Source organism: Mizuhopecten yessoensis, unplaced genomic scaffold (genome assembly GCF_002113885.1).
Source record: "Mizuhopecten yessoensis strain PY_sf001 unplaced genomic scaffold, ASM211388v2 scaffold716227, whole genome shotgun sequence".
NCBI classification, from domain to species: domain Eukaryota; kingdom Metazoa; phylum Mollusca; class Bivalvia; order Pectinida; family Pectinidae; genus Mizuhopecten; species Mizuhopecten yessoensis.
In genome coordinates, this window is record NW_018480011.1 from 188819 (window position 1) to 260907 (window position 72089).

The window sequence follows — 72089 nt, forward strand, 5'->3', positions numbered from 1 at the left end:
ATTTTGCATACAGTATATCTCTGATTCATTTAAAATATATCCGTTTATGACCCACATTCATCATCTACAAAGTGCTTGTGTATATTTTCCTGAGGGCATTCAGTATTATAAACACAACTTGAGCAATGTTCTGATCACAATAGTTTACATAGTATTGTAGACATATATTCAAGTATATAAAAAACGTCGGTCATCCCAATTTAATCTAATACTCACGGCAACTTCCCTAATAAATGCCAGGATTGGACATAAATATAGCTTAGAAGTATATGAAAAACCAATTATATTTCGCAGTCCTAATATTTTGGCCTCGTGACCGCGAAAGAAGTACCATCCATCTTGCCTTTTCTGAAGAGGATGAAATGACGTACAAAAACTCATGACGTCACATTGAATCGTTGATTCTGTTAGATACCGTGGACAATTAAATACTTTATATATAAACGAAATGCTAACTAAACAGTTTCCATTCTTCTGCTTCTATGAATGATTCAGCAACCATAAACATTCTAAATTAGTCAAGAGTATCCGATCACCGGTTTTCACTTAATTGTCCCGATTAAAGTTTTTGAATTATTTCCGTTACATATAATTCTTCATTTTGTACATCCGGATACTTCCGTTCAGACAATCTTCCTTTCTTCACCGGTTAAATGCATAGTCACAAAGTACGTGCGTCAAATTACTAAATAAGTATCATAATGTAATAATACATTCGCAGACCTTATGGGGGATACAAAATAGGCGACAGTAAAACTGTGGCGAAAATTTTCCGGTATACTGTACAATTGTCAACATCACAATCAGTTTCTTCTCAAGAAAAAAGTCATATAATACCATTAGTCACACTCAGCTGTGACTATACTTTTACACTTGGTAAATAAAGCACGTATAGGCATACACATAGGAGTAGTAATGATTATGCATACGTTTTGCCATCCTCGATATCCAGGGGTTATGCTCATTTTCGCTCTCTACACCCCTTGAATATGTCATAGCAAAATTGAAGGTTCGATGTGCGTTACCATGGTAATGAAACAAGAAGACTAGTTCGATCCTTTGATACACATCAAAAGAATCTCACGGTCACGTAGCAGAAAAAGGTGACAGGCTTTGAAGTCGGGCGTCTCTCCTTTGTAATCTTCAAAGGATAAGTATCAGCCTAGCGATTTGTCAGGTGTTTTTTTACCCGAGACCAATCAAACAGCTATATTCGTGCCTTCAATTTTGGTTTGACATATTCCAATCGAGGTTGACGTTTTGCACCAAATGATGTTTTTGAGACATGTTTAACCAGTTCACTTCAACGTTGTTGCGTATCTTGCAGAATTTTACAAATTACCATTTGAGCTTTCCTGGGACATACTTGTCCATGAGAGCACTATAGTATGTCTGTAGATTATCAACATCAGGCGGAATAGGTGTCTTGGTATAGAGGTCAAACTGGTTGAACTCATTGACCCAAGTCATCATCTCGTTGTCCTTGTTGTTGCTAAGGTAACTGTAAGCTCCACTAGTATGCCAAGGGTAAAAGGAATGGTATCTGATCATGTACAATGCCTCTTCCGGTAGGTAGCACTTGTTTAGGTCAGAGGTCAGCACACGGTACAAATATTCATCATGACCCCATGACATGGTCACGTTATTGAGACCGCAATTGTCCGTGTATATGCCCAGTTTGGAATTGAGTTTTTCATCCTGTAGGTCAGGGTTATCCCTGAAGCTTTCCCATCCAAAAACGATGCTGTCGTCTGGGAAACAGCCCACTGGGAATGTATCGCCAACCGTGGACCACTGGGGCTCCCCCCAATGGGCCATCACCTTTCCTGCATCGTGAATCAGTCCCACTACATGAAACCAGTCCTTGTCAGGATGTGCCTTCCGAATGGCTTCAGCAGTTTGGTAGGCATGTAGAGAGTTCGGAATATCTACATCTGGATCACTTTCATCCATAAAGGCATCGAGTGAATTAATTGCTTCCATCATTGTCATCTCTGCATGATTAAACTTGGTGTAGTGCTCTGTCTTGTCCCGCACGTACTGGAGGGTTTGATAGGTATGCATGTCCTTATAGGTATTAATGACCCGGGTAGGTGAGTTGTGGATATCAAACTCACGGTAGTTGTCTTTGTCCTTATACTCCGGTCGGTAGTCCGAGGGGTCAGAGAGCACCATCTTCTCATCGCTACCGTTGTCCGTCGACATCGTCGGTACGCGCTATGGAGTGATTATTACAAGAACACGAACGATACAAAATGGCGAGGTAGTCGGCTCCAACGAGAGATACAGGGCACTAAGCCAATAATCCGTTCACTGCCACATCTAGTCACAGATTGTGAACGTTCCTTGGTCATGTGAGATTTAACATTAAAAAAATATCCGTTCAGGCAGAAACTATATGACTACTGAACTGAGGTAGGTGTTTGTGATATGTAGTTCAGCGCCATTACACCCTATACACACGTCTGTTTGTAAACATTGATCGCGATTTGCATTGTAGCTCGTAACCTCAATAACTTCTATAGCCTGTTTCTTATAAGAAGATTGCCATTTGAAACGTGTATTCCGGCTCGTTGTACATTTGCAGCGTGAGGCTATACGTCTCGTTTAATGCGTTATTTAACACAACCTGTGACGCATACACCATTAACAACAATGTGCTCGCTATATACCTGTGATTTGAATAGTATGTTCAGTCTATACACTTTGTAATCTATTCTCGTTGTGTGTCTATTGAAGGGCTGCTATTGTAGGATTCTAACAGTACGTTACACAATTTATCTGAATTGTCTAAGAACGCAGTAATACACCGAGAGTAGCTAGGCTAAGTGGTAAAATAGTGTATTGAAATATATGTTATATATCTTAGCTTACCTATGTTACATTAAGAAACTGTCAGCGGTATCATATACAGATGTATCATTATCTGTATATCCATCTTGATAGCTTTAAACTTCAAATAATCTACATATTACCAATAGTATTATCCTTAAATATTATGCTTATTTCCATTTTTCTTGCAAACAACGCAAGTTGTACAAAACAGGATAAATAACAATATTGACGTTCATATAACACAACCAGGTTATATTTAACTCGGAGGAAATATTGTCGGTGACTAGAGCGAGTTTTAGCTTCTAGTGCACTGTCAACTTTATCTAACGAATGATCATTCCACAGTAAATATACCTAGAATGAAACAGGATACGAGATAGCTTCATTACATGATAACGATGTTTCAGTCAACTCAGACACGTTTTGTGCAACTTCTGATCCTAAATATGCGATAGTCTTTGGGCTTCGCCATCACATTGTAACCTAACAAGACAAAGGATAATATTCTGAAGTACGTATTCAGTTCGGCTTTAACACCGACAAGGGTCAAACACACTACAGTATGTAACACATAGTATCGCCCATCTGCATAAGAGTACGGAAGAGTATTAATGGCATAAGTGTAAAAAAAAAAACAATCTGCTCTGACGACATTAACCGGGCAATTAGGGGCTAGTTGTTATAGCTAATATGTTAGTATGTGGATTAGTTTTGGTCTGTTTGTTAGCTAATATGTTAGTATGTTAGCATTAACTATCTGCCCGGGCAGTTTAGGTCTGGTCGTTAGCTAATATGTTGGTTTGTTAGTATTAACTATCTGCCCGGGCAGTTTAGGTCTGGTTGTTTGCTAATATGTTAGTATTAACTATCTGCCCTGGCATTTTAGGGCTTGATGTTAGCTAATAAGTTAGTATTAACTATCTGCCCGGAACGTTTAGGTCTGGTTGTTATCTAATAGGTTAGTAATAACTGTCTGCCCGTGAAGTTTCGTCTGGTTGTTAGATAATATGTTATTATAACTATCTACCCGGGAAGTTTATGTCTGGTTGTTATCTAATAGGTTAGTATTCACAATTTGCCCGGGCAGTTTGGGGCTAGTTGTTAGCCATTATGTTAGTATGATAGTATCAACAATCTGCCCGGGCAGTTTGGGGCTAGCTGTTAGCCAATATGTTAGTATGTTAGTATCAGCAATCTGCCCGGGCAGTTTGAGGCTAGTTGTTGGGTAATATGTTAGTATGATAGTATCAACAATCTGCCTGGTCAGTTTGGGGCTAGTTGGTAGCCAATATGTTAGTATGATAGTATCAACAATCTGCCCGGGCGGTTTGGGGCTAGTTGTTAGCCAATTTGTTAGTATGATAGTATCAACAATCTGCCTTGTCAGTTTGGGGCTAGTTGTTAGCCAATATGTTAGTATGTTAGTATCAACAATCTGCCTGGTCAGTTTGGGGCTAGTTGATGGGTAATATGTTAGTATGATAGTATCAACAATCTGCCTGGTTAGTTTGGGGCTAGTTTTTAGCTAATATGTTAGCATGCTAGTATCAACAATCTGACCGGGCAGTTTGGGGGTTAGTTGTAAGTTGATAGGTTTGTATGTTAGTAGCAACAATCTGCCCGGGGAGTTTGGGGCTAGTTATTAGCCAATATGTTAGCATGTCAGTATCAACAATCTGACCGGGCAGTTTGGGGGTTAGTTGTAAGTTGATAGGTTTGTATGTTAGTATATTAACCGGGCAATTAGGGGCTAGTTGTTAGGAAATATGTTAGCATCTTAGGATCAACAATCTGCCCGGCCGTTTGGGGTTATTTGTTAGGTAATATGTTTGTATGTTAGAATCAACAATCTGCCCGGCAGTTTGGGGGTATTTGTTAGGTAATATGTTAGTATGATAGTATCATCAATCTGCCCGGGCAGTTCGGGGCTAGTTGTTGGGTTATATGTTATTATGTTGGAATCACCAATCTGCCCGGGCAGTGTGGGGCTAGTTGTTAGGAAGTATGTTAGCATGTTATTATCAACAATCAGCCCGGGCAGTTTGGGCTTGGTGTTAGGGAATGTGTTAGTATGTTAGTATCGACAATCTGCCTGGTCAGTTTGTGGCTAGTTGATGGGTAATATGTTAGCATGCTAGTATCAACAATCTGCCTTGTCAGTTTGGGGCTAGTTATTAGCCAATATGTTATTAAGTAGTATCAACAATCTGCCTGGTTAGTTTGGGGCTAGTTGATGGGTAATATGTTAGCATGCTAGTATCAACAATCTGACCGGGCAGTTTGGAGCTAGTTGTTAGGTAGTATGTTTGTATGTTAGAATCAACAATCTGCCCGGCCGTTTGGGGTTATTTGTTAGGTAATATGTTTGTATTTTAGTATCAACAATCAGCCCGGGCAGTTTGGTGCTTGTTGTTAGGTAATGTGTTTGTATGTTAGTAGCAACAATCTGCCCGGCAGTTTGGGGTTAGTTTTTAGAGTATGTTAGTATCAACGATCTGCCCGGGCAGTGTGGGGCTAGTTGTTAGGAAATATGTTAGCATCTTAGGATCAACAATCTGCCCGGCCGTTTGGGGTTATTTGTTAGGTAATATGTTAGTATGATAGTATCAACAATCTGACCGGGCAGTTTGGGGCTAGTTGTTGGGTAATATGTTAGTATGTTATTATCAACAATCTGTCTGGGCAGTTTGGGGTTAGTTTTTAGCTAATATGTTAGCATGTTAGTATCAACAATCTGCCCGGACAGTTTGGGGCTAGTTGGTAGGTAATGTGGTAGTATCAACAATCTGCCTGGTCAGTTTGGGGCTAGTTGATGGGTAATATGTTAGTATGTTAATATCAACAATCTGCCCGGGTAGTTTGGGGCTAGTTGTTAGGGAATATGTTAGAATGTTAGTATCAACAATCTTCCCGGGCAGTGTGGGGCTAGTTGTTAGGTAACGTGTTAGTATGTTAGTATCAGCAATCTGCCCGGGCAGTTTGTGGCTAGTTGTTAGGAAATATGTTAGCATGTTAGTATCAACAATCTGCCTGGTCAGTTTGGGGCTAGTTGATGGGTAATATGTTAGTATGTTATTATCATCAATCTGTCTGGGCAGTTTGGGATTAGTTTTTAGCTAATATGTTAGCATGTTAGTATCAACAATCTTCCCGGGCAGTTTGGGGCTAGTTTTTAGCTAATATGTTAGCATGTCAGTATCAACAATCTGCCCGTGCAGTTTGGGGCTAGTTGTCAGCCAATATGTTACCATGTTAGTATTAACAATCTGCCCGGGCAGTGTGGGGCTAGTTGTTAGCCAATTTGTTAGTATGTTAGTATCACCAATCTGCCCGGGCAGTTTGTGGCTAGTTGTTAGGAAATATGTTAGCATGTTAGTATCAACAATCTACCCGGGCAGTTTGGGGCTAGGTGTTAGGTAATATGTTAGTATGATAGTATCAACAATCTGCCTGGTCAGTTTGGGGCTAGTTGATGGGTAATATGTTAGTATGTTAATATCAACAATCTGCCCGGGCGGTTTGGGGCTAGTTGTTAGGGAATATGTTAGAATGTTAGTATCAACAATCTGCTTGGGCAGTTTGGGCTTGTTGTTAGGGAATGTGTTAGTATGTTAGTATCAGCAATCTGCCCGGGCAGTTTGTGGCTAGTTGTTAGGAAATATGTTAGCATGTTAGTATCAACAATCTGCCTGGGCAGTTTGGGGTTAGTTTTTAGCTAATATGTTAGTATGATAGTATCAACAATCTGCCTGGGCGGTTTGGGGCTAGTTGTTAGGGAATATGTTAGAATGTTAGTATCAACAATCTGCGGGTAATATGTTAGTATGTTAATATCAACAATTTCCCCGGGCAGTTTGGGGCTAGTTTTTAGCTAATATGTTAGTATGATAGTATCAAAAATCTGCCCGGGCAGTTTGAGGCTTGTTGTTAGGTAATATGTTAGGATGTTAGTATCAACAATCTTCCCGGGCAGTTTGGGGCTAGGTGTTAGGTAATATGTTAGTATGTTATTATCATCAATCTGTCTGGGCAGTTTGCGGTTAGTTTTTAGCTAATATGTTAGTATGTTAGTAGCAACAATCTGCCCGGCAGTTTGGGGATATTTGTTAGGTCATATGTTAGCATGCTAGTATCAACAATCTGCCCGGACAGTTTGGGGCTAGTTGGTAGGTAATGTGGTAGTATCAACAATCTGCCCGTGCAGTTTGGGGCTAGTTGTCAGCCAATATGTTACCATGTTAGATGTTAGTATGTTAGTATCAACGATCTGCCCGGGCAGTTTGGTGCTAGTTGTTAGGTAATATGTTTTTATGTTAGTATCAACAATCTGCGGGTAATATGTTAGTATGTTATTATCATCAATCTGTCTGGGCAGTTTGCGGTTAGTTTTTAGCTAATATGTTAGTATGTTAGTATCACCAATCTGCCCGGGCAGTTTGTGGCTAGTTGTTAGGAAATATGTTAGCATGTTAGTATCAACAATCTACCCGGGCAGTTTGGGGCTAGGTGTTAGGTAATATGTTAGTATGTTATTATCATCAATCTGTCTGGGCAGTTTGCGGTTAGTTTTTAGCTAATATGTTAGTATGATAGTATCAACAATCTGCCCGTGCAGTTTGGGGCTAGTTGTCAGCCAATATGTTACCATGTTAGTATCAACAATCTACCCGGGCAGTTTGGGGCTAGGTGTTAGGTAATATGTTAGTATGTTAGTATCACCAATCTGCCCGGGCAGTTTGGGCTTGTTGTTAGTTAATGTGTTAGTATGTTAGTATCAGCAATCTGCCCGGGCAGTTTGGGGCTAGTTGTTAGCCAATATGTTTGTTTGTTAGTATGAACAATCTGCCCGGGCAGTTTGGGGCTAGTTGTTAGCCAATATGTTACCATGTTAGTATCAACAATCTGCCCGGGCAGTTTGGGGCTAGTTGTTAGCCAATATGTTAGTTTGTTTGAATTGGGCATTATCAACAGTGTTTCCTGGCCTTTTTTTCCTTGCATTTTACGGCATGCTTTCCTGTGATAATATTTCTTACGGTCATATCTTGCCATCGAGTTTTGGTTCTAATCGCAGTTTGACATTTCGGTATTATCTTCCTCTTTTAGTTCTTTTTATTCTACATTATTATGGTATTTATAGACAAGCTATCTTTATAAGCAGAATTTCTTTTTTTAAGTCATACTGTCCTTTGGAAAAAATCATCTATACTGTACGTAGACTGTCAGTCCGCAAACCTAATTACTTACTATCTCGAGTTGTTGTTTTACGTCAAAAGGTTGTTGACTGCAGATGAACTATCGGTCACCAAGTCAGAACGCTATCGTATAGCTGGGATGTATTATTGTGCAGTTTAAATGGGATTATAATTACGAAAATAAAAATTGAAATGGTTTGATAGGCGCCTTTCCCCTAAGGCAGTATATCCACATATATTTCTGAAAACTTTAAATATTCATTTTTTGAAGTATGTAACATGTTATCAATATTGAATTACTACAGTACATTTATACTATTGAAAGAAACACTTCATCAAAAGCAAGAAATATAATGAAATGCTTGCTAACGGAAATATCTAGAAACGCAGCATATATGCATGCACCGATCCTAGACTGATTAGTAAACTTGAAACTCGTCACTTATTTGTTAATTTACCATTATTTATTTATTTCATCCAGCTGTAGCATACATATATAATATTATTCATATGTATTTTGCTAACTTTAAACTTCAAATTATTCGTAAATGTATTATTATACCCTAAACATTGGTATAGATGAAAATAATAGTCTGTCCTGGCACTTTACCATATCGGCTCAAACAGATTAACAATTTAACTGCCCGAGTTTATGGCAGATTGTTTATATATGCAGGTAGAATATCAATCTGCTCAGACAGCTTGGTGTTTTTCAATGTTGGTCCAAAGTACGGTAAAGCTTCCGTTAAACCATATGTAATATATTAGAAGGCGGTAAGGATAGATAAAGAAGGTTTAACGACTGACTTAAAAAGGCAGCTTTCAACCTTATGAATCTACAAATGTAAACATGTAAATTGGTAAAATATTTCCAACCTCCCTACATGTGTAAATACACCTAAGGGAAGACAGCAGGGCGGTCTTTTGGATCACCATCATCTAAAAACGCTGGCAAGGCAAATGTGGTAGTCCGAGTTTTCTCTGTCTCTGACGGAAATGATTCAGAGCACATTAATAATTTATATCTCTCTGATGGTCGTCAAGATTTTGCTCAAGAACGAAACTCACAGCATACAAAAGAGTTCAGTAAGTAAAGAGATACAATTTAGCCGTTTACTCCTACTTTGAATCTTCTGTGCTTTGTGTTCAGTACCAAACTGAATGGGGCAATTAGATATTTTGATAGAAATTATCTTTAAAAGTATTTCTTTCTCTTTAAAAAACACTTTCTCAATATCGTTAAAATTGTACATTTTAGTTACTAGGAATTTAAAAGTGGAAATGGGACAGGTTTTTGGACGATAGAAAAGTACCAGTACAAAAATGTATAGTTATTCAAAATGACAACTTTTAATTTTAATTATATGATGCTTTCCCCGCCCTGTTGACATTGCTGACATCTGGAGCACGGCATTGTCTCGTATGATATCATAGCTCCAGAATATTGCCATATGCAGGCTGTTGTGAAAGAACTCATGTTCACCTATTTCGAATATGACAAATAGGTTTATTATAGTTATGCTCATTATTGAAGTATTTTAACACAAAAGAAGAAATATTTTTTTAACAAATATTTTATTAATTTTAATAAGATTTTTAACCTTGTAACCTTGAACCATATTAAAAACTAGTACCTGCACGAGGCAAAATAAAGATGCGAAAAAAGATGTGATGAAAAGATTTTATTTACCATACATATAAATCTGGAGGGGCCAGTACACAACAATTAACAAAGTAAATAAAGATATATGAAGAAACCAAAGAAGGTGAACAAAGCCAGGCCAAAAATTCTCAAAACAAATTGAAAAAAAAAATTATCTATTAAAACTTGAATAATTATGATGTACATCCATTAATAAATTTTAATGCTTTTAACTATAAACCAATATATACATGTTATGTTAATGAAAAAGGAAATTGGCAAAATCATACAGGGAAATGTTTCGAAGGGTAGTTTTATTTGGTAGGAGCAATGGTTTAAAAACCAACATGATCAGTCAACTAACTAAACAGGAAATGTTTACCACACAAAATCCGAACGTTAGAAGCAGCATGTTCCATCAAATCAAATGTTACAAAACAGAATGCCTACCATACTTTACCACAGACCAGTCTTATGATGTATACTGTACTGACTGTAATACAGACTCTGGAGTTTTAAATCAACTGATCATTGGTTGGTGTAAGGCTTAATTAGCTTTATCAGAAATATGGTGAAGGTGAATTGTTATGTAGAATTAACAAATAGTTGTCCTCATATAACAATGACAAAAAATATTTAAATGAGTCATACAATTTCCAGAATCATATGGCACTGTTTATAAAACGGATATTTTCCCTTCGTGTCCGTCTATTAATGTTGATATAGGTATTCATTATAGCAGCATTTGTATTAAACCGCCACCCATGTATTATCTTACCAGTAATTGCAGTTTTACTGTGACACTAACACCAAACCAATTAAAAAGGTGATAAAAATCAGAAGATAATAAATGGGATATAATATATATTTAAATGTCTGTAAAAATACATTTTTTTTAAACTCATTCACCCCTGAAAACACATTTGAACTCTTCCAATTCAATGTCTGGAATAGTTCATTCTGAAATTTCAGGGGTAAATGACCTAGGTTATGCTCCAGTTAAATGATCAAAGTTTACTTCTGTGTAATATAGACGGAAAAACTCAATTGGATGGTAATACTTTTGAAGTTTGCCATGCATAGGGTTTGCCAAGTGTTTAACTTCAAAAAAAATATTTCTGAAAATGTCCAAGTAAGTTTTTGTCCACTCTACAATAGATACACGTACCCCGATAACCCTCAGTACACTTACCAAACTATGTGGATTCTATTAAAAGTTGAAAATAAGACTGATTTCTATTCCTTAAATTGAATGTTAAATACAAAATATTAATGTTACAAGCGAATTAAAAACTTGTTTACAATTATGAAAGTGATGAATACAAAAATTCAAGAGCTAGAAATCTCAAAATTGTATAGCTACACAATTTTCTGAATAACACTTAATATTGAACTTTATGTGTGGTGTCCAATAAGGTATTGAAGGATATGAATTAGATATAGGTACAAATAGAAGTTATCAAACTCATGTGCTAAAATGTACTTTCAAATACGTTTTCTTTTTGAAAACTATTTTTTTTAAGTAAAAAAAAAATTAAAAAAATTAAAATGAATTTGTGCACTGACATGCATGCTATCAGACTCGTCATCATAAAAGACATGGAGAATATCAGAAAATGAATACTGAATTATTTGTTGAATTGTTTCTGGTTTAATTGAGCATTCTCCAAACTTCAAAACACAGTACAATGCAAACTATTTGACAATAAATAAGCAATAAATCAAACAAATTTCACCACTGATATCTATATGTTAAATATTCTATCAACAAAAAGCATTAGCTTGTGATTGTAATGTTATTTAAAAAAAATCATACTCTATAACATCATGACGATTCCAACAAATTTAGTGTAGTCTTGCATTATAAAAAAATCAAAAGCCTTCATTCTTCATTTTCAAAGATTATGTTTACAATTAACAGTTATGTTTTTTCTAGGCGAGATAGGTTGAAATTTCCCCATTATTCATGTAACCTTATTAATTTTTGTTATTGAATGAAACATAGAAATTCAACATAAACTGAGAGAACAAACAGGGAAAATATGGAGTTAGAGGCTTTTACGTGACGGTTTGATAATACAAGCACAAAAAACAAGCCTTAATAATGTCAAAGTTCTCTTTTCTCCAAAACAATATTTTCACTAAATATATATAATAATACAGTTCAGTTCCGTAATACTTCTTGTATGCTATCCATAATCCTGTATTTCGGGAATGTAGAACTTTCCTTCAAGTGTTTTTGGAGTTGTCATCTCAGTAACTGCCATCTGCCAAACCTCATCAATTCTCCATCTCTTAATTCTTTTCCTTCTTCTTGTCCTATGGGTAAAACTCTGACAGTTAAAATGATTGTATAGTGAAAATGAAATCAAACATTAACCTAGAATATTTTCAAAAATATCGAAAATTAAAAATACATTTACAGATACCAAGATTCAAAATGGTCATCTGAAGATCAATAACACAGATATAGTAGTAAATTTTCAGATACATCTCATAAATTATATTTTCAAAAATGGCATTAATAAATAATTAACTTTGTCAGGCTTTAAACAACCAGAACCAGACCCCAGATTTTAATATCCAGTAATACAGACTGTAAAAAACAACAATTATTTACGAAGTGTTCATCTTTGCTGTTTTTAAACCTTTTCAATAAAATTGTTTTTGATGTCTAGAATAGATACAAACTTTTCCTTATTTCAGATACATGAATATATATAGAGGATATTTAATGGTGTCTTCAGTAATAAAAAATATATTTCACGAGTGTGGCTAATATTTTTACGAGTGCGCAGCATGAGTAAAAAATTTCAAAATATTAGCGACACGAGTGAAATATATTTGTCATTACTGAAGACACCATTGAATTTTCTATTTACTACATTTTTAAAGCATAAAACATGAAAAATCTAATGCATTAAAAAAAGGGCAGGAATCAGAAACGTGATTATAAGCGCCATATTATAATGACTGACTTCACGTCTGACAACAAGGCTGCGCGCTTTCCTGAGTGGCATTCTCAACGCAATTTCAACGTTTTCTACTATTTTCTGGTATGATTGCTTATTAAAATGTAGTTACTGCTATATATATGTAAATACTTAAGTGTGTGTACCAAACACTTGCCATGCATAACAACCACTTATTCTAACGTCGCCTCATGTGAATCTGTGACAAAATATCGTTGCCTTTGAATGCAGCGAATAGAAGATACTGTTATGATTGGTCAATACTAAAAAGTGATATTTTCACACTGTGAAAATATCTCTTTTGATATTTGTCACAGTGTGAAAGACATCAATTTTATCAAGTTGATAGAGATTTCACTGGCAAAAATGTAATAAAAAGTATTTATTTTGAAGTTATAGCAAAAATGGCATGCCAGATTGGAAAAGTCATCGTCACATTTACAAGAGGAAAACCATTGACATACCTTGTTGGACAGAATGATCAGGAGACGACGGAAGATTTGGATGAAGTCCAAGAACAAATCCACACTGTGCCTGAAACACAAAGTTAACAAAACACTGATGTATTGGCTCGACTCAACGATGATTCAGATATATTTCTAGAGAAAATTGATCACTAACAGAAATTTCAACCTTACTCAAACAAGGACTTCCAAAATTCATCACTGTCAAAAGTATCAACTTCACTCCAACAAAGATTCTGAGGAATTTGTATTTTTCATTTCCACCAAAAGTATCACCCTTTTTCTTTTAAACTAATATTCAGAGATTTTAGTAGAATTAGTCAAGAGTCAAAAGTATTAGCCAAACTCTTGCAATGATTCAGAAATACATCTAGAATACACTACTTTATCAAGTAGCAATGTCCTATTTATTGACACCAACAATGATTTGGAGACAGTTCTAGACCTTGACATATAAACTATATTCATTAGGTTAATAAAAATCCAAATAACATCAATACTGCTGTATTTTATAAGTATTGTGAAAATTTATTGATCCTGAAAGAAATAATAATGCATCATTCTGGATTCTGTTAATAATGACATGGAAATGATCAATTTAATCAGTTGGTATGTACATTTTAAATTATACATACGGTAAGTTTACCTGTAGTGTTCAGTTATGTGATCAGTATAGTTTTTCATGCTTTTATCAATATTTTGGCTTCCTATAGCTATCTAACCCTACTTTTGACTGAACCTTAAAATCTTCTCCATTTTTTACTGACATCAGCGATCACATACCAGATGTAGTCATCATCCCCCATTCGCTTCTTCTCAACGATCATCTGGGTATCGTACAGCACAAAGGCACAAAAGATAAACAGACCAGCATAGAGCTGAACCTGGAAATCAATGAAAGTCAGGTCAAGTTGGATTAGATATAGAGCCTGAGAAATCAACAAAATGTTGTGTATCTCATTTAAAAGCATAGAAATTTACATTACATATCCAAGGCAAAATCTGTCATCTTTACGGTTTTTTTACAATGGTGTTGCAAGTACCACATGTAAAGGATAGAATTAAGACTTAACAAACATGAAATACTAAGTGTTTTTTTTATTCAGTTTACCAGAAGCCTACAACTACCGTATAAAATACCCGGTATATAGATACTTCAGAACTCCAACAGTGATCCTCTTACCTCCCAGATTAGTCTCGACCCAATGAAAATGTTTAGGAGTCCAGCCAGACACAACCAGCTCAATGCACTCAACAGGAATCCTGAAAATTAACCATATCATTTTAAACTCATATATAGTCAATATGCAACAAACAATGAAAACCACTTGTTTTACACATAGTGAATCTTACTAGTCATACGGCTAGTTTTCTAGTCATTCAAAACAAGATTCCTTCAATACTGCAAATAAGTGATACACAGACATTGTATAGTAGTAACTAAATCCCTTTTTTGCATCTAATAACAAAACTGATCACTTCATAAACCTTGCTACATCTAGTCTGCTTCATCGTTAGTGAAACAATCAGTATGATGTTGATCACTCTATAATGTCATTAAATAAAATGGTAAGAAGTGACACAATTTGTCACTACATTTCATCATGTTGATTAAACTATTGTGAATTAATTTTCAAATTTAGAACATAAATTGTTCCTGTCATTTCTTAAATGACTGAAAGTAACAAATTTAGGTGGATACACTGATTAAACAGCATTTACTCGATGTGGGAAAGAAAGATGTATAGCAAGTTTGGTAATTTGAGAAGAAATATCAGCCTATTACTGATAAAAAAAAATCTGTTAATGAGTACAGGAAACTGAAATTAGAAAAGCAACTTAACATGTTCGTTTGTTATACTGTGGCCAAAAATGCAAAGTTGTATAATAAATCTAGTTTTATCACTTTGTTTATAAATAAAAACACAATTAAAACACAGAGCCTTTGAACAGGTGTGGACTGACCCTGGAGCTACAGACTGTACTTACCTCCCATGTACAGGAAGGTACGGTTGGTATTGAACAGTGCTGCCAGTGAAAAGCTAATGAAGATGACTGAAGTCCCCATGAGTGCTGTCACAATGATGCTGGAAAATCAAAAGTTACCCTTAAAATGGACAAGACTAGACAATTACAATAATTTTGTACACATCACTGCAGATTATTACAGGAAAGACCTATTAAATTATTTCATGAGCTAGTCTTTCTTTAAAGATCCGGGTTCCCTGCCCCACTACTCTGTGAGTTTTCCTTTATACAGTAATCTCCCCTTGACTTCCGCTTAGATGTATCTGTAGCACCGATTGCCCGGACACTTTCGTTGCCAAGGTAGCTCAATCGGTTAAATAGTAATATATCCATCTGAAGTCAGGGGTTCGAATCCCAGTCTAGACCTGGCACTGAATGTTTACACTCAACACTATTGTTGTTGATGTTTAGTTTGTTTTATCTTCATTCATTAATTTCTGACAAAAATCCAGCGAAGAAAGGTTTTCATTCCAGAAAGGATTTATCAAAGCTATATAGTGATGCTGACAAAAACAGTTACCATATAAATTTACAGTTTTTGGCGGTGGTATGTTGATCTTTCAGATTTATTTCTAACTGTATGAGTTACTTCCCTTTTAACAGCATATTAAGTTACAAGTCTAAATGGCATGTTCCACAAAAGTGTAGGAATCAAAATAAACATTAACAAACTCTGAATCAAAGGTATCTATACAGAAAAAATGTTTCAAAGGGTTTAAATAATGGGTCGGGGATTGATGTCCCTCTAATTACTAGTCTACACACTCGCACTTCACTCACCTTGGGTCAACCGTGATGACGTAGTCCAGGAGAGGTCCAAGTGACATTCCTGAAATTAGAACAATCTATGTACATTTGTAATATATATATATATATTATAAAAAGAAAAATTCTCAACAACGAGTCTTTAGTACTTTCATCTCTTCTAGGAGATTCTTCAGACTAGCGCATTCAGTGATAAGCACTGGTTTAGTCATATATATATATATACATGTACAGCATGCAGATTGTGTATCTGAGTTGAGACAAGTAGTTCCAACATTTCTTCCATAAATGTACCCTCTTGAAAATTATACTGTTACAATTACAAAGTAAAGATATTTTTCATCACTTTTAACATTACAAATGAAGAGGGAACCAAATATAAGGTATCAGATTATATCTCTCACTAAAATTACGTATTTACCAAAGTTTAGAAATGAGAAAACCTAACCAGTGTAGACAGGCAAAGGGTAGTGCTACTAAATATTTGACCGCATTATCATATTCATTAAACAAGTTCTTATTTTCATTCTTACTAAACAAGCATGATGAGTGGGTCATCCCCCTAATAAAATAAGCACACTCAACGAACATTCACACTTACCAAATAAGCATGCATATATTTTTCAATGATCATTCTCCCTAATTAGCTGACTTACCCACAGCATGTTCAATGAATGTTCACACCTGACTAATATACCCTTAAGACCAAACAAAATATGTGTTTTTCCTGTTTCCCTACCGACTCTTGATTATTGTGCCAACCCTCATAGGCATTCAGTGATAAACACTGGTTTAGTCAGAACTCCTGCTCTATATATAAAAATAATTGCCTATACATGTACATACATGTAGCTACAGTACCTACCGACGCTACTTTTTTCCAAGCAGAAGCAGGGGGCATGCACCCTTAATGGAGAAGAATGTTCTATTTCAGAGCATTTAACTTAAATCCAGGATCATTTTCAATGAGTGTTCAGTCTTAACAAATATTTATATATAACCATTTTGAATGAGAATTTGTTCTTCTCCGAGACACATGTCCAATGTTCAATATCGAGTAACCATTACCTGTGAAGAATGTGAAGCCAGCAAAGATACCCAGTCTCTTGGTCTCAGTCTCCTTAGAGTGATGGGTAGAGGCAAGCCAAATCATCAGGCCCAGTGAGGCAAGCATGGTCAGTATACCAGCCTAAAACACATCAACATTTGATGATAAATTGATATAAAGCCCATACAACTAACCTGACATACCAGTAAATTTATAATAAATAGGTAGATGACCAGGATTTGTTTTTCTGGTTATGCCATACGTAACTAAAATACTGTTAAATTCTATAATGTATCGGGTAGAGGCGACTATTGCGTTTATTTTTTATTATTGCTATACTATTGCTATTGGGGGAAAACACTATTACAACAGTATTGCAATAGTATTGGATACTTCACTAACCTAAGTTTTTTTTCTGTCAATTCTCTGTTGGCTTGTTGGTATAAGGTCATTTTTTTGGTCTTAAATTATTTAATTTAGTTGCCACACTGTCTACTAGCGTGTTTATCAAACGTTCCCTTAAAAATAAGTATAGAGTACATGTATACTGTAACATTCATGCAATTAAAACACACACATGACTGAGAGTAAAATCTGATAGTGACAACCGCGCTTGACTCCTCGTGTTAGTGCAGCCGAGTGCGTATTAATGATAGTGACTGAATTATCAGTACTCATAATCGCATGGTGTGAGTGAAAACCGTACACATAAGTGTTAGTAGTTTTGAAACGATCAATTGTTTAGCATACTATCGATGATTATTATCAAGTTAATGAAGTTGTCATTGATTAATCAAACTGAGAGGTGCACAATCACAATCTATCGACAGCATGATATATCATTTCACCACTGGTATCAGGTATCCAGATACAATGTATGACCAGAAAACAGGAGGCTTACAGGCATTACAATCACCTGGGGGAACTATGTGTAGTACAGGTCAGTTGTGGCAATCCTAAAGCAATCCAGTGGTGACAATTATCACCAGCTCAGTGTAGGGGATTAAGTCTGGCTCGTGTTTCTTCTCGGGTGTTTTAATTCATCAATATCCACAATGCCAAGGACATAACTGTCAGGGATTAAGTTAATACAGAAACAGGTGTTTTGCTTAAGCCATTTCCTCCAAAATTGGATATTAATTTTGATTTACTTTTTAGCAGTAGCGATGGGCAAACTGTTGAACATCATCATTGATAATTGGTTAGTAGTCGGAGGTAGTAAATTTAAACTAATTGATGATCGATTGCATAATCGGTTTATCATTCTATGGGACTGAATACCCAAGTAAAGAAAGAACGTTAATATTACATCAATAGGCAGAACGTTAACCCTGGTCGCCTTTTACCAAAGCGACTGGGGTTGGATTCCCTGATCGGATGTGAAAAGGTATGGGGTCACCTGCCCAACCATGTGTTTTTTTTCCAGATATTCTGGTTTTCTCCCACAATAAAACATCACCCACACTAACATCTGAGCCAACAAGAGTGATTAATATAAGTTGAAATAACTTGTTTCATATTTGTTGTCAAATAAACAAAGTGTATTTAATAGACAGTTGTTGATTACACATTATGTTCCAATATGTTTCATATGATAAAAATCAACACTGAATGACTTTCAATGTATACTTCACATCGTGTATTTTGACACTTTGATTTCAATAATGAACTGATTTACCGTGCATTATATAATTTGTAATTGATAATTGGAATCAGAAAGGGCAAATCAATCAATTTCTAATTATTATCAATTGTCAGCCCATCACTATATATATTGCTATTTAGCAGCTAAGTTTTAGTAATGAATCTGTCTGTTTATGACTCCTGAGGGTGTGGTTAATCAAATGGCACAGCCACACCTTCTGATAGACTGATACATAGTTTGGTATTTTTTGCTTAATCTGTTCAAAACAATTCTATTGACAACACATATATAATACAAACATGTAAGTAGTATAATTAAATCAGATGTTAGTACAGTATTAACAAAAGAATCAGACAGCAGGCTAAGCCTATATCAGTCTTCTTCTATTCCGGTAGTGATTAGATATATAGCATGTTGTTAGTCTTCCTTCTCTCAAATGTACACCTATAGCACCCACACTAGCTCATGTGTAATGCTTGGTACACGCATTGATCAATTATTATGAGTGACTTGACAACCGATTTTGTTCAAACTTGAAAGCAAGATGAAGATGTACACTTCAGACAAATCACAGGGGGCTATCTTATGTAACATATCTGTTTGTGTTTTTATCACATGGTTTTGGCTGTGCTGTACCTGGAGCCATGCTGTGTAAAGGTGAACATAGGCCCCCGCGAAGGCGGTGAACATGGAGATGGAAAGGCAGCCATACACCCTCTTCAGATGGTCCTGAACATGATTCTCCCTGAAACACACAGAAAATAGACTGCCATTTTCACATACATCACAATCAGATATTAATTGTCATGTTGAATAGTGGAATTTGCTCATAGACTAGTAAAAATTGGAAACTTCTAGTTCAAGTGTCTCTGTGACTAGTGGAAATTTAAATTAGTTGAAGCCCTAATATCAGAAACTAAAAGTGGCCAGTATATACCACATAGTTCCGCTGTTTGAGGATATACAGATTTTCTGTTTATTACAAATACACTGAATGTGAATATATTTTTTAACACTCGCATTGATTAATGTATGTAATTTTTTTCTAGTAGGTCAGCTATAGAGCAATTTAAGTTTTATATTAATGTGATAAATTTTAAAATTCTTCTACCACATTGCAATTGTTGAATGTCTATTTTCAAATCACAAAATAAATCCCATGATGTTGATAAATTATGTAATGAAAGTCATTTTTATCAATGCCTGCTTGGTCAGAAAATATGAACCATATGGCATATACCGGTTCAAAGCACCTAAATAAATTATTTTACATTAAAGATAGGACACAATTTCTGCATCAATTATATGTGAGCTTAAACTACTATACATATATCATGTACTGAATGCCTTCTTATCACCAGTCCTTATCAGTGTTCTTTTTGACAATATTATATATACCAGTCTATATTTATAAGATTGTCATCTGTAATCCCTGTGAATATAGCCATGAATTGTATTGACTGACTATACTATCTTATCAAACCATCATCCATGATGCATGAATCATTGTCATCAATGCAATAAATTGCATTCATTGTTGTTTCTTCACTTTATAATTCAGAGATCTTTAATTTTGTATCACCAGGAAAATTACCACTTGGAAATTCTGTCAATCAGAATAAGTTTATTCCTAACTATATGCACTATTTTTTTCAGATATTTCACAATAGGGAATTCTTGGATGTTAAATCAGATTTTTTCTTTCTTTTATCTGGAATGTTTCCTTTTGTGGCGGAACTGGACTGGGTCGATCGTCGGCGACCAGATCTAGATAGCTCAATTGGAATTGGTAGAGCATCCGTCTAGAATGCTGAGGGCCCCGTTTTGAACCCCGGTCTGGCCATTGCATTTCTCTTTCTCCTGTTACAAAATTGGCGAGCTTGCAAACCCTTGTCTCATACAATGCTTAGCAAGAGGATATCAGAATCTGTGTTGAAATAGTGTTTCCCCGAAGACGTAGAAAAAGGAGGGAGGAAAGTAGTGGAATTGGACTTGGTCGATTGTCAGCGACCAGATAGCTCTTTGAAAGTACTTTGAAAGGGTCAAAAGTATACTGATCATGGATGAAACAGTTAACTTTACTCATTTATTTATAATTTTCAATATCGATCCTGCAAACTGAAAGAGATTTCATTGCGGCCTGTATGGTGGGAGGTTTAAAAGAGATATTGGGAGATAAAAGGAACATTTTCCATTTCGAATGAACCCAGAAAAACACTCTTTACTGAAAGTATATATACAGAGGTGAGAGAATGTTGACTGGGATGGCAGCTTATCATATATAAAGGCTAAGGTTGGGGAGGAATGTGTCCTATCCAGGTCTGGTTTAGTGTACTGTTGTATAGCTTGCATCACTTGAACTTGTTACATAATGTGACAAGGAGATGTAATTGTGTGTTTTTTCATAATGTTTTGATAGTCAGCTTTAACTACCTTCAGTTGTAAATGTTATACATATATTTTATAATGGCCTTCTTGTCCCGTTTTAACGCTATCTTGGAATTTACAGACACAATAGTGAGTATCCCCTTGAACCTGGATTGCTCATATATGACTGGACATTATTGAACAGTTACACCACCGTTTTGCCCTAGTTTCCTCTGGCCCGACAAGATTTAGACATTTTGACAGATATATCTACAGCCGGTGTCTAACCTCTATTAAGAATAAGAGCCGATACTGCACATTGTCGGAATATGTTTTTGAAATTACTCAAGCAGGAACTAGAATCGTCATAGTTGACTGCTTGTAGATATACATGTAATTTAAAGCTAAATATAGCGCCACGTACAAATCATGAAATATCCTTTAGTCCTAGAAACAGATTCGTCGTTGGTTAACCAACCAAAACCACATGGCAACCTATTGTCTGTCGTTAACAATTAATAATTCATTTATAAACTAAGATAATTTACCTCACACTATGCTCGCATAAGGACGATTATTGAAATGTTTCTTTCGATTTCAGAGTGCAAAACAGGACATACCGAATTCTGACAGTAGGCTAGCTAGGCCAATATGAATATGCATGACGAAATGCTAATTACAAGCTTAACGTTGGAACTATATCATTGGCATTGAAAATAATTCATTTCTTAAAACAAATACTTACAAGTTATCAAATTTGAATAACTGTGGTGGAGGAAATTGGTTTCTTTCTGAGTGTCGGTTCATTTTTTCTGCTTTTGACGCAACTGTTCGCTTCCGTTTCAAGTAGTCGTCGTCACAAAGCCGCTTATGTTAATGATAAAAATATACGCAATTTAAACACAAGGAAATAAAGAAAATAATTGTTATTAAAATCCTCGAGAACAAATAGTAAATTTGTTTGAAAAATAGTTATAATGCTTACTGAATCTAAGTTACCACTATATGTCCCAACATTTATGTACGATCGCTTATGTAGTCAAAAAAACATCGCGACCTTTGACCTTATAATCAATGCGACGTGTACATCATGATCTGGAACAGCCTGGAAATATTATGCAGATTACTAGATTACGCGTGTTTTGCTTACACGGTGAATATCAAGTTTGCAAAATAATTATGTTAATAATACGCGTGTACTTGTCCCCTCCCCAGCTAAAATAGCTCGCACATGAGTACAGGTACATACATATGTTGCCCACAAGACTTCGATGGCAGTTGCCATTTCGTGATTTTTCAAACTTAATTACGAGTGCTGACTGTAATGCTCATGCTTATAGCTTTAGGGATCATCACGGAATTAGGTTAGCACAGGGATGTGTAGTGGATTAAGCCTTGAAGCCTCCATCACATGCTAAACATTCGCCAGCTTTTACCTTTTATCTGTACCATGCACAACAAAAAACACCAAAAAAACACCAACTAATCACTGTAAACACGGACTTAGATAATCTAATTCCGTGCTGTAAATAACCCATTTTTTCACGCCCCTATGATAGGACCCCGAGGGCATAATCATCATAATTTGATGGAACCCCTGTAACCTAAAGAAGAAGATAGCAAAATCACGGACTTAGATAGATTGAAGCGGAGGTTTCCCCGTCAAATCAGGTAGTTTATATCGCGTTTTCTCTCAACATCAAAGTGCACCAGACATATTTCATATGGCTTTCCCTCTAATATAATTCCGTAGAAAAATTAAAGAAATATATAAACAAAGGATCAATTCTAAATGTGTATTTCTTTGATTGATATTTGTATAATTATGATTTATATATTTAATTTTAGATTGTTGAATTGCCAATTAAATTAATTATTTTTCAATATACATGTACATGCTTGTATTTGTGATAAAATGCATATGATGTAACTATGATGATTGCTTTAACGAACGATTCCAATTAATGTACGTCATTATTTTCACATAAAGGCGTGAATTATGATAATCACAAACATTTTACTAGAGTTAACTACATATTGATCTTAACTATACATGTATATATAATTGTAATAGTTCTGTGCTATATAAACTGTCATTTTGATGGACACATTTACAGATATAAAAAAGCACATGGAAAAAGTTAAAATAGTTATACAAAAATGAAACAGTACATGCAACACGTACATGTACATAATAATTGTACCATGGTTATATCGGTACTCGTGACACACCGGGTACCCCGGCCGGTGCGGTACGGAGTAAAGCGCCTGATGATGCGGAGTAGAGTAAGCCACAGGGGCACGTTACAAATGTCTGAAATACACACATATGCTATACTGATATGGGTCACAACACACATATGTTGTGACCCATATCAGTATAGCATATGTGTGTATTTCAGACATTTGTAACGTGCCCCTGTGAGTAAGCTAAGTCGCGTACGTACATGTATGGAGGCATTATACTATCTGAAAGTCTCTCACTTGACACGGACACAAAACATAACCGACCATCATGGCCTCGATACTCCAGGAGTTACGTTCACGCACAGGGGCATGTTTATGTGTGTTGTGACCCATATCAGTATAGCATATGTGTGTATTTCAGACATTTGTAACGTGCCCCTGTGGTTCACGTTCACTCTCTGCAGAAAGCGTTAGTGAGCGCAGGGATGTGTAGTGGACTACACATCCCTGGTGAGCGCGCGTAACCAATGGAGTATCGAGGTTACTAACCGACGTACTAGCATATATATACACATACAAGGCCTGCATCGGGACTATTTAAGTTAGTGTTATTTAGACCATACTTAAAACCATTTAAGTTTATTATATTGTTTATCTTTATGGAATTTATGCGTTTTGCTATTAGAGGAAGTTAAATGACCCCTCCTTATATAAGACGTGCTTTAATGGGTGTGGTTTTCCATTATACTTTTTGTAATGATAACCAATTTTATACTTATGGAGCGTGATTTGTGAGTTATTAACGGAGTTGAGGTGCGCTATTCCCCCCCTACAGATACAATATAGACGACAAGCAAGAAAATACATTAGACCCCTGTAGGATTGATATTGTAGGATTTGTATATCTATTTCCTATGCTAATCTGAATTTAGTGTATATATGTGTGTTAATTATGTCAATAAACTATGTAATTTATCATGAAATAGTATTGTAGCAATGTTAATTGCATGTGTATATCGCAGACCTGTTTTATCGTACACGTTTTGTATGTTGTAAGTGTCGTAGGGTGTTCTTCGTTCTATGTAATAAATGACTATCACATGGAACCAGTTTGGTTGTTTATTGATGTTTAGACATGAGGCTTCAATACCAAAAGGATGATCACAGTTATTGTTCAAACAACTTCAGTTTCACGAGGATCCGTTCATTACGGAGTAAATTACATTGTATCAAATCTGTCGGTAAGGAGCGGAACCACTAACTACACACCATGTAAAGTAAATTTCAATGAAAACCAAACATTGATTGCGAATGAGAACTGTTGTCGTGTCAGATATCCGTTATGTACAACACAAATAATACACTCGCCATAGACGGAACCGAATGCAAGCTCTAAAAAGCAACCAATTTACATAATAAGTTTGAAGACGATGTGTAGAAGAAGGAAACTCTGATAGATGCTCAATAATGATACATAATCGTATCAGCGGAACGACAACCCATCAAATTTCCTTCCAGTACACCACACTTGACAGAGCTAGGATCATTACCAATGTCGGAAAAACACCTAATATGCTAAACTGATATGAGTCACAGCATACATAAACATGTCTGAAATTCATATATATGTGTATTTCAGTCTTTTGTAACGGACCACTGTGGGTACACCAAGAAGTAAAGGCAGGGAAAACCGACCTATAGGAGAGCGTCCTCGATATCCAGGGGTTACATTCACTTGCGCTCTCTACACCCCTGGAATATGTCAACCACGTTGTTGATGACACGAGAAGACTTGTTTGACCCTAACCTTTGATGTACATCAAAAGAATATCGCGGTCGCATAACGGTAAAACTTACTGGCTTTAAAGTCGGGCGTTGCTCTACTGTAATCTTCAAAGAACAGTCAAGCGATTGGTCAGGATTGTTTACCTGATACAACTCAAATAGCTAGCCGCGTGCCTTCAATTTTGCTATGACGCATTCCAGGGGTGTATTGGGTAAAGCTGAGCGTAAACACCTGCTATCGAGGATGATAGGGGGGATATTCACTTTGGTCTATATGCAATGATTAGAACCATACGTTAGCACTACACATGTACATTTTCAGATGGCGTGGCTTGGTGGCGGATTCTGAGAAGACGCTATATCAATGGTGGTGACACAGTAACACATTGCACTTCATCCTTTATCCAACAAAAAAATCGATTAATAAGAAGAATGTTCAATCAATCAGGTACAACTTTAATGATGTTGAGATGCAACTGAGAACATGCCCCTACGGGTCTTGATCTAAACGGCAACACTAGATTGGATCTTCACATCTCGAGCCACCGCAAAGTGTATGTACAATGTAATTCAAATAATACTAACTGTTCGGAAGTTTCCTCAGCCAACATCCAGTCAGATCCCCTCAGTGGAAGGATTCCACAGGGCTTTTCTCTACTTAACAAATACAGAAAGAAAGAGTGAGATTAGCTGGGGAGCCACAGTTAGTTCACAATACCCATGAAATCGCAATAAGCGTATATGTACTACATGATGTAACTGTTTGATATCTTACCTCTAAAATAAAGAAACTGATTAAATTACATATATAATAGATAAAACGCTGCATTGGAAACGTATCGCACATAATTCTTACTTCAATTTGTCCTGTACTTCTAGTAGTCGACACAAGATCCGGGACAATGGAATAACATGGAAATGGTTGGTATTTCAGTGGAGATTATTGGGCTTATTGTCGGGTTCGAGGCCTACATGGGACAGTCGCCAGGTACTCGCCGAAGGTCCGTGGTTTTACTCCGGTTTTCCTTTACCACCAAAACCTGGAACGTCCACAAATGACCATAGTTGCTAATAGGACGTAAAAAACAAAAACAAACCAAAACATTCTTTAACTCGATCAATTTTGAGCAAACATTTTATGGACATATCCATTGTATATAGCGGTATAATGTAATATCTTAATCTAAAAGTAAAGTAAAACGGTGTATTTTCTGTTGATTGTACATTCTTAATTGCGTTGAAGCAGTGGTGTTCCGATTAATCGACTAAGTCGAGCATCGGTCAGTTTAGCTAACAAACTGATTAATCGAGTACAAAATCCATGATCGATTTCAGTCGGAATGCTCATGTGTAGATATTATGAAGTTTTCAGTAGACATTTTCCCCAGCTACTTTGTAAAATTGATGGCATCATCACTGCATGACTTACTTTGAGCTCATAGCTCCTAGTTAGGACTATATATTACAGATTCAGTGTTTGAAGAGAGGTATTTCTTAAATGCCTACATTTGTGTAAGTGACTTGCAACAACAGCATGGAGGATTTCACTATGTATTTCTATAAAACAATAATAATAACCAATGGTCGATGATAAAATTCCTAACACTAGTTGAAGGCATAGCTCATATAAATTGATAACACCCACCTAAGAATATATCGTTATATCAGAACAGGATAAGAATATGAGTGTTGCAGAGTAGAAAAGGGCATTCTTTTCTTTCTGACATTATTTTTGCCGAAAATTCAGCGTGTAACTAGAAGTTTTACTAACGTGAGGAATACCAAAAATAGTATCCGTTCTAAATCAAAATGAGTATATTTTCAAGAAATCTGAAACAAATTGTATCTGTATACCTCTTGCTCATGAACTAGTTCAGAAAATGAAATGAAAGTTATTTCCGTGAAATCGTACGGTGAGAAAATTTCAAATTCCTGCCACATTTCTAAACACGGACAACTATCTTTATATTTAGTGTATAAATTACCCAAAAATATCAGAAAGTGTCAAAAAATTATGGAAATGAAAAAAAATATGTATGCTGTCATGCAATTGTTTTTATAAACTGACTTACATGTGTATACTAAGGCGAGGTGTTCCGTAATAACCGGCAAGCTAAAAGTTCGAAGTAATTAAACCTGACTCAACTAAACGAGCCCTGTAAAAAGACACATGCGTTGATAACACACATTGAGTACATATAATGAATCGAAATGTATCTATTGTTTCATTATATTAAAAGAAATTGGTGTTCCATAAACAATTTATCTCTAAAAATAAGTTACGTGTTCAAGATCATTTTGGGGACCTTACATGATGAGAAACGTTACTAACTCCTATTCCCACACAAACAGTACAACCAAACTTACTTTAACACTTAGTGTAGGAACACTATTGGTCATAGTTATAATCTTATTATTATTTTTTCATAATTTTGTCCTTTAGAACTTACCATTCCGCATTTTCCAACACGCCTTCCGCTTAGGATATTATAAAAACAAAATGGCAGCCCCCTGGTGGACATGTTTGAGTGTTTGTTGTGATGTTGTTAACGTCTAATTATATATCAATTTAGAAGCTCAGAACAGAACACAGAATGTCTACAGTCTTTCTACACGTTGGTCAGTGTGGAAATCAAGTTGGCCATGCCTTCTGGAAGAAAGTTGACAAAGATAACAGCGTCAAGGAAAGGTTTGAACACGTACAAGTCGGATAACTGTACTTTATATTTATGTGCATGTATTCAGGGACCTGGCCATTTATAATGCGATAAAATGCCTTATATAAAGCGGTGTCATGAAAAAGTATTCCTGCTCAATTGTCATTTGAACAATGTGTGGGTGTAACTTAGTTCTAGAGTCTTAGCCCAAGTTTCCTCTGTCCCTGACACCAGACTTAGGCATTTTGACAGATAGGCTAGATGTCTGGCGTGAGACATCAACATGTACCAGTGAAAATGTCTGAGTCGGGTATCAGGGCCACAGGAAACTTTATCGGAGATGAAAATCCGTGAGATCTTCCCTCACGCCTTGAGATATGGCATGTATATATATATATAGGTATATCACTATTTCATCTGAAACTGAACAACTCAAAATATGCCATTTTAAAGTGATATATTATTCACCTACAATTTTAGGTTGTATGTAAACACATTCAAACGTACTGTGCCGCTAATTTTAGCTCCTTTTTCTTATCAGCAGGATAAATCTGGCATTTCTTATTTTTCTGTAACATAGCAAAAATTATTTACTTTCCGTTCATAACACACCCAGGATGTGAAACATGTCAAAGTTAAAAAAATAAAATGGAATTCAATTTATTTTCGTTTGTGCCGTAAAGAATTCAATATATTACACATGTTGTTAAGCATGTGCAGACAGGTACAATGGTATGGCCATGTCTATGCAAAAACATGGTCAACCATGCAAGCAGGCAGCCAGAGTCGACAAGATAAAAGGTAAAATCTGGAAGTCAATCAATACCATAATAAAGCGAAAGTGTACTTTAATGAAGCCTTAGACCAATGGAATGCGCTGAAGGTGGAAACAGGGTTTGTCCACCATTAAGTGTTGCGGCCGGGCTTGTATTTGGCAGGTGAGAACTATAGATCAACTAAGAGAAACAATTTGCATGTTTATTGTGTAAAGCACTATATATAGCTATACCTCGAGCTCGCTTTGACCCAATCAAAGATATAGTCTCCCTATCTGTTTGATTCTTCTCTTGTGACATCTCGTGTATGCATAATATTATAATGACGTAAAATGGCCTCAACCCTGCTTCTGGTGAGATAAGTACCCGCTGGGAAAAGGCTTTGTATGCTTAACCATGACATAAATATAAGTCACTGTTTTAAATCTTTTTAAAAAAACAACTTTTTATGGAATTTTATAGCTGCAATATAATTTTAACCACAGTTTTTCTGACCATTGCCGCACTGTAAATTTTAATTTATGTCTTTAATTTAGAGCACAAGTTATCTCCCCCATAGGATTTTTTATAAAAGTTGGCAAGTATGCCCAGTCCAGTTCCGCTACATTTGTTTGACACAGGAAAAGGAGGTGCAGTACGTATCCTGCCCTGAGGTCAGTCAGATTCCACTAAAGCATAAAAGTCAGGATATTCACACTTGACCACAGCTTTTGATACGTCTGGGACTGTCCATCGGAATGAAGATATACATGCCCTTTGGTTATGTCAAATTGGCGAATTTATGAAATGTTGTGAGGAATTCTCTTCCTGGGACAATGTCATAATCTTGTAAGAGAGTGTCCTGAAACTAGAAATCATTTGAGTGAAAGTGTATCTTTTCATGTTTCAGCCATTCCTTTGTACACCCTGATGACAAGCAGAGGTCCATACATGTAGACAGTGAACCCAAAGTTTTACAGAAAATATCCAAGGGTTTGAAAATAAGGTGAACTAGCTAGCACCCAGCAAATAAATGTATTGGTACACAGTTAAACATATGTTATGTATTTAATATGAATATATTGTACATTCCTGGCTAAAACAAAGCCATTTATTTACTGTCAAATAATATTCTCTTGAATATTAAAGACATGATGTTTGATGTTTGACTATTGTGAACTTGTTTATCATTTCTCCTAGAATTGTCTTGTACAGGTAACTCTATTTCATTTACAGAGAGGGAAACCTCATTTGTGGAAAGCAAGGGAGAGGAACAAATTGGGCATTAGGTAATTATACACAGATACACAGATTTATTCTAACAAAATACTTTAAATATGTACAGGATTTACAATCCTTTGATAGTCAGCTTGTAATTTACAGATACCTGATCTTAAATTGTAATTGCATAGTGCATAGCTGATTTTTTAGTTTAAAACAATATTTGAATTATGAAAATGAAATAAAACCAAAAGTACATGCAGTCAAATCTATACTGTCAGGTGGCCATGGAATGGAGAAACATTTCATAATTCCTTGTGTATTGTAGTATGAAATAAGGACACTTTTGATATATTTTGAACACCAGATCAGTCATGATTATTTTGTTATTGTCTCACAGGTTACTATGGTAGCCAAAGGGAGCAACACATATTGGAGGACAGCCTTGACAAGGTCAGAAAGGAAATTGAAAAGTAAGTATAGAGGTCTGTTCATTGTTAAAAGTCGGTGATCAAAGTTTTTTGGTAGTTTTGAAAACTTTTGAAGAACATCATAGCTGATCACCTGCATGCATTTGAAGGATATTAGAATTAAAATTATTTCTACCACAATACGCTGTGTTATTCCACTCTCAGATCATTGTATAAACACGCAGACTGTTAGATAAATATGAGTTATATACCACACGCGGTATATGACCTACACACGTTTTGATTGGTCGAGAAGATGAACTTTGACCGGGACGACTTTTTCCACGCGCTTTTTGCCACAATCTGTTTTGTTTACGTCGTCTGCTGTCAACATTCGACAAATGTTGGTGACTTTGTGAGGTTATGCGGAAAAGGGGGTTATTAAGGCAATATTAAAAGAAGATGATATTTAAAGATTTTATCGCTAGTTTCAGGCAAAATTGCTACAGAAGCTCAATATAGTTTCGACGTCACACCGTCGCGTGTCCAGGTCGTGAAACCAAAACAAGATCTGTCACAGTGTCGGAAAAATATTTCGTTCTCCCAAGGTCCTGTTATCGCTATTTGGACGGTCTGACTATGGCTGGACTGTCACTATAATCGTCAACCATAGAATCGTCACGAAGAAACGTAGGCCTCATATGGTTTTGGACATTGACAGCGATAAGTTCGTCTTCGTCACTTGGCGGGAGGCAGACTTCGTACGATATGCTTACGCGCATATAGTCCGTGGTTAACTTATATAAATTAATGCAATACTGCTACTCCAAATATTTAAAGTCGTTCATCTATTATATTTTTTCATGAAGTCGTTGCCGAAACATTAATTTTGACAATTATTAGATTTGTTGAAAAAAAAAGCCATTTTTGAATATTAATGAGTGAATTTTTACATATGGGTCATATCACTACGCCATCCTTGTCAACAAACACATGTGTGTATGTTATTTCCGACTGATCATGAGATTGTGGTAGAAACAGATCACACGACTCTTGGTTGTGGAGTATGGTATTTATTTCACTCTCGTTAGTTAGTTTTCAAAAGTTACAGAAAGACACTCGCTAAAGCTCGTGTCTTTTGTAACTTTTGAAAATTAACTAACTTGAGTGAAATAAATACCATATTCAACAACAACTCGTTGTGTAACCTCTAATCCAAAAGAGATATTATAAAAGACTTAATTATATATGTATAAGGAAAGAATAATTTTCCTTACCATGATCCTTTGAACAATAAACATTCCAATTTACTATTTGATCACCCCCCCCCNCCCCTTGCTAAGCATTCACCCAGTGCTTTGAAAGAAAGGTTTGCAAGCTTCCCAATTTTGTAACAGGAGAAAGAGAGTTATTATGGTCAGACTGGGGTTCGAACCTGGGACCCTCTGAACTCTAGATGGATGCTCTACCAATTGACTTACCTGGTTGCTGACGATCAACCCAGTTCAGTTCCACAACAATTGTAAATAATACAAACATGCTGGTTTACAGGTGTGATGCTTATAGTAAACAAAGAACATGTTTTTAACAATACAAACATTCTGGTTTACAGATGTGATGCTTATAGTGGGTGTATAATGATGCACAGCTTGAGTGGCGGCACAGGATCAGGTGAGATGTTTTTCTGGTTTGTCTACCCAATTAACCCTTTCAGCACTGTAGACCATAATGGACGTATCCAAATCAATGCATGGTAGAGTTTATTCAAGTCACCTAGGGGTGAAAAGGTTAGGAACCCCTGTAGCACAGCCAAAAAAACTGTTACTTTAAAAAAGGTTTTTTCTCCTTTGAAACAAATTTTATAATTTTCCCCAAATATTTTATTCCCCCAGCCATTTTGTGACAAAAGTTTTAATACATTGTTTCTGAAAAGATTTCAATACCTTGTGGAACTGTTTTGAACAAAGAGTATAATATCGGCTAAAACAGAGCCAGAATGGGAAACCAACCGTAAACCTCCTATCACCTTATGGTGGGTGTTGCCATCTTGTTTATATAATCAACGATTTATTAATCCAAAATGAAATTAACAGGTTACTGTTTGTATAACCTTCAGTGGATTTTCCTATTTTTGTTCAATTTCCAGAGGAACAGGGGGCCTTATCTTTTCAGGATAACATAATGAATACAAGCATCAGCAGTTTAATTGAAGTTGATATGCTTAAATATATTTTCATATTGAATACCAAAAATGGGCAAATATCCACTCCCCAGTTCTGCCTTCTAAAAATGGTTTTCAGTTTCCCCTGGTTTTCGTTGATGGACATGATGTCAATAATGTTAAATGGATTAACGCCGTTGGGGTTATTTTCATAGGATGACAGTTTGATGGTAAGAAATAAGGACCCTGACAAAAAGGGGCTATATAGATTGAGAAGAATCTACAATTGCCTTACATGTACTTGTATAATTTGCTTTATATACATGAGTATTTCCTTGTCCCATTACAACCAACCTAACGACTGTGTTTTTGTATTCCACCGTCAGGTCTAGGGTCGCGTCTGTGTGAGGAGATGAGGGATCAGTATCCCCTAGCCCACCTGATGTCGTGTGCGTTTGCTCCGTGCATGTCTGGAGAAAGTCCGCTTCAGCACTACAACTCTCTGTTGACCTTGTCAAAATTACAGAGGTCAGTCATCATGTTCTCCAAGGTCAAATACACAACAGTAGAACTTACTTATAAATGGTTGATATTATTTTTATTTTCCAGTTTTACTTGATGTAATGATATTATTTTTGTTAAACAACTCTATAGAGAACTTGGTACACATTGTATAATTATGAGCTTACTGTGCCTGTGCAAATGGCATATAACATTTCCAGGGGAAAAAAGTTGTGGATGTTCATTAGTGTGGCAGGAAAAAAAGCAGCATACTTTCACATTGAACCCATGTTCCTATACTTCCTAGTTGGATGCTCTTCCACTGAGCTAAACACAAAAATCCCTCTGGCACAAAGCTAGAAGGGGACGGTAATCCTGTGTACAATTAAAATCTGCCACAGTAGAATCAATATATATTGAAAGAATTTTTGTAACTTTGTGTTATTTTTGGTTAGGTACTTTGACAGTGAACACTTTGGAATTGTTTTTGGAGGATTATTACCTGCTACTTGTCACATGTTTTTTCATGCACACTTTAATAGTTATCATTCTCCTGAACTGACTAAGGGAACTTTACAGCCATCTTGTATGTCTATCTAACAATATCATGGTCATTAATGAAATTTTGAGAATAAACATATAGAAAATGTTATTTTATAATAAAAAATGTCTGGTAATTCATCCTATTGAAGCTCTTCAGATTTTGTATGAAAGTGTATTAACCTTTTTTTGCAGGAACTCTGATTGCGTGATCCTGACACACAATGATGATATACTCTATAACCTTGAGAAGAAGGTAAAGGGCAGTGTGTCATTTGATAACATGAACAACAGTATTGCTGCTTCCCTGTGTGGTCTGTTTCTACCCACAGACTCCCTAACACCTACCAGGTACCACTCTGCATGCTTCAATTACCGCACACTTCTGAATCATTTCCAACTAGTCACATTCTCAAATATGAAATATTTTAACGACAGACATGATTTAAACCTTTGATTTATAAATGATAAGTAAAAATATACATATATGAAATATTTTAACGACATACATGATTTACACATTTGATTTATAAATAATAAGTAATAATATACATTTATATAGCACCATATGTAGTTTGTAAAATTACTCTATAGGGCTTAACAACAAATGAATAATAGTATTTCTACAGTACTAGTGACAGTTATAGATATAGTAGGTAAAAAAAGCATACAAATCAGGGGGCCGAGGTGGCCAAGTGGTTAAGGCGTCTGACATTCTGCTACCACTAGCCCTCCACCACTGGGTCGCTGGTTCGAGGACTATACGTGGGGCAGTCGCCAGGTACTGACCAGAGGTCGGTGGCTTTTCTCTGGGAACTCTGGCTCTCCTCCACCACCAAAACCTGGCACGTCCTTAAATGACCATAGCTGTTAATAGGATGTAAAACACAAACAAACCAAACCAAATCAGCATTATACATTAACGTAGGAGACAATTATATCAATATGCAAATAAATTAAGATATAAAGGATATTGTCTGTGCATGACGTCTGTGCAAAAAGCCTAAAATGAAGCCGTGAAGAGGTATTTGATGTAATATGATGATAATTTCAGATACATGTCATCTGTTTCTAAATTCCAGAGGTGTGAGTATTGGTATGGAGCCCTGGGAAGTGATCCGAGCCACGTGTCCAGTGCCAGGATACAAGTTTCTCCATATAAACCATCTGTCCAGGAGGTAACTACAGTACTGTTATCATGACCGGGTAACCTGTCTTCATCATTTATTCACAATTCTACATTTTACTTGATCAAGGTGTTTTCCTTACACAGGCAAAATCATAAACTATGTCAGTCTATGTCCTATCGAAAAACACCATGTGTTCCCTTAGCGGCGTCGTAATAAAAGCTCTACAGAGCTTATGTTTGTTGTTGACAATTGTACACGACGTTAAATAAAGATTATTATTATTATTATTATTATAGTTTTGTAGCATAAAGGAACAATCTTTGAACTGAGGCCATGCTTTTGTTAATTATGCAGGAATTTTCCTATTCAACCTCAGATTTCTACATGACTGACTATATATATATATGCATCGTAAAAATGTCTGCTTTCATCTGTCATATTTATAAGAAAATAAGTATGGATTATATCATCTGTGTTAGTTTTTGTTCAATATGATGTGTAGTGTTTCAGTTAAATTTTGTTCCTCTGTCTGTTTGTTTTTAACCTATGCTTGCTAACTCTCCCTATTAAAATTGGACGGTTTCAAGCAGTGAATTTGCTTAACTATTTATGTTTCTTAGATCTTGATGATTTCATCCAAAAAAAAAGAGCTAAAAACATGTCATTTAAAAATGTCATTTCACCCTATGGTGTATACAGACATATTTTATTTATGTTTTGAATCCTGAGCATGTGTGTTTTCCCCCATGGAAATTTCAAAAAAATTGGCACAAGTGTGTATTATCCTCATTTTTGAGATGTATATCTGAGAATCTGGGGGGATCATTTGAAACAATAAGGTTCAGTGGCTGAACAAGAGAAGAGTTGATAGGGAGGGTAAAGGTTTTAAAGTGATTGGGTCTTGGTGGTGTTGGTTTCCCCATTAATATGTTGTCATTATTATTGAAGGATTAACTTGAATATATTTTCCATGTTATTGAGATATAACACAAAAAACAGAGTGTACTCTAAATAAACCGTGAAGCGGTTTATTTAGAGTACACTCCGTTTTTTTGTGTTATAGCTCCATAACATGAAAAATATATTCCAAGTCAATCCTTAAAATTTAATCTACTATACACAATGCCTGTGAAAATCCACTTTTATTGATGAACTCTTAGAAATTATTACGCCGCTGTATCAGCCAATCAAAAGCGACTTAACAAACGGCTACAACATTTTTTTACGTTATGGGCTGATAGCATACATTTTTAAGCCAATGAAAATGACTGTTACAAGCAAGATTAAATTATTATGAAATATTCATATGATTTATTTATAGCAAACTTTCCTGGGAAGCACTGATGAGTCAGCTTTTGCTAGGTGTTCGCAGGTACAACACACAAGGGGGCACTGTATCCTTCACTTCCTGTCAGTAGAGTACATGTTGTTAAATCAAGTTTCACTTTTATTTCTTTGTACTCAAAAGTACTGTCCAGAGAGGACTTACATAAAAGGTCCCTCAGTCCATTTATGCATCATTTTTTCAATTATATATTTCATATACTCGGAAATCTACCATTCTGTATGAGAGTACCTCTTGAGATGATGCAGTGTCACATACTAAACTTAAAGTCTGGTAACCTGTCCTATAGAGTAATGATTCTTAGCTTATGTTTTCAATACCAAAGGTTTTTTTTCTGGAGGATATCTCCCTTGCTTTATTTCACCTACATTTACACAACTTTCCACTGCTCCCAATACATACTGGCTTGTTACAAAGGCTGAATGACATAGTTGCATTTAATGCACCTTTAGTAAAACTTTGGAAGTATAAAATCATCTGTTCATGAAGTTTTAATGCTTGTAAAACGTTTTTTCTTATATTCTCTTTTTGTTATTTGGGTTAATAAACTTACAACAGTCAGGGTCCCATGTAAGGTCAACTTACAACAGTCAGGGTCCTATGTAAGGTCAATTTACAACAGTCTGGGTCGCATGTAAGGTCAACTTACAACAGTCAGGGTCCCATGTTAGGTCAACTTACAACAGTCATGGTCCCATGTAAGGTCAACTTACAACAGTCAGGGTCCCATGTTAGGTCAACTTACAACAGTCATGGTCCCATGTAAGGTCAACTTACAACAGTCAGGGTCCCATGTTAGGTCAACTTACAACAGTCATGGTCCCATGTAAGGTCAACTTACAACAGTCAGGGTCCCATGTTAGGTCAACTTACAACAGTCATGGTCCCATGTAAGGTCAACTTACAACAGTCAGGGTCCCATGTTAGGTCAACTTACAACAGTCAGGGTCCCATGTAAGGTCAACTTACAACAGTCAGGGTCCCATGTAAGGTCAACTTACAACAGTCAGGGTCCCATGTAAGGTCAATTTACAACAGTCTGGGTCGCATGTAAGGTCAACTTACAACAGTCAGGGTCCCATGTTAGGTCAACTTACAACAGTCAGGGTCCCATGTAAGGTCAACTTACAACAGTCAGGGTCCCATGTAAGGTCAACTTACAACAGTCATGGTCCCATGTAAGGTCAACTTACAACAGTCAGGGTCCCATGTTAGGTCAACTTACAACAGTCAGGGTCCCATGTAAGGTCAACTTACAACAGTCAGGGTCCCATGTAAGGTCAACTTACAACAGTCATGGTCCCATGTAAGGTCAACTTACAACAGTCAGGGTCCCATGTTAGGTCAACTTACAACAGTCAGGGTCCCATGTAAGGTCAACTTACAACAGTCAGGGTCCCATGTAAGGTCAACTTACAACAGTACTAGTCTGGGTCCCATGTAAGGTCAACTTACAACAGTCTGGGTCCCATGTAAGGTCAACTTACAACAGTCAGGGTATCATATAAGGTCAACTTACAACATTCAGGGTCCCATGTAAGGTCAACTTACAACAGTCTGGGTCGCATGTAAGGTCAACTTACAACAGTCAGGGTCCCATGTTAGGTCAACTTACAACAGTCAGGGTCCCATGTAAGGTCAACTTACAACAGTCAGGGTCCCATGTAAGGTCAACTTACAACAGTACTAGTCTGGGTCCCATGTAAGGTCAACTTACAACAGTCTGGGTCCCATGTAAGGTCAACTTACAACAGTCAGGGTATCATATAAGGTCAACTTACAACATTCAGGGTCCCATGTAAGGTCAACTTACAACAGTCTGGGTCGCATGTAAGGTCAACTTACAACAGTCAGGGTCCCATGTTAGGTCAACTTACAACAGTCAGGGTCCCATGTAAGGTCAACTTACAACAGTCAGGGTCCCATGTTAGGTCAACTTACAACAGTCATGGTCCCATGTTAGGTCAACTTACAACAGTCAGGGTCCCATGTTAGGTCAACTTACAACAGTCAGGTTCCCATGTAAGGTCATATTATACATTGATTGCCCCTACTGTAGGGAAATACGATTCTTAGATTTTCCGAGGTTAAACATGTTTCACCAGGGCAAATCCCAAGTGAAACATGATTAATCGAAGAGAAACAAAGAATTGTGAATCCCTACAGTAATGAAAATAAGTACTTTATTTTGCCGAAAAAACCCAACATAAACCATTGTACAATAACATAGATGATAATATTGACGTGCCATTGTTGTTGTCTGCTCCCGTCATTTGGAACTAGGTTGTGCTGGCTCTTGCCAATTTTGCTTAAGAGGCTCCTAATAAGGGAAATATGATCGGGGAAACTTGAGTGTGCGAGGACAACATGATATTTTATTGCCCTGTCATGTGACCAGTATTATTCAATCATACACGCTGGTTTAAAGATAAGGTATTATAATAGAAATAGATTAAGTTTTTTGGACATGTACATTTCGTGCTAGGTACGAGCAACATTGACCTTAACTGTTACAAGTTAGGCAGTCTCAGTAATGTGGTGGTTGCCAGGGGTGACAGTGGAAACACTTTCCTGTACGCGATGAAGACGTTGGAGAAGAAGGTGAAGGGTGCATACAACTGTGTATCATGGAACCCTTTTCCGCTGGATGTTTGGACAGGTAACGGAATACATACATAGAGTAGAGTACATATATGTGTACGTTATTCTATTGTTTTAATAGAACATAGATTTTCTTAGTAAAGCTTTTCACATTAAAAAAACACGAAGAAAGAGTGCAGATTGATGTGCATTAAAACTTTATAGACGCTACACCTGTATCAAAGCCCGTATCATAGCCTGTATCAGCTCTAAGCACAATATTGACCCAAAAATTATTGTATATTACTGTAACGATCTCCTCATTATTGTCTATCGTGAAGGCATACATCTTTGGATTCGAAATCAGGCAGAATCCCACATAGGTTACTGAAACATGATCTACAATGTGACATCAAGTAATATATCACTTACAATGACTCTAATGACTATAGCCCTGTCAGTGAGTATATGTTCATTGCACATGAAAGAGAAAACGTACTATAACGACTGATTTGCATTTGTTTAATTTTACCCTTCCTGTCACAGATGTGTTTGCTCAGCCTCATTGACCTATCTTAAGAAAAGTTCATTCTCCTAAGACAAGGTTACATTCACTGCACTCTTTCAAAATTTCCTTTTTTCACAGCTGCTGCCAATCCGGCCGGACCTAAGGAGTCTTCATCCATAACTATAGCATCCAACCATGGCACTGTTGTTGATTATCTGGAGACTTTGGTCCAGAGGTCAAAGGTTATGTACGATGCCACTGCGTACATTCACTGGTACAAGCGTCATGGATCAGGGCATGTAAGTGTGTATGGGCTAAAGATTATAATACTGTTAATCAGCTTAATTGCGAAAAATGCAAATTGTGAAACTTTGTTCAGAATCAAATCCACATGTCAATATAAAAAAAACATTTGGTCTATTGTTAGTTTGACTTGCTGATTAAGACACTGAACATGTTATTTAGTGTTCTAATATATTGTTAAAAAACATGAATTGGCAATTCACAGTTATGCTTCTGTCATTTTTCTTTTAACAGTTTGACAACATGTCTGTCAGTAACAAAACAATTATGCCTAAATAAACGTGGGTTTTCTCCAGGTATTCAAGTTTACTTACACATTAAAACCCCACAGGTGCTAACATACGGGCCAACAAGAGTGATTTATATATAAGTTGAAATAAGATATTTTTATTTCATATTTGTTGTAAAATAAATAAAGCATTGCCTCCAATACTCCTCCCTGTCAGGATGGTGGTTATCCAAGTTGGCGGTGTCCAGACCCCTCACACACCATTAACTCACTCTCCCCTGAATGAATTAGAGGAGTTCAAATGTGTCTTCAGGGGTGAATGAGTTAAATTTAATATTTAGGTATATGACAATTGCTAGACAATCTCTTTCTTTTTTATAAAGATACTTAAATTGTATGAAGTACGTTTATTTGATTTTCTTTATGTAATTAAATTGATTGAATAACATTTTGGCATTCCACTTAATTTTGTATTGAATATTTCCAGGAGGATTTTGAAGAAGCATTTGAAACAATACATGAGGTTATTGCGGATTATAAGGGTGCTCTGAAGTGAGAATTCAGAAAACACTCTGTAATGTATGGAAACGTCAAACAAAAGCAAGCAGGTAACAGAATAGATTTATTTCATATCTTCTCATAAAAATCTTATACCAAAACTCCTGAATCTTCTTGCATTATTAGTTTTAACTTTGAATTTTTTAGTCTCACTTCTCTTAGTAGTTTCTGATTACGTACCATTCATCAATGGTTGGCTACTGGTCTATTGAGCTATTCAGTATTCACCGAAACAATAACAACATCAGTCAAAGATGATACAGGACATGTACACCACACAGTGTGATGTTATTTCATACAGTGAAATTATTGACAAAGATAAACCATGGGCCTTGGGTCACAATAGTAAATTATAGAACGGCTTTTATGACCTGGTACCATTTCATATACTGTTACCAGTTTTTAGGAAAATATTTACAAGCAGATGTTCTGATTTTTTTCGCAGGTAGGTTGACCAGAATCCAAGCATTCTGCTAGCTGCAGGTCACAGCTTTGCGAGAGGACATCAGACAGTGTTCACCAGTGCTCCTACTGCAGTTAACCAATATTCTTGCCTGAACCAATTCATTGCCAAGGACTTGCACTGTATAGGGAGAAGCATTTGAGCCAAGGAAGAGCTGGAGAAGCTGACACCACGTTAGCTGATTAAACCAGTGTGATAGACTTAACCCTGAATCATTCTACCTAGTAGTCAGACTGTTTTCAATACAACTAGATGAAACTTGTTTTGAAACAAGATAAACACAAGAATCGGTGTCTCTTCGTTAAAATTACGTGAATTTTTGTGCTAGAAAAACATCATTGTAAAGAAAAGCTTTTATGTTATTTGTGTTACAGCTTACTGATTTGAACTGTAAGGCTAATAATAATTGAAAAAATCACTGATTAAATATCTTAAACTTCCAACTTGAAGGCAAACGCAGAGTTCATGAAATAAGCATCATACCTGTATAGAATAACTCGAGCAGAACAGCATTCTGCAATGTAATAACTCTAGCAGTACAGCATTCTGCAATGTAATAACTCGAGCAGAACAGCATTCTGCAATGTAATAACTCGAGCAGAACAGCATTCTGCAATGTAATCACTCGATCAGAACAGCATTCTGCAATGTAATAACTCGAGCAGAACAGCATTCTGCAATGTAATAATTCGAGCAGAACAGCATTCTGCAATGTAATAACTCTAGCAGTACAGCATTCTGCAATAACTCGAGCAGAACAGCAATCTGCAATGTAATAACTCGAGCACAACAGCATTCTGCAATGTAATAACTCGAGCAGAACAGCATTATGCAATGTAATAACTAGCAGAACAGCATTCTGCAATAATTCTAGCAGTACAGCAATCTGCAATGTAATAACTCTTGCAGAACAGCATTCTGCAATGTAATAACTCTAGCAGTACAGCATTTTGCAATGTAATAACTAGCAGAACAGCATTCTGCAATGTAATAACTCTAGCAGTACAGCATTCTGCAATAACTCTAGCAGAACAGCATTCTGCAATAACTCTAGCAGATCAGCATTCTGCAATGTAATAACTCGAGCAGTACAGCATTCTGCAATGTAATAACTCAAGCAGTACAGCATTCTGCAATGTAATAACTCTAGCAGAACAGCATTCTGCAATGTAATAACTCGAGCAGTACAGCATTCTGCAATGTAATAACTCGAGCAGTACAGCATTCTGCAATGTAATAACTCTAGCAGTACAGCATTCTGCAATGTAATAACTCTAGCAGAACAGCATTCTGCAATGTAATAACTCTAGCAGAACAGCATTCTGCAATGTAATAACTCTAGCAGAACAGCATTCTGCAATGTAATAACTCGAGCAGAACAGCATTCTGCAATGTGATTTATTCACTTTGCTTGTGATATTTGAAAATAAGTTATAGTGGAGGATTTTGAATGCAAGGTCATTCTCATTAAAATTGGAATAACTTGGATAAATTTGAGTTACTTGAATTGCGCACTTTTCAGGAAACCCATTCCAGAAATTAATATGATAAGGAGAGGCGGGAAGGAAGATAGGTGGCATTGTTTCTTTGATCTCTACCACCCACATCTATATTTCGTAGGACCCGCCATAGAAATATAAACAATTATTTTCACTCTCCCTCACCCGACCCACACCTTCGTCTATATTATCAAGTGCGAGTGCCTTCGTTCCTCCTACCCAACTTGACCAACCCAATAAAGCCATACAGAGTGTAGTATTTATATATGTTGAGTTTAGTTAACTTTATTTACCGATGAAGGATCTATGAAGATCCTCTACACCGGACTCAAAATCATTACAGCAAAATATTTGACAATAAACGAATGTGACGTTACCTGGATCATTAAGGTATCTCGGATCTGCAATCATCCAGCTGGTTTACCCAATGTTTATAGGTACAGTTTTGGATGTAAAAACAACTTGAGAATACATGTACTGAAATGTTAATTATGGGATCCATTCAATACATTCTGTCAATAATGTCTGGAATCACAAGTATGTTGTATACATTCTTTTAGCCCACCTGGCCCGAAGGGCCAAGTGAGCTTATGCCATGGTGCAGCGTCCGTCGTCCGTCTGTCCGGCGTCTGTCGTCCGGCATCAATATTTTACTTTAAACAACCTCTTCTTAATAACTAAAATGCCTAGGGTGATGATATTTGGCCAGAAGCAAACTATGATAAAGGGCTCCTAAGTATGTTCAAATAAATGCCCTTCTCCTGTTTTCAAGGTTACAGGGGTCAAATATGTTAAAAAACTTTAAACAACTTGTTCTGAATAGCTTAAGAGGCCTAGGGTTAAGATATTTTGCCAGTAGCATGCTGGGATGAAGGGCTACCAAGTTTGTTCAAATGAAGGACCTTTACTTATATTCAAGGTCACAGGGGTCAAATATGTTAAAAACCTTTAAACAACTTGTTCTGAATAACTTAAGAGGCCTAGGGTTAAGGTATTTTGCCAGTAGCATGCTGGGATGAAGGGCTACCAAGTTTGTTCAAATGAATGACCTTCGTCCATTTTCAAGGTCACATGGGTCAATTGTTTTAACAAATCTTTGAACAACATCTTCTGAATAACTAAGAAGCCTAGGATAATGATATTTGGCCAGTAACATGCCAGGATGAAGGGCTACCAAGTTTGTTCAAATGAATGACCTTTACTTATTTTCAAGGTCACAGGGGTCAAATATGTTTAAAACCTTTAAACAACTTATCAATAACCAAAAGTCTTCGGATGATGATATTTGACCAGTAGCATGCTGGGATAAAGGGCAACCAAGTTTATTTAAATGAATGATCTTTACTTATATTCAAATATGGGGTCAAATATGTTTAAAACCTTTAAACGACTTCTTCTAAATTAGCCAAAGGCCATTGTGATGATATTTGGTCATTAACAGGCTGGGATGAAGGGCTACCATTTTTTTCAAAATGAATGACCTTCGCCCATATTCAAGGTCACAGTGGTCAATATATTTTTGAATCTTTAAATGACTTGTTCTGTATAACCAATAGGTCCAGGATTATGATATTTTGCCAAAAGCATGCTGGGTTGGAAGACTTTAAACTCTGTTCAACCTAATGTCCTTGTTCGACATTCAAGTTCGCAGGCGTCATATGTTTAAATCTTTTAATAGGTTCTTATGAATCAAACACTGATATTCTGCCTGTAGCTGTATTTTAGTCCACTTTAAAGATTACAAGTGTGAGATGAATACCAGGTGAGCGATTCAGGCCCATTGGGCCTCTTGTTTTATATTCCTTTGTTGCATCACCCCTTAATGTAGAAACGCACTTTTGTAATCGTACCATCCATAACGCAAACGCAGCGCAGTAATCTCACCTTGGTGTACTGGCGAGACACTGGAATATTGCACTACCTAGAGCACTCCTACAGGCAAACCGTTTCCCAGATTTTTTGGGATGAGGGATTGTCGTGAATAATGCCGTTCAACCCTTACTTGATGGCTTTCTCATGTTGAATCTTTTGATAGACTGCAGTACTTTGTCTCTGTAAAGCTTGGCAGTGCTAGTTTTCCTTTCCTTGCACGGTATCTGAATCACAGGTCCACTAGAATTGAAAACAAATGGCATATAAAAAAAACATTCTTGGTGCTTTTTATACGTCTTGCAATCACTGGCCTTTCTTGATTTCGCGACGGAAATGGCTGGTTATGAATGCGCCTCTGGGGTTCGAAGTAGTAACTCGGATAGTTTTGGCAATTACCGTACCTTTTCAATAGATTTTTTGCACATTTCAAACGTTTGACATTTTGTTCAGATGTCAGCACAATTTTCGTTATAAGCACTTTGTCAGAAAGTGATGTGTATTTCTTTCTGAAATACCAACCGTATGAGCTATCTCAGAAACAGTATAATGACCATCGTTCTTATTTATTGCTTTCACAGCAGCAATGTTCTTCTTTGATGCTGTAACAACTGGCCTGTCTTGCCCTGTGTCCTGTTTGATGTTAACAGTTCTCAATGTGACGGAGAAGTGCATTTTTATGCTGCACAACTCTGTGTACCTTGTTTTGGTGATATATGTAAAGTACACTGTGCTTTAATGTAGGTGCGTATTGCAGTTTTAGTCTCAACCGTCATTTTAGCATTGATAAGTACAAAATGTAGCCGCTACTCACGAGCGCATGTTCTTGTCGGATGGTGTCGAAAGTTTGCACGTGCATTGTTCTTTAAATGCATGTGCAGTATGCCACGGATCAAAGCTATTGTATTGCCCGTTAGTACGAGAGCTGTGTGGTGACAGGATTCATTGAATGACCCTCGTGAATTGTAATACGGGCCCAAAATAAATAAAACGAGGGAAAATAATGATCAAAGGGTCTTCTACTTCATCGACGACACTTGCCATGTAAAGCTTGTTCAAATCGAAGTTATGTCACGTCTCCATAGCGAGAAGCGGTAATATAGTGACAACTAAACAACACCTATAGCTATATGACATAGCCAAAATGACGCGTGTCGCTACCGACTCGAACCATAGCGTCCGGGACGGCTGGTATCGGATTTTAGAGAGTACCTTAGACTATTAATACAGATATGGCTTATTTCGTCTCCAACTAAAAAAACACCAAAAAACAACAATCAGGAAAAACATTTTCACAATATAAGGTGAATGTAATTTAATGTAATTTTTTTTCTAAGAACAAGACTTTGTTCTAATTTAAATTCTTTCAAATTTATTCTCCATAACATTTGACATGAGAAATTCTTGAGACCAGAGAATAAAACTCTTTATACAGGAAGGGTGGTCCCTCTCGGAATAAAGGAGCAGAGTTCGAAAGGAAAATGGGGATGCATCTACTCCTTAACCATGAAACGGATCTTGACTTTGTTTGGATTATGTCATCTCTTTACCGAGGGAACTCAACTTTGTATACAAGAATGACGTGGCCTCTTTGGGACATGGATGCGCGGGACAAAAGGAAAAATGGTTTTAATATTTGAAAGATCATTTTTTTCAAGAATGACTAAAAGAATAATTTATTCTATTGGCTTAGGGCAATTCTGGGACAAGGGATTTTCATTTTTCATATATGAAAGGTGGCGCTCCACTGTGGGGATCCTCGATACTCCAGGGTTTACGCTCACTTTCGCTCCCTGCACCCCTGGACTATTGAAGACAGACGGTTAGCTATTTGATTGGTATCAGGAAAAAAACCGGACTGATCGCTAGACTGATACCTGCCCTTTGATGATTACAGAGGAGCGACACCCGACCTCCGCAGGTTTCTTTTATTGTACATCAAATGATCAAACTTATCTTCTCGTCTCATCCACAAGGTGGTGCACACTGAGCCTTCGATTTTGCTGTGAAATATATATTCGAGGGTGCAGAGAGCGAAAGTGAGCATAACCCTGGAGTATCGATGATGCTCTGTGGGCAGATGAATGGGGTCTCGAGTACGGGTGCATGATGCTTTACCTAGTTGAAGGCGTTTCAATTTTGTTGTAAACACACAAGGAGCTTCCTGTTTTGGTAGGAAAGGGACACGCTCACAGGAAAATGACAAAAGATGTATCGTTACTTCTTGTCTAACTCTAATATTACATATATCTCATGACTAGTTGTCAGCTATGATAATACTAATTGGAGGTTCTTATATACCGCTTTAACACAACCTAGTTCGTAGGTCGTCACAAATTATGAACTAGTTCTGAACTGATTTTGCAGGTTATTTACATTGACCTACGTTCAAGGCCGTCGGGATCAAATGTGTTAAAAATCTCAAACAGTTTCTTCCCACTAGCTTATTTAACGGCAAACGTTAATACTATTTTGACAGTAGAATGATCGAATGAAGGACCATTATGTTTGTTTAAATGAATGTTGTTTGTCTATCTTCGGGGTCATATGTGTGAAACTGTTTAAACGAGTTACCCAGAGGCCTACCGAGTATGCGGATATTTGTTATAAAGCTTGATTGATTAAAGGACTATCACGTTTGTTGAGATGAATAGTTCTTGGCTAATTTCAGAATCACCGATGGAAAAATAGAAAAAAAAAAAAAAAAAAAAAAAAAAAAAATACTACAGGCGATTTCAAACTCACTGTTTCACTAACATCTCGCCTTGTTAACACCATGTTGAATATTGAAAGGAAAAACAATTGGAGATAGTTCAATAGTATAAGACTCTTTCATGCCCAGGGTGTAGGATAGGGAAATTCCACCCGAGGGGTTTACAAATTTGGTAAAACCCGAAGCTGTTTGCACAGAAAAAGCAATCACATCTTTCTAAAGTGTACGGTAAATATATCGTAACAGGTGTTAATTTCATCACGTCGCCTTTTCCGCGTGAAATGGGGTGTAAGATAGAAATGTCCTACATCCCTTTCTTAGCCTGGACTAATAGATTCTATCACGCTTCGAAAAGTCTCACTCGGAGTCAGAATACAACACCTTCGTTCGTTTCGTTTTCGGGGCTGACATCGTTGTGTTATTGTTAATAGTAATGGTAAATGTTCCTTCAGTGATTGTTGTGCCTTGGAATATACTCGGGATTTCACATTCATTGGATTTACGAACGCTTTCAGGCTCGCACATGGACATGCTATTGTGCGCTGTAGTCACATGTGTAATGTGTGTTGACTGTTTGTTTGACATCGGCCGATGCGAGGTAGGTGCACTAGACCCAGTGTGTCGTCCTAAGTCCGTTTGTATGGTTTCATTTGAACGATTGGTCATTGAGAGAAGAGACAACATCCTATGTTTTTGTTTATTATTGACTGTTCTGTAATTATCCAATACATGTGTATAAAAGTGATGATGTAATCAGTTTTGGTAAAAGTGCACAGAGTCGCAGGTCATGTTGAAAAAAGTGCGTTGTCTGTGACATAATAGCGCGTGCCAGCTGTCTTGATAGAGGTAGATCAAGACAGGTTTATATTTTCCCTACCAAAAACGGGAATGTGCGGGAGAAAGGTCTTTCTCTTACCCTGGACAGGTGTATCCGCATTTTTACCGGTGTAAGATTTCCTTGTCTCACCCTAGGGTTGAGACGGGGGGATTCCCCTATTCATAACAATGGTGTGACGTCACTTCAACAATACAATGACGTCACGTCAACAATCCATCAACGACACGTCAACCCTGAATTTAACATGTAACGTTGTCATTACATTGTGTATATGATACACATTGAAAGAACAGGGTAAGAGAAAAAGAATCATTCACCCCCTTGTGGGTAAGATAGAGGAATCTAAACCCTCGGGAAAAGATTCTTCAGTTGCCAAACACTCGGCAAAGCCCCCAAGGGGGTGAAATATTCTATTAATCTTAAACACAGGGAAATGAGAGAATATCCTCCGCCGAAAGTGCAATAAATTCAAAAACTACTACAAAACTACATGTAATAACAGTCGTTAGGTTTTCCTCTAACGGAATTTTGCATTTATTTCCTGTCAAATAATATAAGATATTGGCGTGCAAACTTTTTAGTGATGTGTTTCTATATAATACTTCTTTTTGAACACCGGCACTTTGCTAAAGTTGGACATATGAGCAATGAACTGATTTTAGTGTAGAATGAGAATAATTAGGCTAAACTGGAAAATTTATCTGTTGATGTAAACAATTTCATATTTTATTTTGTAGAAAAGAAATAATTTGATTGATGAAACTAAATTTCAGAAATCATGCGCTGTCCAGATTTCATCTAAATATAATGAATTATCTGACTCCCCGGCTTTTCTTACAACGTACACATTCATGGAAAATGGAATATTTTATCAGGTAAGTAAGCCTGGTAGCTAAATATTTCATGAGTAAACATAAGTGGCATACAGGGTCGATATGAGTGACACGTACCCTGCACTGTGGACGGCGTCACAATCTATAACACTACCATAGCACAGTAATTTCATCAGGAACGCATTATCGCACGTAACATACTATCTCTCAGGGCGGTAAGTACATGTTTTAATCTTTTCCATGCACTTACATTCTTGTCTGTCTTTCCACGTCGAACTCGTACCGAGCCGTGTATATTGTCGTATTTACCTCGATGCTATATGTTCTGTATTTCGTACAATCAGCATTACGTATATGTTGATATACATTTTAATCGTTAATCCAAAGGTATGATTTAAAACAAGCTCTGTTGTTGGTTATTGCACATATTACTCACAACAGTATTGGTTAATGTATATGCTAATTGTATTCATTGTATTAAATTGTATATCTATGTTCTGTAAAGCGCTTTAGAGTGGCTTATGTTAGCTAGATATATCACATTTTGTATTATATTTATATATAGGAACACGTCGGTGGTGAATTATATAATTGTGATCAACCATCGCTTGACTGACAAGTATAATGTCAAATGTTCAACTAATACACCAGGGATATACAGATATGCATGTACATGTATAATGTATAATAAAAAGAAGACCGATCGGTAGGGGTTATAGTGCCGTGTTGGACGCGCAGTCGGTCTATATATCTTTCCCCTCAAGACTTGGCGTTCGGCGATATCTTTTCTTTCTACCAATTTGACCCCTCCGACAAGGTTAGACTGACATTCTGAAGTTCCACACCAGTCCAAAAAAGTGTCCCTGCCTTAACATGGCCAGGATTTTCGCATTCTCGGATGTCTTGCCGTCCTGCCTTCATGGCATTGTTGACGGATGGCTCTCCTCTCTATCATGGGATACTAGGCTTTTAAAGAGCCTGGAATTGGTCAGAACACCAGTTACGATATATAATTTCTTGGTCCAACTCGGGCTGTTTCCATTGTGACAAAAGAGACTTAATCACAAAGCTTCGACCTAGACTGTTCAAATTGAGGCTTTTCCCCTCTATGTAACCGTTGCATTACAATGCTCAAGTCTTTGGCGTATGACGTGTTGCTCTTCTATAGGCTCAGCTCATGTTCAATGCACTTGCTGTCGGCGGCCGCCGCAGCATTGATTAGAGCAAGAGAATTTTCTTCTAGAAATTTAAAATTTAAAATTCAAATTTCTCAAATAAGTTTGGAACCCCAATTTGAAATCTTCACAGAACGACCTGATTGGTACCTACATACCTACAATTCACTAGGGTGATAGTTTGTATTATAGGATCTTTGTACAATAGACACAACAATGACACCTTAATTATATTGATTTTAGCATAATGAATATTATATTGATAACATATTCTATTGCGTCGTACATTTGTATGTAAGAAAAGTTGTAAGTTACGTGACAAAGCAAGAAGTATTCAGCGTAATATCCCTATTTTCAAACACACATATCTCATGTACTGTTTATTGTAGATTTGTTATTCAAAATCATTTTTCAGAATACATTTGATACTACATATACCACAGTGACGTAAGTGTTGCCATGGAGATCAGGAAGATGGAAGATAGAGGAGGGGAAGTGATAATCTCCAAATACTATGACGGAATTCACTTCCCACCATTGGTTTCGGGGAACGTAAAAGACCATTTAGAGGCAGTGAGGAACATGAAATACAGGAAAGGCGACGTGCTTCTTGATTCATTCCCTAAAACTGGTTTGTCGACAAGATTAACTAGACTACAATATCAATGTTTATAAATATTCAATCACACATGTATTTATATATATATTTTTTTTTATTTAAACATATTTTATTGCATAAATGAAGCAAACGGATTAGGTACAAGTTATATCAATATTACAAAGGCCCTCTCCATTTTACATAAATTGAGAAATGGCATAATTTGATCACAATGAATACCATTTTTTCATACAATAAATGAAATAATACAACAGATATAAATATGATGCGTTGATGTCATTTCACATAAACTAAACCTTTGGCTGGATTTTATATAGTTACTGAGGGTATCAACATTTACAGAAATGCGTACTACGTCTAGAATATTCAATATCATGTTTCACGTGCCTTATTTGCTCGCTTGTCACATTTGAGGTGTTTTACTTCTGTTCTGTAGCAAGGTTTACTTGAGTGGTTCGAAACGACCCATTTACTTCGTTTCTGTTCTAAATTTGTATATATACCATACAAAATGAATCGCCTTCAGCTGAAAGGACAATTCGAAAAAGGAAGCTTAGAAGTATACCAGAAAAGTTAACTATTACATAGAAACGAAGTATGAATGCTTCGTTTGTGTACCAACCAAATGTGTATAGTTTAATCTTGTCTGCAAACCCTTCACAATTACTCTTTACAAACAATATCCTGGCTTCCTGCATCACCAAGTAAACCCTACCGATTCATTTTCCAATTGGTTGGAATGACGAAATACACACGGCTTTTGGAATACCCATGAATGATGAGGATACGGACCTGCCTCAAAATCTTTGGATTCCAAAAACTTTACAAATATCCTTAAATACAACATTTTATCTCTATCGTTGGTACTTGCACAACCAATCCGTTATCCAAACTTCCTTCTACCCTTGATTTACAGTCTTATTCTGACGATGTATATACTATAGGAACTGAGAAATTTCACTACGAAAGCACATAGCAAACTGAAGGGACGAAATATTAATGATTCGTCTGTGGACCAAACAAAAAGGGAATATGTGTATTGAGTCAAAGTATAAATGATCGGTTTGTGTACCAAGCAAATCTTCATTTTGATTTCTTAGCAGAGTTTTAACAATTAAAATGAATTAAAAATTAAAAAGACTTTTGGCGCCAATTGACGACCAATAGAAATACATATCGGGTGTGAAAATGTATTAAGTCATCTAACTTACCACGTAGATTTTCTCTGTGTACCCCGGTTTTCACCCACATTAAAACCCATTGCACAATTCTTTATCCAGACCAAAAACAGTAATTGAATAGTAAAAAGAAAATCTGTTCCAATAATGTTGTAAATGAATACATTTTTTATTTTTTTGCATTTCGACGAATATGTATTTGCGGCTTTGTATCAAACGACTTGTTAACGATTTATTAAGAAATATTTACAGGGTAATGTTTATTCTTCAAAATACGTTTAAATTCCGATCTTTCTGGACTGCTGACCTGTATTTTTAGTTGTTAAAAAAACATTAAGATTAATTATATTTTTTCTCTCATATTCTTATGGATATTATATATGAGAAAAAATATTGTATTGTGAGTTGTAGCTGGGACAATACACGAATGATGTGTTTGTGCCTGAGTAATTAAATATATTTTATTAAGTAAAAAAGATATTATCAAGTAATTTTGATCGCTTTACAATCAATCCAGACGGGATAAATGACACAAAACTAATTAATGTCATATCTGAGTGTTCAAAAGATGTGACAGACAGAATATGAATAGGAATGTTTTAATAACATATATCGACTAGCATGTCTGCTATGTTTATTTAAAGGAACACACTGGACCTATGACATTCTGTATATGTTGAAAAATGAAAAAGCAGAATATAGTACCGGCCATATTGTGAGTCTCGACTATGAAACAGTTGAAAAAAAACGATGCCTTAGACAGCCCAAGAGTTCTGGTGTCTCATTTCTATCCGCAACATATTCCGAAATTTGTTGAAGACGAGAAATGTAAAATCGTCTATGTCTACCGGAACCCAAAGGATACGGCATTATCTATGCACTCCTTCATGAAACGACTAAACGTCGAGGGAATGAAAGGTTATAAAGGCACATGGGAACATTTCTTTGAATTATTCACCACAAAACCAGGTAAGTACAGGTACAACAAGTTCACACAAAAGTCAGGCGAGGTGCAGTTCAACCATTGATATTCTTCTGATTTGCAATAATTGCGACGCAAATACATTTCAAAGCACGTTTTACACGGTAAGGAAATCAGATCGCGTAGCATTGTAATTTCGTAATCTGTGACTATATAGAGCTTTTTGTTTGAACTTTATTGTATACCACGCGTGCAAACCCAAAAGCGCTCTCTCTGCTCTCTATTAATTTTTAACTGAATGACCATCCATGTCTATAGTGTACCAACACACGCAGTAATAAAGTTTTAAGGTGCATATAAAACTATTGATAAAGTTTCAAATTTATGTTTCTTAAAACAGCACTTAATGTAAACAAAGTGTTTTAATTGTTGATTCCCATAAATATAATAACACTCAAACCGTTCACATTTCTTAATCCATTCCTTTTGCATGCATGCATATTTTCTTATTTTGTTTGTTTGTGCGTACACTTATTTAAACGACAAAACACAAAACACATAATAAAACAGATTGATACTAGCAGTTCGTACAAAAGATTGTACATAAGCATTAAGGAAAAAGAGAGTATAACTTCTCAATGCATATCATTTATTTATTCATAAATTTACATTATATTTAAATTTTCAGGGCACTATAATACTTGGTTCGAACACGTGAAGTCGTGGTTGGACTTCAAGAAGAAACATCCGGACGTACCCATTCTGATGGTATCATTCGAGGACATGAAAAAGGTACTTGGTTTATTTCCAAGTCAAATATTTAGAAACATGCCTTTTTAATTTAAAAACGTGTGTGTGTGTGTATGTTTTGATCACTGCATCAATAAGTCCAGTTAAGTTGTTTTTCCTTTTCCTATGGGATTACGTTCTACCAACAGGCAACACAATTTAAGTTGATCGATTTTTTAACCTTTAACATGGAATATTTTATACTCTTGCCAATGAAACTGCGCGAATTCGGTTACTATTCAATATTAGATTGGCCCAATATTGGGCTACTTTGATATTCAAATGTCACAAACATAATAGGTATTATGCCGGTTTTTCAATGATCTGTCGTTTTCATTACGTGAAATCAAATTATGATAAACGAATAATGAACTGTTTCCTTTTACTTTATTTTCCACATTTCCGACTGTCATTTTTTAAGAACCGACATATTGAATATTATGTTCTAAAATTCAAAATAAAGGTCGGATTTGTTTTGTTTACATCAAAGTTTTTCTGAAAAAACAAAAAGATTCAAAAGTTTCATTAGCAGTCTTTATTTACATCCAGCATTAAGCCCTTGTACATAGATGAAGTTCTTTTTTAAAAAATACAAAAGAATGTTAAAAGAGTAAGGTGGGGTTTGTATACTTTAGGACCTCAGAAGCTGTGTTCAAAAGATGGCAGAACACCTCGGGACAAAACAAGACACAGACTTTCTTGATGAAGTTACAAATAAATGTCAGTTTAGCGTCATGTCCAAAGCAAAAACCTCCAATACGAAAGAAACAGCATTGACCAAAGACGACAGCAACCCATTCTACAGGAAAGGTAAGTTATATTCTTATCAATTGCTTGTTACATATAGAATTGTTCTTCCTGTACATTTCATTTCTGATAAAAAGAATTGTTCTTGTACCTCTATATAGTGTTGATCTTCTTTAAAAGATTTCTTATAATTTTTCCGCATATTTTGATGATAAAATAAGCATTCATTTCTTGCTCAGCCTAGCTCTAAACAGTCCTTAATTATAACATTACGCAACTACTTGCCGCATATTAATGGTTTATACCCGACATTGTTTATACTTATATCGCATATATCTGTATAAAATGGCAGCAGCTATTCATTTTTTAATATGTTCTTTTAAGAATGTTTGTTATAACAAGTGTTTAGGAATATTATATTAGATCAGTGACATTGTACTTAAAACATGTTAAGATTTTTTTCTCTTGATCTTGTTGCCAATTATTGAGATCAGCAATATGATATTATCACTAAAATGAGAAAAATACACTATGCGTATTCAAAATAAGTACAGGTTATTTGACATTTTTCGTTCCGATATTAAAGAGTTATTTTTGTTTGCTGTAAGCAATACCTTTTTTGACATATATCTGGTTGTAAAAGAATAATGATTAAACTGTTGTCACAACTCGCATGCACATGAGGTTAATTTAATTTCCCGATTTCAATATTCAAGGTGAGGTGGGTGATTGGAAGAACTGGCTTACTGTCGCACAGGACGAAACGTTTGATGCCGTGATAGAAAAAAATATGACTGACATTGATTTGGAAGTTAAATATACGCTGTGATAGACTTTTCAAGACGGAATATAGAACAATATCCCAGAGAAGTGATTACTACCAAATCATTTATAAGGATTAACAATAAAATTCATAAAATGTTTAAACTAAACAAACTGAGTATTTTGTTTTACATTATTTCACGAATGATTGTATTGTAGAATTGTTATACATTTCTAAACGTCATTTAATCTCAGTTCTGTGTGTTGTTTGAATATTGTAGAATCAATCTGTAACTGTCACATATTATTCAAACGCTTACCCTTCCGGAACTCCGAGTCTTACTATCCTTATTTTCTTTTCGAGGGTCTGAATGTAAGTCTTTACTTCGTTCATATTTTATCTAAATTTTACCTATTTTAGATCAAATTGCGGTTTTGCTAATCTTCGGTACTCTTTTGTCGTGTTTTTATGTAGTTACCCACACCAATAATAAAACCTGGTCTTATTAACTTTTAATATTTGGTCAAAACGTTTTGTTCTATTTTAGCAATTTTGTCACCTTGACAAAACGAAAAAAATTTTTATCTGATACTTTGAATATGGTATCTTTAGAGAAAAACAAATGTGTGTTTATGGTGTAAGTATCTCAACTGTTTCCAGGTTGTGATTCAGGAACTGGCTTCATTCGTCTCTTAATGCCAAGCAATTGTTTATATAGTTTCGGGGTGGGATCTCAACAGTTTCAAAGTTATGACCAAGGGTTTTAGTCTCAAAGGGTGGGGCCAGATCCCGGACCATCCTGGACGCATATTGCATTCGTCTCTTTATACTCAGCAATATATACATGGTTAGAGGATGGGGATCTCGACTTTTTCTAAGTTTTGAATCAGCAACAAGGTCCCTAGGGGTGTGGCTAGACCCAAGAGTGAATGTTACTAACATAATTGTGTTCGTCTCTTTATGTCCAGCATGCGTATATTTAGTTTTTTTTATTATGATCCCAACCGTTTCAAAGTTATAACCCGGGGACTAAGTCCTCAAGGGTAGGACCGACCCCAAGGGCCACAATGGAAGCATATGATTGTTATCCAGTGCAAAGGTCTAGAAAAGAGGTCGTTTAAAGCAATTTAGTTAAATTTCAATCAGTGGTAAAGAAGTCTGAAGAAATTGTTGTCATACGGATAGACGACGGACGCCACGGTATGGCATAAACTCATATTGGTTCTTCAGACCTGTTGAGCTCAACATGTCAAAAACCTTTTGGTCTAATATAAGTTTGATTTGTTGATTAAGACAATGAACATATTATGGAGTATTCCAATATATTTTTACAAACATCAATTTTAAAACACAGTTATGCTTTTGTCATTTATTTATAAACAGTATGACAAGATGTCTGTCAACAACAAAATCACCTGTGTCTAAATGCACGTGCTTTTTTTCCCATGAACTCCAGTTTCCTCACATATTAAGACCCTCAGCCACATACCAAATATATATTACATACACAAATTGGAATTTTTGAGAATTTGTATGCAAATGTCATTCCTCATTAAAATCACATTAACTTGGATAAATTAGAGCTACTTTATATAATTATGCACTTTTCATTAAGCCATAGACGTGTAGGATTTATATATGGGTCTAGGTTTGGATAAATGTAAAAAAAATAACAAGAGAATACAGAAATGTAATCCGACATTTGTTATCCATGAAATATACTTACAGAAGTTATATGTAGCCATTTCCTGCGTTTAGTTTGAAAAACGCGAGTAAACTATCATGCTTATCAATAATACGTTTTAAATAGAACACTTGCTAAACATATAACGTATTAATGTTGTTTATTGTTTGATTACCAAAATGACTGATTAACCGGTAGCTCGACGGGAAGTATGTTTCGGTTTTTCATTCCTTTTACCCTTTTAATACCAATGATGAGTCCTAATGAAATGAGATGATTGCTTTTTTATTTGGCATCTCTCCCCGTATAGCTAGTGAGTATTCAGGGTCATATGACAGCATTTTGAGGTTTAGTACGCGTGTCACTACCTATTTAAATCACAGCGTCAGGAGCGACTGATGTCGGGGTTTTAGACAGTATCTTTAACTATTGTACAAATATGTTGTTGTTTTTTAAACAGGAAAGAAACATTTTCAAATATCTGAAATTAAAATTTTCGTCAGACTAACTTTAAACAGCTATTTACGAATAGCTAACTTAACGCCATAAAATAATAATATTTTGACATATGATGGGACGAAAGACTATTATGTTCATTCAAATGATGCTGTTTGTCGACTTTCGGAGTCATATGTGTTAAAGTGTTTAAACAATTTCTGAGTTTCACTAAGGCACGTTATCTTAAGTCAGCTGGTCACATATCGGGTACCTGGACGAATGACGAGAGGATTGCTATTTGACATAGTAATGGGTCCAATGCCAAAGTCACCCGCCTGAGTGTATTGGATTCCTACCCCGACCCCCCTCCTCAAGACCATCAACGTGCCTCGCGATCCGGTGTCCGTACTCTTGCCCACCAAGGTCAACGACGTCATCGCTCCAACAACATTCACCAACGCTCGCGTGGTAATGCTCCCACTATCGCAGGTGTCCATACATACAATAAGTTTGAGTCACTCCCGAATGAGGGACAACTGTCTTGAATGTATGATCTGTACAGTGTTTCCCCCCCCCCCCCCCGATTTGTCTAAACGTACATGTTTGAATGATCACATTTATGTGTGTGTTTATTGATCATACTTGCATATGTTTATTAGTTTCTTAAATTTGTTCCTGTCAACAGTAACATGCATGCTATATTTGTTGTGTTATTGTCCTTTCTCAGTAGCTTAAAAACTGTGCATACTTTTTTTTTTTTTTTTTTTTTACAAAAGTATAGTTGCAGAGCTAGAAAATTCTGATATTGTTTGTATAACAGAATCCCGTCTAAATCCTTTAATATCTAACACCGACATTCACATGCACTCTTTTACTTCCTCTCCTCACAGAAAAGATAGAACTACAGGTCCAGGCGGGGGGATTATTGTTTATTATAAAAATACTATCATGATTAATAGACGATTTGAATCGGAAAGGGATGATATTGAATTGATCTGGTTAAAAGTAATAATTGATAATCACAAACTTTTACTAGGATGCATATACAGACCTGATAATAATGTTGATTACTTGAACAAACTAGATGATACTTTGACCAGAGCTACTGATACTTCAATGGATGTGGTACTCACCGGTGACATTGATATTGATATGTTAACCCTTCTACCTAATCATCACCTTTCAAGACTCCTTACTAAGCATAATTTATCTAGCCTTATTAACGAACCTACACGTATAATTTGTATTGTCTTTACAAACAACCGAAACATAATTAGAAATACTTATACATCGCCACCCTTCTGTATGTGCATGCATCAATTTTATTTAGTGAATTCAAACAAGCAAGTTATAAGAAAAATATTTTAAAATATGAAGAAGGTGATTTTGAAAGTATGAATAACACTCTTCTTGATGTTGACTGGGTGAATCTATCTTCAAACCAGGACTCTAATACATTTAACAGTACCATAACTGATTTAATCATGGATCAGGTAAATGACTTCATTCCTGTTAAAATAATAACAGTACGTCCTAATGATAAACCATGGATGAACAACAACATAAGATTAAAGATGAGACAACGCAATACAATTAACAGAAAGGCCAAATTAACAAATAGCCTCACTTTTGGAACAGATTTAGGATTCTCAGGAATGAAGCCATTGACCTGATCCGTGAAGCTAAGTCAACATATATCAAAACCCTAGAAAACTCTTTAAATTACAATAAGATTCCCCCAGATAAATGGTGGAAAATTGCTAAATCTATCTGTAACTTCACCAATAAATCTTCTCCAATTCCTCCTCTTGTAATTAGTAACCAAGCTGTTTACCATCCTATTGATAAAGCTGAGATCCTCAATAATCACGTCATTAATATCTCCACATCCTCACCTGACCTCCAACTACCTCAGACAGCACAACCAGCAATTCCTTATTAAATGTAGACAGTCATTTTCATGTTTTAACGCATCTGTGTCTTTATTTGATTCACTGACAGTGTTGTCGTCTGCATAATTATATAATTTACAGGATGTCACTTATAAAAACATATCATTTACAAATAAATTAAAAAGCCAGGGTCCTAAAATAGAACCCTGGGGTACCCCCTTCAGCACTTCCAGCCAGTCACCGCATTGGGAGCCAATTTTTACCGGCTGCTTCCTGCTGCTCAGGTAGCTTGACACCAAGTTAACTGAGGCTTTGCTCAGGCCATAGGCCTCCAGCTTCCCGACCAGCAAGTTATCAGGAAGACTGTCAAAAGCCTTGGATAGGTCCATCAGTATGCTGCCGTCCTAACACCATGGTGGCGGAAATAGATCCAAAGTAAACGCTATTGTCGTAAACAACTGACGACTACTGCTTTATTTACAATACACACCATTTTCGTTGAAAATATTATTTGATTATTGTTAAAAAAGGAATATTTTGTGTTTTTAGTTGATATTGTTTCTATGCAATTTGATTTAACCGCACGACTTGCGAGGCACGTGATTGTCACGTGATCGTAATTAACATAGCGCGGCAACATCTTATGACGCTTATGGGCCAAAATGTAAAGCAATTTCTTGGTGCAAATTAGGTAAATCATGACTATTTATATCACTTCTTTCATCCCATTGACTTTTACATTACGACATCGTTAGCTAGGATGAAGTATAACGATACATGTAGTTCTTATAGTTCTTGCTTGAAGTTATTTGAAAGTGAAAGTAGAATTTACATACTGCTCATTACGACGACAAAATGAAATCTCGATTTTTTTCAACTGGCTGATATTTATGACAATTAACAAATTATTTCAATTATTACTTCATCAATTTGTATCAGTATCTTATCAGGTTTCCACATTAATCTATGTCTGATGATTATAGGGCATCTCACGTCCGGTTCTAAAAAAGATCGAAAACAGCTTAATATTTTTATTGTAATGTATCGTTTTTTATAAAAAAAAATTCTCTGGCAAATAAAATATCATAATAAGCGGGTTCCACCGTGCCGTTATTATTTATTTCTGACGGAATTTCAGACTCATGTGGAGCAATGCAAAACATAGCACTTGCCAAATTCATTTCAAATGTTGCATGTGGTTAGGTAATAATATGTTTTTAACAGAGGAAATATTTTGGGCAAAATTTTATTGAATTGTCGAGGGCTTGAAATCCCTGAGCATTCATCCCTTCGATGGCCGATTGGCACTCATATTACAGTACTATGCTGACTGAATCATCGAGTATCTTGACGTGTGAACTGAACGCTTTTGTAAAGATTGCGTGGCAAGGTGCGTACTCTGAATCAGTGAATAATGTTAATTTCTTCCGACATAGACAGTGTGCAATATAAATGAAACTCCAGAATGATATTATGTACCACCCCAAGCTTCTATAAAGCCAATATATGGTCCACGTCTCTAACGCACTGTCACCTTAATGTTGAAGTGAATGTATTATGTTTTGGGTTCATTGCGTGCGTAGCAAGCTTATCATATTTTAATGTGTACTGATTCTGTAACTGTTTGTGTATTACACTGCCCGTGCAATATATTTTTTATAAAATCTGTTAAATTGGTCAGCGAACCATGATAGCGACGTTTGTAACTGTAAGGCCATTGGTCCGTAGTAGTAACAGGGTACAAGTGTTTAATTTCAAGTTTTTAATCAGATATTATTTTTCTTGCATGATGGATAAAACATTACACATTCACAGGTCATGTTGAAAAAAGTGCGTTGTCTGTGACGTAATAGCGCGTGTCTGCTGTCTTGATAGAGGTAGATCAAGACAGGTTTATCTTTTCCCTACCAAACACGGGAATGTGTTGGAGAATAATATAATCTTTCACCCCCTTGGGGGTGAGATAGGAGAATCTCAACCCGAGGGGGGGGATTCTTAAGTTGCCAAACACGAGGCTTTGCCGATTGTTTGGCAACTAAAGAATCTTTCCCCGAGGGTTGAGATTCCACTATCTCACCCACAAGGGTGTGAATGATTCTTTTTCTCTTACCCTGTTCTTTCATTGTGTATCATATGCACAATGTAATGATAACGTTACATGCTAAATTCAGGGTTGACGTGACGTTGATGGATTGTTGACATGACGTCATTGTATTGTTATGTGACGTCATGCCATTGTTAGGAATAGGTGAATCCCCCCGTCTCAACCCGAGGGTGAGACAAGGAAATCTCACACCGGTAAAAATGCGGATACACCTGTCCAGGGTAAGAGAAAGGTTTATCTTACACACAGGGAAATGAGAGAATATCCTCCGCCGAAAGTGCAATAAATTCAAAAACTACTACAAAACTTCATGTAATAACAGTCGTTAGGTTTTCCTCTAACGAAATTTTGCATTTATTTCCTGTCAAATAATATAAGATATTGGTGTGCAAAATTTTTATTGATGTGTTTCTATATAATACTTCTTTTTGAACATCGGCACTTTGCTAAAGTTGGACATATGAGCAACGAACTGATTTTAGTGTAGAATGAGAATAATTATGCTAAACTGGAAAATGTATCGGTTGATGTAAACAATTTCATATTTTATTTTGTAGAAAAGAAATAATTTGATTGATGAAACTAAATTTCAGAAATCATGCGCTGTCCAGATTTCATCTAAATATAATGAATTATCTGACACCCCGGCTTTTCTTACAACGTACACCTGGTCATTCATGGAAAATGGAATATTTTATCAGGTAAGTAAGCCTGGTAGCTAAATATTTCATGAGTAAACATAAGTGGCATACAGGGTCGATATGTGTGACACGTACCCTGTACTGTGGACGGCGTCACAATCTATAACACTACCATGGCACAGTAATTCCATCAGGAACGCATTATCCCACGTAACATACTCTCTCTCAGGGCTGTAAGTACATGTTTTAATCTTTTCCATACACTTACATTCTTGTCTGTCTTGCCACGTCGAACTCGTACCGAGCCGTGTATATTGTCGTATTTACCTCGATGCTATATGTTCTGTATTTCGAACAATCAGCATTACGTAGATGTTGATATACATTTTAATCGTTAATCCCAAAGGTATGATTTAAAACAAGCTCTGTTGTTGGTTATTGCACATATTACTCACAATAGTATTGGTTAATGTATATGCTAATTGTATTCATTGTATTAAATTGGATATCTATGTTCTGTAAAGCGCTTTAGAGTGGCTTATGTTAGCTAGATATATATCACATTTTGTATTATATTTATATATAGGAACACGTCGGTGGTGAATTATATAATTGTGATCAACCATCGCTTGACTGACAGGTATAATGTCAAATGTTCAACTAATACACCAGGGATATACAGATATGCATGTACATGTATAATGTATAATAAAAAGAAGACCGATCGGTAGGGGTTCTAGTGCCGTGTTGGACGCGCAGTCGGTCTATATATCTTTCCCCTCAAGACTTGGCGTTCGGCGACATCTTTTCTTTCTACCAATTTGACCCCTCCGACAAGGTTAGACTGACATTCTGAAGTTCCACACCAGTCCAAAAAAGTGTCCCTGCCTTAACATGGCCAAGATTTTCGCATTCTCGGATGTCTTGCCGTCCTGCCTTCATGGCATTGTTGACGGATGGCTCTCCTCTCTATCATGGGATACTAGGCTTTTAAAGAGCCTGTAATTGGTCAGAACACCAGTTACGATATAGAATTTCTTGGTCCAACTCGGGCTGTTTCCATTGTGACAAAAGAGACTTAATCACAAAGCTTCGACCTAGACTGTTCAAATTGAGGCTTTTCCCCTCTATGTAACCGTTGCATTACAATGCCGCAGCATTGATTAGAGCAAGAGATTGTTCTTCTAGAAATTTAAAATTTAAAATTCAAGTTACTCAAATAAGTTTGGAACCCCAATTTGAAATCTTCACAGAACGACCTGATTGGTACCTACATACCTACCATTCACTAGGGTGATAGTTTGTATTATAGGATCTTTGTACAATATACACAATAATGACAGCTTAATTATATTGATTTTAGTATAATGAATATTATATTGATAACATTTTGCGTCGTACATTTGTATGTAAGAAAAGTTGTAAGTTACGTGACAAAGCAAGAAGTATTCAGCGTAATATCCCTATTTTCAAACACACATATCTCATGTACTGTTTATTGTTCATTTTTCAGAATACATTTGATACTACATATACCACAGTGACGTAAGTGTTGCCATGGAGATCAGGAAGATGGAAGATAGAGGAGGGGAAGTGATAATCTCCAAATACTATGACGGAATTCACTTCCAACCATTGGTTTCGGGGAACGTAAAAGACCATTTAGAGGCAGTGAGGAACATGAAATACAGGAAAGGCGACGTGCTTCTTGATTCATTCCCTAAAACTGGTATGTCGACAAGATTAGCTAGACTACAATATCAATGTTTATAAATATTCAATCACACATGTATTTATATATATATATATATATTTAATTTAAACATATTTTATTGCATAAATGAAGCAAACGGATTAGGTACAAGTTATATCAATATTACAATGGCCCTCTCCATTTTACATAAATTGAGAAATGGCATAATTTGATCGCAATGAATACCATTTTTTCATACAATAAATGAAATAATACAACAGATATAAATATGATGCGTTGATGTCATATCACATAAACTAAACCTTTGGCTGGATTTTATATAGTTACTGAGGGTATCAACATTTACAGAAATGCGTACTACGTCTAGAATATTCAATATCATATTTCACGTGCCTTATTTGCTCGCTTGTCACATTTGAGGTGTTTTACTTCTGTTCTGTATCAAGGTTTACTTGAGTGGTACGAAACGACCCATTTACTTGGTTTCTGTTCTAAATTTGTATATAAACCACACAAAATGAATCGCCTTCAGCTAAAAGGACAATTCGAAAAAGGAAGCTTAGAAGTATACCAGAAAAGTTAACTATTACATAGAAACGAAGTATGAATGCTTCGTTTGTGTACCAATCAAATGTGTATAGTTTAATCTTGTCTGCAAACCCTTCACAATTACTCTTTACAAACAATATCTTGGCTTCCTGCATCACCAAGTAAACCCTACCGATTCATTTTCCAATTGGTTGGAATGACGAAATACTAGCTATCACACGGCTTTTGGAATACCCATGAATGATGAGGATACGGACCTGCCTCAAATTCTTTGGATTCCAAAAACTTCACAAATATCCTTAAATACAACATTTTATCTCTATCGTTGGTACTTGCACAACCAATCCGTTATCCAAACTTCCTTCTACCCTTGATTTACAGTCTTATTCTGACGATGTATATACTATAGGAACTGAGAAATTTCACTACGAAAGCACATAGCAAACTGAAGGGACCAACTATTAATGATTCGTCTGTGGACCAAACAAAAAAGGAATGATCGGTTTGTGTACCAAGCAAATCTTCATTTTGATTTCTTAGCAGAGTTTTAACAATTAAAATGAATTAAAAATTAAAAAGACTTTTGGCGCCAATTGACGACCAATAGAAATACATATCGGGTGTGAAGATGTATTTAGTCATCTAACTTACCACGTAGATTTTCTCTGTGTACCCCGGTTTTCACCCACATTAAAACCCATTGCACAATTCTTTATCCAGACCAAAAACAGTAATTGAATAGTAAAAAGAAAATCTGTTCCAATAATGTTGTAAATGAATACATTTTTTATTTTTTTGCATTTCGACGAATATGTATTTGCGGCTTTGTATCAAACGACTTGTTAACGATTTATTAAGAAATATTTACAGGGTAATGTTTATTCTTCAAAATACGTTTAAATTCCGATCTTTCTGGACTGCTGACCTGTATTTTTAGTTGTTAAAAAAACATTAAGATTAATTATATTTTTTCTCTCATATTCTTATGGATATTATATATGAGAAAAAATATTGTATTGTGAGTTGTAGCTGGGACAATACACGAATGATGTGTTTGTGCCTGAGTAATTAAATATATTTTATTAAGTAAAAAAGATATTATCAAGTAATTTTGATCGCTTTACAATCAATCCAGACGGGATAAATGACACAAAACTAATTAATGTCATATCTGAGTGTTCAAAAGATGTGACAGACAGAATATGAATAGGAATGTTTTAATAACATATATCGACTAGCATGTCTGCTATGTTTATTTAAAGGAACACACTGGACCTATGACATTCTGTATATGTTGAAAAATGAAAAAGCAGAATATAGTACCGGCCATATTGTGAGTCTCGACTATGAAACAGTTGAAAAAAAACGATGCCTTAGACAGCCCAAGAGTTCTGGTGTCTCATTTCTATCCGCAACATATTCCAAAATTTGTTGAAGACGAGAAATGTAAAATCGTCTATGTCTACCGGAACCCAAAAGATACGGCAGTATCTATGCACTCCTTCATGAAACGACTAAACGTCGAGGGAATGAAAGGTTATAAAGGCACATGGGAACATTTCTTTGAATTATTCACCACAAAACCAGGTGAGTACAGGTACAACAAGTTCACACAAAAGTCAGGCGAGGTCAGTTCAACCATTGATATTCTTCTGATTTGCAATCATTGCGACGCAAATACATTTCAAAGCACGTTTTACACGGTAAGGAAATCAGATCGCGTAGCATTGTAATTTCGTAATCTGTGACTATATAGAGCTTTTTGTTTGAACTTTATTGTATACCACGCGTGCAAAACCAAAAGCGCTCTCTCTGCTCTCTATTAATTTTTAACTGAATGACCATCCATGTCTAGAGTGTACCAACACACGCAGTAATAAAGTTTTAAGGTGCATATAAAACTATTGATAAAGTTTCAAATTTATGTTTCTTAAAACAGCACTTAATGTAAACAAAGTGTTTTAATTGTTGATTCCCATAAATATAATAACGCTCAAACCGTTCACATTTCTTAATCCATTCCTTTTGCATGCATGCATATTTTCTTATTTTGTTTGTTTGTGCGTACACTTATTTAAACGACAAAACACAAAACACATAATAAAACAGATTGATACTAGCAGTTCGTACAAAAGATTGTACATAAGCATTAAGGAAAAAGAGAGTATAACTTCTCAATGCATATCATTTATTTATTCATAAATTTACATTATTTTTAAATTTTCAGGGCACTATAATACTTGGTTCGAACACGTGAAGTCGTGGTTGGACTTCAAGAAGAAACATCTGGACGTACCCATTCTGATGGTATCATTCGAGGACATGAAAAAGGTACTTGGTTTATTTCCAAGTCAAATATTTAGAAACATGCCTTTTTAATTTAATAACGTGTGTGTGTGTGTATGTTTTGATCACTGCATCAATAAGTCCAGTAAAATTGTTTTCCTTTTCCTATGGGATTACGTTCTACCAACAGGCAACACGATTTAAGTTGATCGATTTTTTAACCTTTAACATGGAATATTTTATACTCTTGCCAATAAAACTGCGCGAATTCGGTTACTATTCAATATAAGATTGGCCCAATATTGGGCTACTTTGATATTCAAATGTCACAAACATTATAGGTATTATGCCGGTTTTTCAATGATCTGTCGTTTTCATTATGTGAAATCAAATTATGATAAACGAATAATGAACTGTTTCCTTTTACCTTATTTTCCACAATTCCGACTGTCAATTTTTCAGAACCGACATATTGAATATTATGTTCTAAAATTCAAAATAAAGGTCGGATTTGTTTTGTTTACATCAAAGTTTTTCTAAAAAACAAAAATATTCAAAAGTTTCATTAGCAGTCTTTATTAACATCCAACATTAAGCCCTTGTACATAGATCAAGTTTTTTTCACTTTTTGTTAAATAATATAAAAGAATGTTAAAAGAATAAGGTGGGGTTTACACCTCGGGACAAAACAAGACCCAGACGTTCTTGATGAAGTTACAAATAAATGTCAGTTTAGCGTCATGTCCAAAGCAAAAACCTCCAATACGAAAGAAACAGCATTGACCAAAGCCGGCAGCAACCCATTCTACAGGAAAGGTAAGTTATATTCTTATCAATTGCTTGTTACATATAGAATTGTTCTTCCTGTAAATTTCATTTCTGATAAAAAGAACTGTTCTTGTACCTCTATATAGTGTTGATCTTCTTTAAAAGATTTCTTATAATTTTTTTCAGCATATTTTGATGATAAAATAAGCATTCATTTCGTGCTCAGCCTAGGTCTAAACAGTCCTTAATTATAACATTACGCAACTACTTGCCTCATATTAATGGTTTACACCCGACATTGTTTATACTTATATTGCATATATCTGTATAAAATGGCAGCAGCTATTCTTTTTTTAATATGTTCTTTTAAGAATGTTTGTTATAACAAGTGTTTAGGAATATTATATTAGATCAGTGACATTGTACTTAAAACATGTTAAGATTTTTTTCTCTTGATCTTGTTACCAATTATTGAGATCAGCAATATGATATTATCACTAAAATGAGAAAAATACACTATGAGTATTCAAAATAAGTACGGGTTATTTTACATTTTCCGTTCCGATATTAAAGAGTTATTTTTGTTTGCTGTAAGCAATACCAATTTTGACATATATCTGGTTGTGAAAGAATAATGATTAAGCTGTTGTCACAACTCGCATGCACATGAGGTTAACTTAATTTCCCGATTTCAATATTCAAGGTGAAGTGGGTGAGTGGAAGAACTGGCTAACTGTCGCACAGGACGAAACGTTTGATTCCGTGATAGAAAAAAATATGACTGACATTGATTTGGAAGTTAAATATACGCTGTGATAGACTTTTCAAGACGGAATATAGAACAATATCCCAGAGAAGTGAATACTACCAAATCATTTATAAGGATTAACAATAAAATATGTTTAAACTAAACAAACTGAGTATTTTGTTTTACATTATTTCACGAATGATTGTATTGTAGAATTGTTATACATTTCTAAACGTCATTTAATCTCAGTTCTGTGTGTTGTTTGAATATTGTAGAATCAATCTGTAACTGTCACATATTATTCAAACGCTTACCCTTCCGGAACTCCGAGTCTTACTATCCTTATTTTCTTTTCGAGGGTCTGAATGTAAGTCTTTACTTCGTTCATATTTTATCTTAATTTTACCTATTTTAGTTCAAATTGCGATTTTGCTAATACTTCGGTACTCTTTTGTCGTGTTTTTATGTAGTTACAATAATAAAACCTGGTCTTATTAACTTTTAATATTTGGTCAAAACTTTTTGTTCTATTTTAGCAATTTTGTCACCTTGACAAAACGAAAAAAAAAATCTGATACTTTGAATATGGTTTCTTTAGAGAAAAACAAATGTGTGGTTATGGTATAAGTATCTCAACTGTTTCCAGGTTGTGATTCAGGAACTGGCTGCATTCGTCCCTTAATGCCAAGCAATTGTTTATATAGTTTTGGGGTGGGATCTCAACAGTTTCAAAGTTATGACCCCAAGGGTTTTAGTCTCAAAGGGTGGGGCCAGATCCCGGACCATCCTGGACGCATATTGCATTCGTCTCTTTATACTCAGCAATATATACATGGTTAGAGGATGGGGATCTCAACTTTTTCTAAGTTTTGACTCAGCAACAAGGTCCCTAGGGGTGTGGCTAGACCCAAGAGTGAATGTTAATAACATAATTGTGTTCGTCTCTTTATGTCCAGCATGCGTATATTTAGTTTTTTTGTTAGGATCCCAACCGTTTCAAAGTTATAACCCGGGGACTAAGTCCTCAAGGGTAGGACCGACCCCAAGGGCCACCATGGAAGCATATGATTGTTATCCAGTGCAAAGCTCTAGAAAAGAAGTCGTTTAAAGCAATTTAGTTAAATTTCAATCAGTGGTAAAGAAGTCTGAAGAAATTGTTGTCATACGGATGGACGACGGACGCCACGGTATGGCATAAGCTCATATTGGTTCTTCAGACCTGTTGAGCTCAACATGTCAAAAACCTTTTGGTCTAATATAAGTTTGATTTGTTGATTAAGACAATGAACATATTATGGAGTATTCCAATATATTTTTACAAACATCAATTTTAAAACACAGTTATGCTTTTGTCATTTAATTATAAACAGTATGACAAGATGTCTGTCAACAACAAAATCACCTGTGTCTAAATGCACGTGCTTTTTTTCCCCATGAACTCCAATTTCCTCACACATTAAGACCCGCAGCCACATACCAAATATATATTACATATACAAATTGGATTTTTTGAGAATTTGTATGCAAATGTCATCCTCATTAAAATCACATTAACTTGGATAAATTAGAGCTACTTTATATAATTATGCACTTTTCATTAAGCCATAGACGTGTAGGATTTATATATGGGTCTAGTTTTGGATAAATGTTAAAAAAAAAAAATAACAAGAGAATACTGAAATGTAATCCGACATTTGTTGTCAATGAAATATACTTACAGAAGTTATATGTAGCCATTTCCTGCGTTTAGCTTGAAAAACGCGAGTAAACTATCATGCTTATCAATAATACGTTTTAAATAGAACACTTGCTAAACATATAACGTATTAATGTTGTTTATTGTTTGATTACCAAAATGACTGATTAACCGGTAGCTCGACGGGAAGAATGTTTCGGTTTTTCATTCCTTTTACCCTTTTAATACCAATTATGAGTCCTAATGAAATAAGATGATTGCTTTTTTATTTGGCATCTCTCCCCGTATAGCTAGTGAGTATTCAGGGTCATATGACAGCCTTTTGAGGTTTGGGACGCGTGTCACTACCTATTTAAATCACAGCGTCAGGAGCAGCTGATGTCGGGGTTTTAGACAGTATCTTAAACTATTGTACAAATATATTGTTGTTTTTTAAACAGGAAAGAAACATTTTCAAATATCTGAATTTCAAATTTTCGTCAGACTAAGTTGAAACAGCTATTTACGAATAGCTAACTTAACGCCATAAATTAATAATATTTTGACATATGATGGGACGAAAGGTGGCGGAAATCGATCCAAAGTAAGCGCTATTGTCGTAAACAACTGACGACTACTGCTTTATTTACAATACACACCATTTTCGTTGAAAATAATTTTTGATTATTGTTAAAACAGGAATATTTTGTGTTTTTAGTTGTTATTGTTTCTATGCAATTTGATTTAACCGCACGACTTGCGAGGCACGTGATTGTCACGTGATCGTAATTTACATAGCGCGGCAACATCTTGTGACACTTATGAGCCAAAATGTAAAGCAATTTCTTGGTGCAAATTAGGTAAATCATGACTATTAAGTTTGGAACCCCAATTTGAAATCTTCATAGAACGACCTGATTGGTACCTACATACCTACCATTCACTAGGGTGATAGCTTGTATTATAGGATCTTTGTACAATAAACACAACAATGACACCTTAATTATATTGATTTTAGTATAATGAATATTGTATTGATAACATATTCTAATGCGTCGTACATTTGTATGTAAGAAAAGTTGTAAGTTACGTGACAAAGCAAGAAGTATTCGGCGTAAAATATTTCTAACTTAAAACAAACCCCGATCTTTTATATATGCCTCTTATTGATGATGAATAATGCATATGTAGGTCCATTGTCTTGAAATAATGCCAATTAAAGGCATTTCGCCCTCCATTTCGGTAACGGGAAACGTGCCGTGATTTGCGTAATTTTGAAAAATTAATTTAAAAAAGACGTAAACAAAATAAACGCCCAAACTTCTACATATGCCTCCAGTTGGTGACGAAGAATGCACATTAGGGTTCTCTTGAAATAATGCTAATTTAAAGCCCATTTCCTTCCATTTCGGTAATTCAACTCCATTCCGGTCCATTTCGGTAAATACCCAAGCCCGCAAATAAGTGAGACCCAGACACCGAGCTGCACACGGTCACACTAATTTGCGCCATAGGAGATTTCGGTCACCCTAATGAGTGTCCTCAGAGTAATGAGTGTCCTCAGAGTGTCCTCGGAGGTTTTTGCGAGCCCGAGATTGGGTTTTAGATTTTGAAAGCCGTTACTGAAGGTATTTGATTTGGTAATACTTGTTATTTTCGTGATATATTTATATACATAGTGTTACATTATTATACGTTATCAATGTCCTAAGCGACACATCAGTACTTGGGCCTAAGCGACCCTAATACAAGCCTCATTCTGAATACCCAGCGCACCTGGTTGGTCGTCTTTAAAGCACCGATGTAACATGGTGTCAGATAATGCGAAATACGCCCATTTATGTTGAATTTCCAATCGAAAACGGAGGAAAGTACCACATGTGTTCATCCTGTAATGTTGTAACCCACGATTCATACATTAATCGGAAAACTGAACATTAATAGGACTCAAGTGTTCGCCGCGGGAAAAAAATATATGGCGACCGTTGTAAATTTTGAACAGCCCAGGATGGATTTGGACGCAAAAGACCTGTATCAAGAGTTTCAATGGTTCAAACAACATGTAAACTTCACATTTAAAGGACCGCTGACACAGGCAGCCGACAAAGATCGTGCTGGCTGGCTGGCTGGGTATGTGGATTGAGCAAGCTGGTCGAGAGGTATACAAATCACTGGAATGGGCCGAGGGCGAAGAGGACGACCCCGTGAAAATGCTCCTCAAACTTAACGAATATGTGCAACCGAGGGAAAATAAAAGAGTTGCTAGATACAGAGCACAACACCGTAAACAAAACGAAGGTGAGTCGTTCGACAATTTTTATAAAAGACCTTAAGTTGCTGATCTTGGACTGTGAATATGGTGACTCTGATGACATTTTGGTTGATCTAATTGTAAATGGAGTCAGGCACGCTAAGATCCAGGAAAGACTTCTTGATCGTGGTCAAGAATTGACATTAGCGAAGGCTATTGAAACAGGCCGCAGATACGAAATGTCACAAAATCAGCTAAAGGTAATGAAAGGTGAAGAAATCTTAGGGATAAAAACAAAACCCCACAACACGTAGGCATACAGAAAAAAAACCCAACTTTCAACAGAGGCAGAGCAAACCTGAGAAAAGGGTTAACAACACATGCGGCAAGTGCGGTAAAGCCCATGACAGGGATAGCTGTCCAGCGAAGGGTACCAAATGTTCGTACTGCCATAAAACTGACCATCGGTCAAAAATGTGTAGAAAACGCCTCCGAAAGATAAACTGTATACAAGACGACAAAGAAACGGAATGCTACGAGTATGATGATGATTTATTACACATATACTCGACTAGTGACATGTCGCGAATAGCCGATTCAGACAAGTGGGTATGCGAACTTAAAGTGCGGGACAAGCTAATAAAATTTCGCATTGATACTGGCGCAAAATGCAGTATATTGACTCAAGACACATTCAGAAGCATTGATCATGCCAAACTACGGAGGTCATGCAGGACACTCAAGTCATACAGCAACCACAAAATAGTTCCTGTTGGTGCTACGACAGTGCCCATTGAGTACAAAGGGAAACAACTCTCTATAGAGTTTGAGGTTGTCGACATAGCTCAGGAGAACATTATAAGTGGTGATATAGCAGAGCAGCTAGGGCTACTATAACGTATCAACGTTTGTTCACTCGCCGAACAAAGTGAAATAGAACATGATTTTCCTGAGCTGACCAAAACAACTGGAACTCTGCCCGGATACTACAAGATCCCGCTTAACGAGAATGCAAAGGAAGTGGCACATGCAGTGTGGAGGTTACCAGTAGCTGTCAAGGAACGAGCCATGGAGAAACTACGCGAAATGGAAGCAGACGGGTA

At 36.1% G+C, this 72089-nt stretch overlaps 4 protein-coding genes and 1 long non-coding RNA gene across 5 annotated transcripts in view; 3 read left to right on the plus strand and 2 right to left on the minus strand.

The window, feature by feature from the left end:
* LOC110442200 (inositol oxygenase-like) overlaps positions 1-2608 on the minus strand; it is a 3104-nt gene extending 496 nt beyond the window's left edge. The window contains exon 1 of the mRNA XM_021485692.1: positions 1-2608. This exon is cut by the window's left edge and continues 496 nt beyond it. Coding sequence (XP_021341367.1) covers positions 1339-2205 — 867 coding nt within the window. The 5' untranslated portion in view covers positions 2206-2608 and the 3' untranslated portion in view covers positions 1-1338.
* A 7086-nt stretch (positions 2609-9694) lies between these two features.
* Positions 9695-21825, minus strand: LOC110442197 (probable Bax inhibitor 1). The gene is made up of 9 exons (XM_021485689.1): positions 21704-21825; positions 19228-19336; positions 16967-17087; positions 15914-15962; positions 15095-15192; positions 14289-14368; positions 13889-13989; positions 13106-13175; positions 9695-11988 (listed from the first exon to the last, which is right to left on the minus strand). The coding sequence occupies exons 1-9, from the start codon at positions 21763-21765 to the stop codon at positions 11965-11967; spliced, it is 714 nt and encodes a 237-aa protein (XP_021341364.1). The 5' UTR covers positions 21766-21825; the 3' UTR covers positions 9695-11964.
* Positions 21826-27433: 5608 nt separating this feature from the next.
* Positions 27434-42344, plus strand: LOC110442208 (tubulin delta chain-like). Its single transcript, XM_021485700.1, has 13 exons — positions 27434-27619; positions 29253-29348; positions 29579-29631; positions 29964-30036; positions 31586-31644; positions 32521-32662; positions 33371-33526; positions 34258-34353; positions 35627-35699; positions 38168-38309; positions 38877-39037; positions 39758-39878; positions 40274-42344. Exons 1-12 carry the CDS (start codon positions 27525-27527, stop codon positions 39824-39826), a joined length of 1215 nt encoding a protein of 404 aa, XP_021341375.1. The 5' UTR covers positions 27434-27524; the 3' UTR covers positions 39827-39878; positions 40274-42344.
* A 5673-nt stretch (positions 42345-48017) lies between these two features.
* Positions 48018-54338, plus strand: LOC110442204 (sulfotransferase 1C4-like). The gene is made up of 6 exons (XM_021485697.1): positions 48018-48085; positions 49634-49849; positions 51660-51984; positions 52626-52729; positions 53362-53536; positions 54190-54338. Exons 3-6 carry the CDS (start codon positions 51744-51746, stop codon positions 54300-54302), a joined length of 633 nt encoding a protein of 210 aa, XP_021341372.1. The 5' UTR covers positions 48018-48085; positions 49634-49849; positions 51660-51743; the 3' UTR covers positions 54303-54338.
* Positions 54339-62595: 8257 nt separating this feature from the next.
* On the plus strand, positions 62596-65534 carry LOC110442206. Its single transcript, XR_002461992.1, has 3 exons — positions 62596-62724; positions 64521-64845; positions 65486-65534. It is a non-coding gene; the product is annotated as an uncharacterized LOC110442206 (long non-coding RNA).
* Positions 65535-72089: the final 6555 nt, after the last annotated feature.

Bases quoted from the DNA above. Each gene is read 5' to 3' on its own strand.
- LOC110442204 (XM_021485697.1), top strand. From the start codon at position 51,744: ATGAAACAGTTGAAAAAAAACGATGCCTTAGACAGCCCAAGAGTTCTG. The intron at 51,985-52,625 runs GTAAGTACAGGT...TTAAATTTTCAG, and splicing joins ATTATTCACCACAAAACCAG to GGCACTATAATACTTGGTTC. The intron at 53,537-54,189 runs GTAAGTTATATT...TCAATATTCAAG, and splicing joins CAACCCATTCTACAGGAAAG to GTGAGGTGGGTGATTGGAAG.
- LOC110442208 (XM_021485700.1), top strand. From the start codon at position 27,525: ATGTCTACAGTCTTTCTACACGTTGGTCAGTGTGGAAATCAAGTTGGC. The intron at 32,663-33,370 runs GTCAGTCATCAT...CTTTTTTTGCAG, and splicing joins ACCTTGTCAAAATTACAGAG to GAACTCTGATTGCGTGATCC. The intron at 34,354-35,626 runs GTAACTACAGTA...ATTTATTTATAG, and splicing joins ATAAACCATCTGTCCAGGAG to CAAACTTTCCTGGGAAGCAC.
- LOC110442197 (XM_021485689.1), bottom strand. From the start codon at position 21,765: ATGAACCGACACTCAGAAAGAAACCAATTTCCTCCACCACAGTTATTC. The intron at 13,176-13,888 runs GTATGTGATCGC...TTTGTGTTTCAG, and splicing joins GGGGATGATGACTACATCTG to GCACAGTGTGGATTTGTTCT. The intron at 11,989-13,105 runs GTATGTCAATGG...TTTTACCCATAG, and splicing joins TGATCATTCTGTCCAACAAG to GACAAGAAGAAGGAAAAGAA.